The sequence below is a fragment of the Hydractinia symbiolongicarpus genome, chromosome 3 (genome assembly GCF_029227915.1).
Source record: "Hydractinia symbiolongicarpus strain clone_291-10 chromosome 3, HSymV2.1, whole genome shotgun sequence".
Taxonomy (NCBI): domain Eukaryota; kingdom Metazoa; phylum Cnidaria; class Hydrozoa; order Anthoathecata; family Hydractiniidae; genus Hydractinia; species Hydractinia symbiolongicarpus.
In genome coordinates, this window is record NC_079877.1 from 18,463,471 (window position 1) to 18,524,372 (window position 60,902).

The following is a 60,902-nucleotide window of genomic DNA, read 5'->3' on the forward strand; positions in this document are numbered from 1 at the left end:
CGATTTTCGAGTAAATATGTAAGTTGATGTAAGTCTTCCTTTCCGAAAATTCAAATACTGATACCGACGCCATCTTGATTTTGTGAAAACCCCGCGTGGTTTTCTCCATTTGCTTTCGACTTTCGTTAAAATAACAATCTTGGGAATACTCATAACTTTATACAGCTAAAACAAAGGTGATAGCAGTAATATAATATACAATCAAATCAAATAACCTCCATGATATCATAGGAAAAATTGTGATAGGATCGTTCCCAACGGAAAAATTCTAGGAATGTGATGATTAGGCGTTTAGAAATTTGTCCATTTTATATTTATTTTTAAATTAATGCAATATTTTGCAAAAAAAAAATTGGATTTTTTTATATTTCGCGAAAATTTATTTTCACCATGTCCGCTTTTCCAGTCCAGTTCAAACTTTTTAAGATCGGCAAAAAGTTGCCGTCGTGGATGTGCTATTTGATCGGAATTAAATGGAACGTAAATTACGCGAAAAACGCAGCACGCAATACCGTTTTCATGTCCTGTTTCATGCGGAAATGGCAAGACATTTAACTGCTTGATATCAACCAAAAGAAAGCAGGCCCTCGGAATATTCTGAGAAAAAGTTACTCCCAAAATATCCTGCTTCTCTAAGCATGTTTAGGTGGATATAAAGACTACAAAACATTTTTAAAACACAACCTGACGAAAGGAACAAATTCGTCCAATTTATTACAAGAAAAATCGTGATAAAATATATATAGTATGGAAGCCGAGAAGGGTCCAACCGAGAAATATTTTTTAGCTGCCAAAAAATCTTTTTTAGCTGCCGAGAAATCTTTTTATAGCTGCCGAAATATATTTTTATAGCTGCCGAGATATATTTTTAAGTTGATAGGTCGTCTGCCGTAAAGTGAGATTAAGTGGTTATGAAAAGTTATAAAGTTCCTGAAACCTTATAGGAAAATAGACTTTAATTTATGTCTTACTACAACAATGCTTCGGCATGACAGTATTCAGAATGATAAAACCTGAAATAGACGATGACTTAGATGATGAAATTAAAAAGGAAATTGATGAAAATTTGCCAATAAAAATCAGTAATTCCTCTTCACCTTCACCAATATTTCTAGAGTTGGCTTATAAAAAGGCAGATAGTATTGATATTGAACCTCCAAAAAAATATATCTCAGCAGCTAAAAAAAGATTTCTCGGCAGCTAAGAAATATTTCTCGGTACGTAAAAAAGATTTCTCGGCAGCTAAAAAATATATGTCGGCAGCTAAAATAAGATTTCTCGGCAGCTAAAAAAGATTTCTCGGTTGGCCCTTCTCGGCTTCCATACTATAGACAGTAAAATATTAGTTTATGTTTTACCCCAAAACAGACGAAAAAACAAAGAATTCTGTACAAAATTTTAGACATTTTTTACGGCCAGACAATTTTTCAGACACAATTCGCGGCAGACTTTCACCCTAATTGTTTCCTTTTCCGGGTTTTTTTGGCATAAATGAATTATGCGCACCGATAGCTTCCATTACCTCGATTATCATACATAATGAGCAATAATTTGGAATAAAAAGCTACAACTGGGAACATCGAGTGCAACTTTGTCCCCAGGGCTTTTTTACCTTTTTAATATTTGGCCCTCCCTCTTTAATATAGACAGGATACCTGTTTCTCTTTTCTGTCTTCGCGCTTCGACGTCTGTCCTGCTTTTGTAACCCTACTTTTTTAGCGCGCTATTGAGCGCTGCTATTTTTAGCGCGCTTCTCTCATCAAAACCGTCAAAAAGAGAAGAATGATGACTTTAGTTTACTAGACTACCTTTAATATGGTTCTAACTCTGAACCTAATGCAGTTTCTTTGGACGAAACCTGAAAAATGTTTCGTCTTATAAACCTAACAAGCTTTGGGACGAGTTTGCACCGAGTGTTACATTTGATATTCATGAATTGGAAAAAAAAACTTTAAAAAAAATCCGATATTGTTCAATTAAAGTGAATTTCACCACTCTTCGTTGCAATACTTCTTCCTGATTGCTGATGCGACTGCGATTCTTTTACCGTTCAAATAATGTGGTGTGCTTTTCAAAACGCTGTCTGTCACCTCAGGCGAACCAAAAGTTACAAAACCATATCTGAAAACAAACAAGAAGCCCAGGACTTTAACGATTTCCGCAAATAGTAGATGCAAGGAAAACTGTTGCAACAAACTCGGATTACAGGACATTTTACCCTAAATTTTCGTAAAAAAAGTAAAAATTATTCCTCCGCATAATCGTTATGACAGCCTAGCCCCAGAGCTTTTGACTTTTTTACCGGCACTGCGCCGACACTAGTAAGATATAAAAGGCCTTGGGAACTAGGTTTTCGATTTGCCTGCACGACCTACTATTTCTTTTGCGTATTTTCTGGTGATACATACAATACAAAGTCAAAAAGAAGAAACATTTTATGGACCAATAATCTACAGGACAGTACAAAAAACCATAGTAACAGTAAAGACTTCTCTTGTGACTATTAATAAACAAGACACGTGTTCGCAAACACCATGCAACATGCATGTCTACATGTCTACTTTATTGAAATTTGCTAAAAGTGGTTGATGATAGAAGACAAAATCAAACAATTTCCTTCGCAAAGATGATCCATACAACATAAATAAAAAAAACTAACTAAAGCTAAAAGGAAAGAAGTTTTACCCTTTTGAATTTCCAGCATGGTCTAGAATAACTTTTGCTTCGATGACTACTCCAAAGCTTCGAAAGAATGTGGCAAGTTCTGCTGGAGATGTCTAAAATGTATCAACGGTGTATATCAAAAGTTCAGAGAATATTTTTAAAGTTAGTACATGTACTCACCATTCTCGAGAGAGAACCGACGAATATTTTGTGAGGATAATAGGTCGCAACAGTATGCGTAGGAAACTGGTTTGAGATTGGTTGAAGTCGGGTTAACTGGATGTACCTGTTATTACTGAGGAGAAGAGGTTTAATTTTGTTGTTTTGCGTTCCTTTAGAATTCCAGGATTCAGGTGGCTGTAGTTTACATCGAAGTGCTGTGGTTGTTGTTTTGTTTTCTTGCGAAAACGTTGAGTTAGTAACAATCGAAGGAGTAGTCGTTGAAGAATAAAGCATGGCTGCAAAAAAAAAAAAAAAAAGCCAATAATGACAACTACGAATTTTTTTTGTTAAAATAAATCTACCTGTACGAGAGATGGGTGTATGTATCTTTCACTAAATTCGTTTAAAATATAGAACATGCTTTCCGTAGTTTATTTATAGACTTTATACGTCTAGACAATACCATCTCTTAAAATTTTCAAAAAGAAAATTCATTCATTTTTTGTATTTAAAGGCCCATTTTCACAAAGGAAATTTTTTTGAAAAAAGGCTATAATATTGTGATTGGCTGGCTTAAAGCTTACCTCCCACTTTAAAAAAAGTAATCGAAAACCAACTCAAAATATTGTACTAATTACGAAAAAAAATTTTCTTTTGTACTTATTTTGATTTGTACGCAAGATATTCGTTGTTGAAGTTGTGAAATATTAGCTGAAGAAGAAGCTTCATGCCAGTCGCCATCTTGTGTCCCGATTTTAAATAAATTCCTTCGCGGGAGGGCTTGTGACGTCAACTCCTGGATGATAATTTCGCTGACTCTGCCGTTGGCCCATGTTTTTATATACAAAGTGGTTTTAAATATGACAAAGCGGTTGTTATTTTTTCAACATTTGTAACGGGTACTGAGGATGAGTTTGTAACAGGTATATACTGAAGATAAGAAAACACTTGTTTTTTACTTTCCTTTTTAAAACTGAGTTCCCGTGAAAAAGTTGTGGGCTTTCTTAGTTTTGAAGTTTCGGCCAGTAAAAAGTCTACAAAACCTGACAGTGAATCAGACTCTAGCTGGGAAAGCTGTATGAGGATGAGAATGGAAGTTGAAGCAATAGCTTAGTAGTGAACCGTGGCCTTTTTAGCTATTCCGATGCTCTCAGAACGAGATTGGCTCTTTCTGACTTGTGTAGAGATTTCAATGCCCACAGGAGACGGGTCGCGGCGCCGGAATGTATATTTTGAAGTAAAAAAAGCTATTTAGGGCTATCAGAGCAAACCATGGCGGGCGACATTTTATTTTACTCTTTCGAAAAATGCCGCGCTGTGATCCCTAAGAGTTTGTGTTGGTTAGAAGAGTTATACTCTGAAAGCGTTTTTAATTTAGGAGATTTGCAGAAAACTTCATTTTATGACTAGACTATTGGCAGCGTTAATAATCACGACCATGCAGAAGTAAACATAGAAAGAACGGGTGCAAAACACAACCCTGGGCTTCATATAATAACAAATCAAGCAACCTCGATCCCAGGGCCTATAGCGTTCTTTGATATGAGAATGAAACGCGACACGAAAAATAAATTAAAATAGAAAGCAAAAAAGAAAAAAAAGAAAAAAGAATAAACAACGCGCGCAGAACAAAATAAAATCTCGTAAATCCCCTGCCTAGTGTACCACAATATAATAGAAAAGTCTTAGACGCAACGTAGAAGAAGAGCGAGCACCTATACCAGAATTTTCATATGGCCTAATGCAAAGAGAAGTAGACAGGGATCAAAACATTCTAGTGATTAAAACTCGACTGAAAGGTATCGACTCTGTTAATGAGTACACGTAGCTCGTTTTTTCTTGCTTGTTGGAAGACTGGCAAAGGAATGCTTTCCAGCGCTACTTCTATTATTCTTATTACAAAAAGCCATAGCACAAAAACACATTTTATAATTATTAACAAAATTAATCTTATTTGCAACAATTTACTCTTCTTCCTTTTCTCTGAGTTATTGTTTTGCGGCAACATGTTCAGGGGGCCTTTTTGCCATCCGGGAGATGACGTCAAACTGGGTTTAATCCGAAAAAAAAATTATCAAGAAATGGCGGCTTTCGAAAAGGAAGCATGCTGTAAACACAAGAAAATGTGGCTTTATATTAGCTTTATTATTTCAAATTTTACTTAATAAATGTTAAATTACAAATTCTTAACATAATATAAACAGATTAAGATGAACTTTTTTTGAAGTGGGAGGTAAGCTTTAATTTGTGTTGTGAGGGCAAAAATTCTGTGGATAATTGTATCCGAGATAGTTTCCACAAAGATAACTCCTCACTGGGGATCCTCCCTCTCCCAGTATTGCATTAGTTCTTTTAACAGCCTCTCTTTCGAGTGATCTCTCATCTCTGGACATTTTTATAGCTGATAGATCTACACGTTTTTTTTTTATAAGAACGCCTGAATTTTAGCTGAGGCTGAATTGTTTTCTGCTTCTTTAGCATCAAATGTTTTTATTTGTGTTCTTCCGAAAAAATTTAGAAACTGGTACTCATTGTTTGTATATTTCATAAATATAAATTGCAAAATGTATTTGCATGAAATAATATCATTATTTCAAAAATTACGTGTTATAAGATCGGTGCACATGCCTCACATGTTTTAAGTTGACTCGCATTATTTTGTTTTAATCTATATAAAGGTTGGAATTCAGGCTGAGTACGTTCGTAATTTGTTCTTAACTTTTTGCAAAATCTCAGCCAAACTTTCTTATAAACTAGGTTCTTATAAGAAAAATGTATTGGGATAAGGACTTCTTTTTTTGAGTTAAAGTGCTACTTCTCAAGGCTTTTTTTCATTTTTTAGTTCCATATAAGACGGATTTACACAAAGCGAAAAATTTTTTCGATTTCCACGAGTAAGAAAACGTTACGAAATACCCAATGTAAACACTCTTCGACAAAACAGCCTAGTTAACTAAGGCAGCGTTTACATGAAGCCCGTAGTGAGTTCAAACCGGTTTGACTTTCGCGCCGGTTTGAGATCGCACTCTTGTTTACATGGACCGTTTTCAATACGGCTTTGGCGAGTGAAAAAAAATCGTCCCACTTGTACTAGTTCCAGTTCTATTTTCACTAGTCCTAGTCCTATTTCGCTTTCTTCAAAGATATAAATACCAATGACCGCCGCTATATTTGTTCATGTGAGTGTAGCCATTCTCGCTTAAAACAAAAGATTTCCCGATATTGACCACGGGAGCAAAGAGCAATAGAATTAACGAATCAAAAAGCGCGGTCAGAATTCTGACCGCAGAAAAATCGTTTGAGAGCCAGCGTATTTTTTCAACCTTAACTATTCCGACTTCCTGGTGGTAAGAAAAACTGTGCTGGGTCTCCTGGCTAACGACACGTTGGTGAATGGATCACGTTGAATGTATAAAAAATCATTTTATTGTTGGATTAGTTCTGACACGTTCTTTTGCGTCATAATCTCCGATGAAAGCTATAAAAAGCAAAAGAAAATCATTTGTTTCAAGTTAAAAAATTTTGACAGACACCCGACATCTGGCCAAGTTATTAACTTAATTGAAGCATACATGAGACGTCAACCGCGATATCAACCTCGTCTTCAGAATTTTTTTTTTCCTTTTTGACGATATCTTTCGTTCCTTTTTAGTTTTTTTGGTTGGCTTAAATATTTAAGAATTCCGCAAATAAAATTTCTATGCTTCTTTGTCAGTAATCACTGGATGGCAATAGGAAATGGATCTAAAATGCCGGCCATCAATACATCTTTCTATTTACTTAGATAATAAATGACATGTACAATGGAATATTTTTTGGAAAAGAAATGAGCCAAAATAGAACAAAGTTTCTTCCATATATTATTTTGAAATAAATAATCACCATTTTTACAAAAATAAATATCTACTCACAGCCTTCGCAAAACATTATTTACCTCATGGAGGAAAGAACGCGTGGAAAAGTCAGTAAATTTGAGATTCAGTGACAAAAATTCCCCGACTAACTTTAACCTTTCTGAACACAGTACGTCACTTTTTATTGAGTTTTCTTGAAAGGAATTTCTACTTTCTCTGAGATAGATATTTTTTTCTTGTCTGAGACCCAACTTTAGGTTGGTGGAAAGTGATTAATTCTATGCATTAGTGACTTAAATTTTTCCCCACTATTAATTCTTTCCGCTGATAAGGTATTGGTTCAGGATCAAACATTTTCGCGCAGAGCAAAATTCCCAAAATTTTTTTGAAGACTACCACCACCAAAACCAGGTTATACTTTATTCCTTATCACAAATTTGATTGAATTTTCTTTCAATATCGGCTTTCTTGTTGGCGGAAATTATTCTGGATAAATTAATAGTCGTCCGAAAATAGCTCCGCCGAAGTTTTTCTGCCTAAACCTTTAGTCGCTGAAACGCATGGCACTCCCTTATTAATTGACTCCATAAAGTTTTAATACTAGAGTTTATAAACGTAAGCTAACTACAGAACTTTATATAATTTCCACAGAATAAGTTGAAACTCGCGAAATTCGCAACTGATGACTGCGAAAGCTTGTGATCCCGTATGCTTCATAAGCATTATCTACGTATCATGAAATTTTTCTAGAAATGATTGTGTAATTCTTCTGGAAATAAACACAATCATGAACAACTCTAAATAAACTGTATTTACAACCATGGAAAAGACGTCATCAACACGAGAGACGTGACGACATAACATGTTTTGTGTCGCCTCATTTTTCTACCTGAAATAGAAAGTAGAAAATTTTTTAGAAAGAAACACTTCACGAATATTTTAACGTACGCAGCTTTGCACTTCGTTGTAAGTTTATATATTTATTTGTGACAAATATATGTAAACGGATGTAATTTAAGCATATAAGAACACATATTAAAAAAATTAAAGGGGATAAAAGTTAAAAATAGACACTCACAACTTCAAACCTGCTCGCACCTATAAGAATATTTTAAAACCTTTTTTTTCAAAAATATTTCCATTCGCCTGTAACTTTTTATAGTTCAACGAGCCATTATAATAACAGATAAAAAACTCACCTTAAATCTTTTTCAACGGGTGAGGGCGTTGGCGGATTGTACATTGGATCACGTGTCGCCATTACCGCCATGAGATGTTGATATGTCGGATTGTCAGAACGAAATATGTTCTTCTAAATAATAGTTAAAAGATTAAGTGATAATCAAAAGATTAAGCATAATCCCAGCCTGAACTTTAGGAGTGCAAGCAGTTGAGTCTGAAGTCTGAAGAGAGTTCTTGAAATATAGAAAGTAATTAAAATTCTACAAACATATTTATATTCCATATACGTGTGCATATTCTAAATATTCTAAAATCAGTTTGAAAGAAAATTCAGATGTTGCCAAAACATATACCCATCCTATCAAAATGTTAAAAACGTAAACAATTTGGCGAGTCTGCTAACTTAAGTGCCAATATGCTTTTACGTGAATTGGTATTTCATAAAAACATATATAAATTTGGATAAATATAGCCAAAAGGCAAAAAAACAAACGCGTCGGTTCTGTGAAGCTTTACGCAAAGAATTTTGACATTCGCAGACAATTTTTCAATTCTTTTCGCCACAATTATAAATTGTATCGTGTTGGTTTGTTACAACATCAGGTGGAACGAATTTTGTTCGTACTTGCACTTCCAATACCTTCTTTGAAACGGTAGCTCATCAATAAAATTCAAAAAAGGATAATTCTCCAATTTAAAAAAAAAATAAAAATAAAAAACAAGTTTCTTTCGCTTTTCGCGGCATGTTTTCGTCTCAGAAAAGTCCTAAAGCTTACCTCCCACTTTAAAAAAAGTAATCGAAAACCAACTCAAAATATTGTACTAATTACGAAAAAAAATTTTCTTTTGTACTTATTTTGATTTGTTCGCAAGATATTCGTCGTTAAAGTTGTAAAATATTAGCTGGAGAAGAAGCTTCGCGCCAGTCGCCATCTTGTGTCCCGATTGTAAATAAATGCCTTCGCGCGAGGGCTGGTGACGTCAACTCCCGGATGATAATTTCGTTGACTCCGCCGTAGCCCAGGTTTTTATATATATACAAAGCGGTTTTATATATACAAAGCGGTTTTATATATACAAAGTGGTTGTTGCTTTGTTTTTCAAAATTTGTAACGGGTACTGAGGATGAGTTTGTAACAGGTATATACTGAAGATAAGTAAACACTTGTTTTTTGCTTCCTTTTTTAAAACTGAGTTCCAGTGAAAAAGTTGTGGGCTTTCTTAGTTTTGAAGTTTCGGCCAGTAAAAAGTCTACAACACCTGGCAGTAAATCAGATTCTAGCTGGGAAAGCTGTTATGAGGATGAGAATGGAAGTGGAAGCTATGGCCTAATGCAAAGACAAGTAGACAGAGATTTAGAATTGCCGAAGCCTAGTTTGCCAGCGGTGATCCAAACATTCTAGTGATTAAAACTCGACTTTGAAAGCGTATTGACTCTGTTAATGTGTACACGCAGCTCGTTGTTTCTTGCCTGTTAGCGCTACTTCTATTATTCTTATTGCAAAAAGGCATAGCACAAAAACACATTATATAATTATTAACAAAATTAATCTTAGTTGCAATAATTTACTCTTCTTCTTTTTCTCCGAGTTATCGTTTTTACAGCAACATGTTCAGGGGGCCTTTTTTGGCATCCGGGAGATGACGTTAAACTGGGTTTAATCCGAAAAAAAATTTATCACAAAATGGCGGCTTTCGAGAAGGAAGCATGCTGTAAGCACAAGAAAATGTGGCTTCATTATTAGCTTTATTATTTCGAATTTTACTTGATAAATGTTAAATTACAAATTCTCTACATAGTATAAACAGAATAACATGAACTTTTTTTGAAGTGGGAGGTATGCTTTAACAGTTATTCAAAAAACTTACCTGAAGAGACAACCTCATCAGCCCAACACCAACGACTCGATTTGCTTCACTTGCAAGATCTATTTGATACTTCACTGCTTTATATAGCATGTTTAAACCCACCTCGCCAATATGGTTACCTGCCAGTCACAGAAACATTATATTTGGAAAAGAATAACACAAAGAAATAAAAGAAATAAATAAAAATCAGCGTGTATCTTACGAGCTAGGTTCAGGTTGATCAGGGATCGGTTTCCAGGTATCCACAACTCTCCATTCTCTTCAATAACTTTCTCCAGTAAAGGATTTTTAAACTCGTACAAGCCCTGATAAAAAAAACATCGACTATAACTTTTACGCTATACGCAGGTAGCTGGAAAGAATTTTGCTTTCTGGAAAATAAATTATTTTAGAACAGTCACCTCTGCCTCAGGTTGAGGAGTTTTGTTGCGATCTTGTCTAGCCGATGCTTTATGTTTTTGTCCCTTTTGACCTTTGTTCGTGTCCATACTTGAAGGTCCTATAAAAAATAGCAGACAAAATAATTTAAACACAAGTTAAAAAAACGAAAGCCGCTGATCTTATTAGTATGCGCCATTCTCAATTCTGTCATAAAAAATAGCTTTGGAAGATTAATAATTTCTTCAAAATAAAGAAGCCTGCATGCAAAGCTTTCGTTTTTCTCGCACCACAATCTTAAAGTACAAAAAAACGTAATTCTTCTTGTCATTTATCTTTTGCGGTTAATTCGCAAACAATTTTATCAATCTTTAGCGTGTACTAATACTGTGAAGATTAAACAATCTTTAAAACAAGTAAATCAACACAGCACCTCGTTTGATGGTGTTAGGGTCTTTTAATTTATTATTAGAAGATTCTTTCTTTTTACTGTTCGGTTTATCTTTATGTTTTTTATCTTCTTTACTAAAACTCCTGCTTGCAGTAGCCGGCCGATCTTGCAGAAAAGGATTGGAGGGTGCACCCAGCAGTTCTTCATTGCTTCGCATTGATTTCAGCATTCTACGAGCCACTATTTGTTCGTGGTTCAACGTGAATGTCGAGAGAGCCTGTAAGGAAAACGTACACGAATAAGCATCTACATTAAAAGAATAAACTTTCGTGAATATGAAACGATTTGGTCGCGGAGTAAGTTGTAAAGGTCCATTGATAATGCTTGCTAATGTTCCGTTTGTTTGCAAAAAGTCTTATTTAAGACAACTGACATAAAATTACTTTACTTATTTTCGTCATTGCGGAAGTGTATGTTCCTAAAGTAATACAGAAAACAATTTGCCAAAAGATTAGAGTAAAACTTTAATTTAAAAAATACCGAGGCAAGCTTCTTGGCACCTTCGTCTCCAATTCCATTGCTTCCTAGGTTTAACGAAAGCAAACTTCTATTGATTTTCAATCCCTGTCGTAAAAAAAAAATACCATAGAAAGTAATAGATTAAAAAAATAAGCAAAAAAACTTTTACATCTTAACAAATTCTTTAAAGAAAATTGATGACAACACATGCGGGTACTACCTACTTCAGCTAAGTAACCTGCACCAACATCAGTGATCTTGTTGAAACACAGATTCAAAGTTAGCAAGTTTTTATTGTCTTGTAAGGATTGTCCCAATAACGACGCAGCTCGGTCGTCCAGATTACAGTTCTTTAATGAAATATTTTGAATGCTGAAAATAACATTACAAGGATCATCATATTTTTAATATAAACTACGTATTTCTTTTACTTGATACATGTTTGAACCTATTTCAGGGGCGGATACATGATTTTTTTCTCCTTAGGCGGATTTGCGAAGCGAAGTCCACGCGTAATTTTCGCGTAGCAAAAATTGCGCGTGTTAAATCAGCTGGGGTTCTAGAGGGGCGCTGTTAGCCCCCCAAGTCGGGTCTTTAGCTTATTTACCTATTTCAGCACTCCAAAATGCAGCAGGCAGGACTTTTACAGGTTCATCTCTCACATGTTATTTGAAAAAAAAAAAAATCACAAAATTCAAATGAAAGCAAAATAATGTTTTCAGAAAAATTAAGGCTAAAATTAGCCAGACAGCAAAATTTCTTCTTTCTTCCTCATCCACAAAAATATTTGCAAGCGCGTTTTTGCAAGTTATGGGTGAATATAATAGCTTTTGGCTAATATTGAGGCTATAAACACTCCGAAACTAATTAAGTACATAATTTTTTTAAGTCATTATTCAAAACGCTAAAAACTTTCAACATTTAATCTATTTAAAATATTTAATAAATGAAAAAGGAGGCCTATAAAAAAAATAAGCAAAAAACAACAGCACAAAAATGCATATGTAAATAAGCTTGATTTGTATTATTATATCATGGCAACAACAACATAAACAACAACAGATAAATACAATAAATTAAAAAAAAATGGCAAGATTATATCAAGATTTTATACAGTAAAGGCCAGCACAACTTAAAATTTGGATTTTCAAGCAGCAATAGCTAATTAAAAACAAACTTACAACACAACAACCTACGAAAACGAAAGAATGAACACAGATTTAGCAGAGCATTCAATCAAAAAATATTTAACCCTATTAGCTTAAAGGAAAAAAAACTGTTTTTATTTATCGGTAACCATTTCTGGCTCATATTTTTAAAATATTGAATCAAACTTGAAAATACCTTGTAGCTATTATGTGATAATTACTACAAATACTTAAAATTTTTAACAATACAAAATCATTCAAGAACAGTAATCGTTAACTACATTATTACACATTTTTGTGTCCATAGGGTTGTAATAAGTATATATGATAAGTCATTTTCGCCTTGTTAGTAAAATCACAAACATTTTCCATGTCTATCAGCATGACAACTTCTTTAGTGAAAATGTGAAAAACATTGCCATTTCACCCATTAAATAAAACATGCCTTTTTCTTATTCGAATTGTATATAATTAGTACCATCTCCAGGGATTATTTCGATATGACGCTAGAGATCTTAAACCAAAATATTATCAAGTCTTGTCAAAGTCTTTCTCTTAAAACTAGTGTTCTCTTTATTGGCCTTGTGACATGTTGAAAAATCGTTTGGAAAGTGTCTACTGCCAGAAGATATGGATCTACAAAAATTAACATACAAAGTTATTGTGAAGTCAACAAATTGTTATACCTTACACATTTACCAGCTGGCCAGCTAGTCAATTTATTGTGTTGTTATAAAATGTTTTGTTACTTAAATACAAAAGAAACCCAAGATAACACAAAGCTCTTTTGAATTTGACACAAAGCTTTTTCAAATTTGTTGAAAGTGAAACTATAAACAGTTTCATGTTCACACTTGCTAGCACAGCAATAAAAAGCAATTGTGTATCTTACTCTAAGATCAATGGAATTAAAAGTAAACATATGTACCTGAAAGCGTAGCTAGTAGTCATTAAATTGATACTATGATTTTTGTTACAGGCGACACAGAGAAAAAATGTTTTCAAGTAACGTTTCTTCTTAGCAGCATTGCTTAACTTCATTCCGCAATCATATATTCAAAACTTCCGTTTACTTGCTGCAAATACAAAACGATTCCTTACCCTTCTTTCAGTTCAGTGCGCGCCGAAGTTGACCGAACCCATTAAACAGACCGGCTACCGAGAGCCAATAACAACAAGAAGAGTAAATTATTGCTACGCACCCATCCCCTAATATCAATCTTTCTTTTACCGCAAATTTCGACGACTTCTTATTAAGGAGAGGCCAAAAGTCCACACCTCGGCGAGATTTTTCTCGACGTCATAATTCTTTTGTTTTTCTTTTGTTTAAGAGAGTCCAAAAGTCCACACTTCGGCGGCCGCCGAAGTCGACTGTTTTAACGGCAGAAAACAGAGGAATCGAGAGAAAAAAAATCCGCGAAATGCGACAAAATGTAGTTTGACTACCGTAAGAACCATAGTACTTCGGCAAAGCACATCGAAGGAGAGTCGAGCCTCGGCAAACACTCCTGAGTTGAGATAAAATATTACCTCGGATCCTGGGCGCAAAGGAATCTTATTAAACGCTTATAATAAAATTTATGCGTTGCTTTAAACAAATTACTAGTTTTAGATATTCTTTTCTCATTGGCAAAATTTCTCCTTAGGCGAGTGCCGAAGTGGCTGAAGTCTAAATCCGCCCCTGTATTTTAATTTCATATTCAGTGTGAATATTTCACATAAAGCTTGTAGTATATGTGTAGGTACAAGGAAAACAATGAACAACAAGAAGCCCTGCGGCTTAAAGATTTCCCCCATTAGCAATAATCTGAAAAAGTACTGAACTTTGAAGAGGACAGAGTAATATGGCGGAACAAAATCATTGAATATTCTAAAATTTTAGAAATAAATTTTTGATTATTATTGTAATCGTATATCATAGCTAACTTAACTTACATAAACTTCATTTCTCTTTAAGAACAATTTTAAAAGAAAAATAATAAACCTGAAAATTGATGAACAATAAAAACAAAATAATAAGAACGGCAAGGCTGAAAATTTATCTATTTTCTCTTTTTCTCTGAAAGGTGGCAGCAATATTTTTTTTTACATAATCAGTTACGAAAGGTTATTTTCAGACTACATATTCTTATTTTTCTTTTAAAACACACTTGTCACGATTTTATAGCTATAATACATCATCTTTCACCAAAAATAGTCAGCCTCAACAATAGACCTATTTCAATATCCATTTTCATTCTGTAAAATACACAGCCAGAATAGACATACTAACATGAAAACGAGGTTAGTTTAGAGACAATTTTAATTTTCGAGCGAAGTGATGTACATATAGTTTGTTTACCTTTATTATTTCTCAAATTAACTTGTCAAATGGGCAAATTATGAACTTTTGGTGAAAAAATAGAACATGGCACTTATTTTATACCCATTGGGCTTATTAAAATTACTGGTTTATATTTTTTTCTAGTGTTTAGCTAGCTAGCTATTGTTTTTCTTATGACTATGGTTTGGATTTTATATTTTTGGAAACATCTGTAAATAACATTATGACTTGGCTATCCCTTTCCTCCAAGGCTATCCTAAGCATGTTGGGTTGGTGGTATTAGACTGAATATTGGTCTTCATCATCTCTATAATAATAGCCGTATTCCCTGTCTGTATCTGCGCGGACCCCTTGCTGATTTAGAAAATGATGTTACGGAAACACGAATATCAAATGCGATATATTTTTATCCACTTTGTTGCGACGGGTAAATATAAAGCACGGGCGAACCCGTGGATTTTTCCACCGGCAACGACTAGTGTTATATACTCAACAAAATGTAATAAGAGCAATGCAATCACCCAAGATAGTACTCATAAGTATCCTTGAACCTTGATTATTTAAAAATATGGCCTGTGAGAATGTTACGGTTGCAGCTACAGATAATTGTTGTTGTTTTTTAAATTCACAAAAGGTTCTGTCAATAGGTAGTATTTCTATAAGTATTGGCAGTAATATTATATAAGGGGCCTCATCCATACTCACATTGCCACGAGAAACGTCCAACGTTCAAAGACACCCACCCACCCTGAGAAACGTCCACCCGTGGCAGTTATTTTTCCATAGAAAAAAAACCTATCCTACAAAGGTGAAAAGCCTTTTCCGCGGTTCTTTGGTGGTCCCGTCCCTTCACCTTGAATTGAATATACTAGTCTTTAGCCCGCGGGAAAAATTCACGGGTTCGCCCGTCCTATTTATACTGCACTGCGTGCATCTGGCTACTTGCGCAGCTAAGCTACTATTTTGCCGTGACAGACGGACAGACAGACGACGGCTATTATTAAAGAGACTAGTCTTTAACCCATGGACAAATCCACGAGGTTTCCTTTATATATAGGTTCACGTGAAGAACACACTTTATTCACGTGTCTTTAGAGTGAAGTCCAACTCTACATCGCTCGTTGATTGTAGTGGGCAAAAACGTAGTTAAAGAAACGTCCATTTGAGATGTACCCACAAACGTCCATTGGACATTTCTCGTGGCAATGTGAGTATGGATGTGGCCCGTAAGTTTTGCCAGATTGTTATTCCATGTCATGTATAACTATAGGTATGTATATAAAAATAATTTTCTTAAGGGGTGCTCTTCTTAGACAAATCTGATAGAATTAACATAAAAACTTTTCTGTATTATACTTGTTGAGTTTCTGAATTTAAGGTACTGTAAGGGGGCAATAAATATTTTTACAGAAAACTATGTATTTTAATGAAATGATAATCAATAGGCATTTTTTTTTGGGGGGGGAGGGGGGGGTGGTGATTCTTTCAAAAGCTAAGAAAATTGTAGATGAACAAACCCCTCACGATTTGTTTCAAGTCACATCTTGTGTCAATGAAATAATGTTTAGCCAGTTAAGCTGGGCAGCACTCCCTTAGATATGTTTAGTACTTCATCGATTTACCACAATAACCTATAACCTATAAGTTATATGGCCTAAGAAAGTTAAGAAATTTTTAAATAAAATAAACAGCCTTACATGTTCAAGAAATGATAAACCTACAATACTAATATGAGTCTGATTAGACAAACCAAAACAATAAACAATTTGTGATTACTGAGTACACTGGGTTGAGCCAAAATATGTTTATTATAAATGTATAATAAATGGAAAGGTTAAAGTATATTAGCAGGGGTGTGTGACAATAATAACGATACATAGCTGGGCAGCACATCATCCCTGAGTACATGCTAGCTATAACATATACACAACCTATAATATCTGGCTTTAAAAAGCTGGATAACTTTTTTAGGAAAATAATTATAACCTATATAATTATAATATATGTAAATTATAAATTATAATTATAAAAGTTATATGAAGTTCTAGTAAACTAGGTAAACATTTTATAACTTACAGTATAGAATATATAAACTTTTTGTAGGAGTAAGAAACAAAACGTTGGCTAGCTAGCTATAGCTAGCCAACATTAAATTTGCCATAAATACACACTTAATATCACTAAATATTCTTAATTTTTTTCACACTGCCACTACTAATAACCTCTATATACTTGTATCCACTACGATCCTTTCAATATGGCAGTTGAAAATTATAAAACCAACATTTGTTGATAACTAAGATCAGGACAGCTAGTAAACAACTTGGTGTCCTGAACTTTATCTAAACTAACCTCGTTTTCATGCAATGTTTTGATTTTCAGCCACTACGGCTAATCATGAAAAGGAGATAATGAAATAGGTCTATTCCTCTTTAAATTAAAATTCATGAATAATTAATTAGTTCTGCTGAATATAGCTTTAGTCTACGTACTTGCAAAATTGTACAGAAGGAAATGACGTATTTATTAAAGGGAAACGTTAATAACATCAAAGATTGCGCATTATAAGACGATCTTCATTATGCTACACTACACGAGCTTTAACTTTCGATAGCATATAAACTTAAAATAAAGTATTGTTCATTGGATAAAAAAAACAATTTGTTGCACTGTTGGGATTCTTATTGGCTTAAAACTCATTTTAGCCTCGTCCTCAGAAAAAATCTGTCAAAACGAGGATTTAGGCTTTAGCCTGGATAAGTTTCGGGCGTCCCGCCTAGCTACGCTGTCTCTATCTATCTTTCTATCTCTCTATCTCCTCCGTCAATTTTTAAGATTCCGCCTTCGCTGGCGGAAATTAAAAACTAAATTTACAAACAGTATTATTATCAAAAGACTAACTACAGGTAAAAATTAGTTTATCTAATATTATTTTGTCAATATGGATTAGCTTGTGTATAATTCATATAAAATTGTACTTTTGGGAAATATTTAAATAACTTTCGAAAAAATTTTTGTATAAAGAGTGTATGTATCAACTTTTGTATAATATTCTGAAGATGACTTTGGTAAAGTCGAAACATGTTAAAAATAAAACGTGTCGTAATTTTTATGAAAATACTTTGCAATCTTGTGTTGCTACGCAGTTTTGGAAAGGTAAAATTTAGAAATAAATGCTACATGTAATTAGTCATAATTAGTTAGCAGAAGAAAGAAAAAAAAAAGAAAAAAAATCCTACATGTTCACAGTTAAGATGTTCACAACTTGTTAGTTTAGAGAATGAAAGAGCATTAGAAGAGGACTAGATTATAAAATGGTGAATTGTTATAAACATAAGGAATTACATTTATAAAGAAGGGAGGGGGGATTACCTCAGATTTTTCTTCTAGCCTAAAACTGATATACAGGAAACTGCTCTAAAGCGCACTATTGTAGGCGAAGATTTTAATCTGCTTAAGATGAGTGCTTTTGAGGGGTTTAACCTCATTTACCAAATGTAATTTTTACTTAAAAGAAGAAAAAAATAGATACCCGTCTAACTAAATACGCAGAAGTGAATTAAAATGTCCGCTTTGTAGACTTGGGACGTTTGCGTTGCGTGAGATTTGTTAAAAATCTAATGTCCGTATTATGTATTTCAGATATTTGGGTGTCAACGTTTCTTGGTCATTTCTTATGGTTGCAAAACTAGGAGCTGAGGGCAGTCTTGTATAAAGTTTGTTGTAGAGGGGTTTTAAATTTGGATTTGACCAAATAATGGTCCAAGGGATTAAAAATTTTTTTAATCTGTCAAAAAATGTTTTTAAAAGTATCATGTGGCCCCTCATTTAGCAAATTTTATGATGAATCAGAAAAACCTATATGGACATGGGGTAAAAATTAAGTGCCAAAGAGTCGAGTACATTCACATGTCTCTGAAGTAGCTTTTTTACAAAACAATTTGATGAAATATTTCTGCTTCGAAAATCGGAACTGATATATTATTATATAGACTTGTCGATAAGGCCCGTGGAGAAATCCACTTAGGCAGAAGGACAATGGAAAAATAGGTTGTTTAAGATGTTTTGCTGACATCAGCAGTGCAATTATCAAAAATTTTGGCAAAATTTAGTTTATTCGTTGCCTGTACTGTGTAGAGTTTAAAACGCTGATGAAGAAAATGGATATGATCATGTGCTTTTGATGAGTGGTTAATGAGATATAAGGGTTTCAAAATTTTGCTGACATCAGCAATGGCCAGTCAAATCCCCCCAAATTTTTTTTTAAAAAAATTGGTAAACATGTTGCCTTCATTGTATAGATCTTGAAACGCTAATTAAGAAAATGTATAGGGTCGTGTACTTTTGACAAACGGTTACAGAGATATTAGGGTTTAAAGGTTTTTTGGTGACGTCATCAACCCGTCCATTCCGAAACAGATTCGGGGACCCAGGTTTAGGAAACTTACCCAAATTGGTCCCAGGTGGTCCCTAGTTACCTACGCGGTGAAAAATCATTCACGTCACCACCTCGTTTCCAAGTTATTCACCCTCAAAGTTTTAAGTGCACTGTAATGGCTTTATTAATTTAATATAGGATATTGACATGAAAGTAGTGTTATTGACTTCACGCCGTAACGTCAGAAAATTTAACATATTAGACATGCATTTTTCGGCGACATCAAAGAAAAATAAGCATATCAAGTTTTCCTGTCACAGACTAGTCGAAAAGGTCGGTGGAGAAATGCACTTATGCAGATGGGCAATGGAAAAATAGGTTGTTTTAGATGTTTTGCTTAAGTCAGCAGTTAAGATCCCAAAAAAATAGAGAGATTTACTTTATTCTTTTATTGTAATGTGTAGAGGTTGAAACGCTGATTAAAATAATGTATAGGATGATATGTTTTCGAGGAACGCAAAAGCAGATATAAGGGTTTAAAAATTGTGCTGACGTCAGCAAAGGCCTGTGAAAACACAAAACATTTTTTTTAGAAATTTATATACCTGTTGCATTCCTCGTATAGATCTTGAAACGCTGATCAAGAAAATGTATAGGATCATGTACTTTTGACAAACTGTTGCAGAGATATTAGAGTTTGAAGGTTTTTGGATGACGTCATCAACCCGTCCATTCCGAAACGGATTTGGGGATCTAGGTTTGGGAAACTTACCCAAATTGGTCCCAGTTGGTCCCTAGTTACCCACGCGGTGAAAAATCATTGACGTCACCACCTCGTTTCCAAGTTATTTGGGCTCAAAGTTTTAAGTGCACTTTAATGACTTTAATAATCTTAATTAACTTTCCTTTGACGTCAATACTATTTAAGCGTCAAAGTTTGGTAATTTACAGAACAAATTTATAGACGTTTTATAGACTTTATCAAAGAAATTTTATCCACTTTGCAAAAGTCACAGACACACAGACAGACAGACAGACAGACAGACAGACAGACAGACAGACAGACAGACAGACAGACAGACAGACAGACAGACAGACAGAACTGGCGTATTATTATAGAGACTAGTCGATAAAGACCCGTGGAGAAATCCACTTAGGCAATAGGACATTGAAAATGTTGGTTTGCTGTCGTCAGCATTGCAAATCCAAAAAAAAAATAAAAAATTGGCGAAATTTAGTTGATTCGTTGCCTGTAACGTGTAGAGGTTGAAACGCTGATCAAAATAATATAGGATCATAACTTTTCTACGAACAACAAAAGACATAAAAGGGTTTTAAAATTTTGCTGACGTCAGCAATTGCCCGTTAAAACGCAAAAAAAATTTTTAGAAATTTATATCCCTGTTACCTTCATCGTATAGACCTTGAAACGATGATCAAGAAAATGTATAGGATCATATATCTTTGACAAACGGTTGCAGAGATATTAGGGTTTAAAGATTTTTTGATGACGTCATCAACCCGTCCATTCCAAAACGGATTCGGGGACCCAGGTTTGGGAAACTTACCCAAATTGGTCCAAGGTGGGCCCTAGTTACCCACGCGGTGAAAAATCATTGACGTCACCAACTCGTTTCCAAGTTATTTAGCCTCAAAGTTTTAGGTGCACTGTAATGGCTTCATTAATTTAATATAGGATATTGACGTTAAAGTGGTGTTATTGACGTCGCGCCGTAATGTCTGAATATTTACCATATTAGACATGCATTTTTCGGCAATATCAAAGGAAAATGAAGACATCCACTTTGCCTGTCACAGAGACACGGAACTGGCGTATTATTATATAGACTAGTCGATTAGGCCCGTGGAAAAATCCACTTAGGCAGAAAAACAATTGAAAAGTTCTGTCATTTGAATTTTGATGACATCAGCAAATATTTCAGTATATTGAATATGCCTTTTACTAAAAAAAATAATCTGAAAATGCATAAAAAGAAAGTATATAAGTCATAATTTAACAAAAAAGTTCTTAAAATCTAACACAAAATATCAAATGTCAAATCGCATGAAATCCTCCCAACAAAACTTCAGACAAAATATGAAAAACAACGGCGTGCAAGGTGTAAAATCTAGTTAGTAGAAAGTTACAACATTGACAGTCACAACCCAGACAGTTACGACAACAATAATAATAATGTCAGAAATAACACATATCTCAAATATGTATACATCTTATTATGTGATTATGTTGAAAACCTTCAATATTTTAATCTAAAGTGTCGAAAAGAAAGGCTTGCAACAGTAAGCACAGATCTATGAAATAAGTTCTTTACGCATTTTAAACAATATCAAAAAGCCAAACTTAAACAAACACAAAACACCTAAAAACAAAAAGTTAAACTTTGAAAAATCATTTATTCGGTTGCATACCATCCTCTCCCGGAAAAATATGCACAAAATGTAAAAATTAACCGGTTAACAAAACAATTTTTTGTCTAATGATCCGTACTGACTTTACCAAACATTTTAACCTGAAATGTCGAAAAAGCAATATGCAAGTAGTAAATTTCAAATCAACAAAAATCATTATTTTGAAAACATTGTATATATATATGGTCCTTCCTCACAAAAGTTTACAATAAATGTAGAACACAAAGGTTTATGAGGAGCAAATCAAAATATGAACAAAAATCAGTTCAATTGGCATGTTCTATATTGTCTTCAGCCATAAAATCTTCCACAAAATTGATATGAAACCCATCAAATTCAACTCAGAAAAAGCAGTCATTTAAGTGCATACAAAAATACAACTTGTAGAATATCAAATTATTATTTTTAGTATATATAATTGCATATGGTCCTCCCTCACAACAGTTAAATTTTTGCACTAAATTTGCAACACAAAATACAAATTCTAAATAATTCCTATGGTTTTCCTCAAAAGTTTAATCAAAATATAAAAGATGAGAGGTGAACGACAAAATCAAAGTTTGCAGAATTTAATTATTTTGGTATATATATGTCTATTGATATATGCCCTTTATAACAATATTTCAATCCAAAATTTGAAAAAGAAAAACAGTTTGCAACAAAATCAGTTTTTCTGATGATATTGCATACACTTTTTCTCCACAAAAGTGTAAAAAAAGAATGGTTGTAGGAAATACTTCTGATTCAACAAAAATCAGTATTTGCATCTTGTACTCATTAAATATTACCCAAAATTTCAAAAAACTGTGAATTGGAACGCATCAAATTTATAAATAGAGAGGGATCAGTCATTTCGGTATGTTGTACAGAGTCCTGCCTGGTAAGAATTTAAACAAAATATAAAAAAACACAAGTTTTTTCAGTGTTGTACTCCCTCAAAAAAGTTGAAACTTTTCTTAATTGAGACAAAATGCCATAAACAAAAACATTTTAGTCAGAACATCTAGAACAACAAAAATCACTACACTTAAGGTACCAGAATTACTACACGTTAAATAAAAATCGTTTCGTCATATTGCATGTAACCGATGTATATAAGTTTAGTTACACAAAATGTGAAAAATACATTATTTGCATACACAAATTGTGAAAAATACATTATTTGCTTAAAAACAGTCCTTAAACTCTTCTTAAATATTATGTAATACTTTTTTAAAAGTTGTTGTGGCTTGTTAATTTAAGCTTAAAATGTCAATTAAAATAAGTTACAGTCACATTCTTAGCAAAGACCACTAAGATTAGCTTACATGTAAAAAGCAACATAAAACTGAAGCTAACATAAGGTAGCTACAGCAGCTAATAGCTGGTCACTTAAATATAAACTGGAGACTTAGCTAGGTATAAAGAACATGGCTACATATTTATAAATTTCTAGCTACCTAGCTAGTTGTTGTTGGTGTGGTTGATGCTAGCTAACAAACATGTCTCGCATCAATAATATCATCAAAACTTTAAAAAACATAAACAAACCTTACAGAAACCTTTCTATACTTCATTTATATACCATGCCCCTTTTTAAATGCTTTTGTAAAGATTTATTTTGAAGGCAAGAGAAGACAAATGGAAAAGAGACAGCCATCTTTTTTGCAAACACAATTTCCGTTACTTTGTGCTAGAACTTCATTTAACAAACCACACAAAACTCGCGGCTTTTCACGACAAAAAGACATATTTTTTTCGGCAACATCAAAGATTTTTTTCGGCGACATCAAAGGAAAATGACGATATCAACTTTGCCTGTTACAGACACACGGAACTGGCTTATTAATATATAGACTAGTCGATAAGGCCCGTGGAGAAATCCACTTAGTCAGAAGGACAATGGAAAATAGGTTGTTTTAGATGTTTTTTGATGACGTCAGCAGTGCAGATACAAAAAAAATTGGTGAAGTTTAGTTTATTCGTTGCCTGTAATGTTTAAAGGTTAAAACGCTGATCAAAATAATGTGTAGGATCATATGTTTTCGACAAACGCCTAAGGAGATATAACGTTTAAAAATTTCGCTGACGTCAGCAATGGCCCGTCAAAACCCAAAAATTTTTATTTAGAAATTTCTATACCTGTTGCCTTCATCGTATAGATCTTGAAACGCTGATCAAGAAAATGTATAGGATCATGTACTTTTGATAAACGGTTGCAGAGATATTGGGGTTTGAAGGTTTTTTGATGACGTCATCAACCCGTCCATTCCAAAACAAATTCGGGGACCCAGGTTTGGGAAAATATCCCAAATTGATCCTAGGTGGTCCCTAGTTACCCACGCGGTGAAAAATCATTGACGTCAGCACCTCGTTTCCAAGTTATTTGGCCTCAAAATTTTAAGTGCACTGTAACGGCTTCATTAATTTAATATAGGATATTGACGTTAAGTAGTGTTATTGACCTCGCGCCGTAACGTCAGAAATTTAACATATTAGACATGCATTTTTCGGTTACTTCAAAGAAAATTTCGGTAAGATCAAAGGAAAAGGAACATATCAACTTTGCCTGTTACAGACACACGGAACTGGCGTATTAATATATAGATACAAATATTGATTTAAAAAATGTATGTCAGAAACAGAAAGGGAGTAAAGGTCAAGAAAGCTAACCAGTATTGAAAATGGAAGAAAAAAAAATAATTGAAGCAAATAGAATAATGAATGATGATGTATCAAATGAAGTAATAGAACAGTCGTTATCAAGTGTAAAATACCACTTAAATACCTGCTACACGAACTATCTGAAAACAAAGAATCGTTTTTCAGACCGTAGCGAGACAGTAGAAGATGAGGAAAACCTTAAGGTATTAGATGAGAAAGTTATTGCAGAATCGAAATTAAAAAGAAGGAGGACTTTGAGTGACTTTACAAGCCAGTGATGCAATAAAAATTTGTGCTGAAAAAATAAATGATGAATGTAAAGAATTTGATTTTGACCTTCTTGGTAGCTATAAATCGGCATTAAAGAAAAGAACGAGAACGAGGAAAATCCAACTCTGCCGATGTATCAATATCAAACTGTAATCAGCATATGCCTATTGAGGCCGAAAGTTTCTGGTCATCATCATCCAATAAATCCCACTTTTGTTATCCATATTTTTTGACTATTAAAATTTTACATAAACCGACTGAAACCTAAATTTTAGCAGCAAGCTTCGTTTAAATGTAGTTTTTTTCACTATTGTTTAGAACCGTTCATAGTGTGGTTGTGTCGAAACGTGCTTGAGGAAACATTATTTCCCTTGGAGGTGGAGGCTGTGACAATATGACAAGCTGCGCGATGTTAACAAATGGCATTGTAGAAGATTGTTGACTTGAAAAAGTGATATTTCATCTAAATCATGGTCCAACGATCAATCACTACACCAAGGTATTAGTTGCCTCATACGACACAGATATGTTTACAAATTCGGATCATCACTTCAATCCCTGGAAATACCGAAATTGGCACGAATTATGGGCAATCATAGGGAAATCAGGAAGCAAAGAAGCAATTCCGATCCATAAAATCATCAAGCAAATGGATGATGTCATTGAAGTTCTAACATGTACATGCCTTGAGCGGTTAGTGCACGTTATCTTGTTTTAATCTTAAAGTATACACTTCATTCTAATGTATCTCGTCTTGCATACACACGTAACAATGTAAATTTTGTATAAGATTTTTATTTATAGGTTGTGATACGACAAGCGCAAATAGGAACAACATTCGCTACATTAAATACTGCACATAACTGTGGATTTCAACTGTTAAACTACTTTGGTAAACTTCCTATGAAGAAAATGATGATGGAAAAGGCAGAGAAGTTTCGACGAGCTACGCTTAGATATATTTTATAAGAAATCGTTTAAGATGGATCTTGAAACCTTTCCACCAACGAGCATTTTACTCCGATTTCACATATTGCAAATTAATTATCAATGTAATATCTGGTATAACGCACCATTTGAAAGTGATGAAGTAGATCTGGTTCCAACAGATAACGGATTTTAAAAAACAATGATTGGATAATTGTTAAAGTCTTCCTTCATGGATATTCAGTAATCTTGAAATTTGTGATGAGCTAACATTTTTAGAAACAAAAGTTTGCGAGCATTCCGTTACGTAAAAAAGCAAAACTATTAATACTTTAGGGGAATTAATTTTTGTGAGATCTAATTTTTGATACACCACGTTTAAAATACCTCCTTAATTTGGATACATTAACAAGTATGAGCCTGTGTACTAAAAGAGATAAAGCTAAAAGTGTCCAGCAAAGTGGGCTATAAAAAATACTTCTCTTTCGAAACCATACCTTATGGTAAAAGTAAAATTAAAATACAGACTTGAAACCTGGTATGACATGTTTTAGGCTGGTTTGAAAAAAAAATTGAGACACAAAATATTTTCACTATTATCATAGTTCCTGAGTTCCTAAGTGTCTAATATTTTAGCCATGTTTGATTGGTGCAACCTAGTTTCATATTCGTTAACTTTTTTAAAGGGAAACTAAGGTCAAAAAAAAATGTTGTTAAAAAAAAATTAAGAACGTTGTATAACATCTAAATAAACTATTGAAAAAAAATTAACTCTTAATTTTCATTATTTAGGCTGTTTTAGCCCATTAAAGTTCTAAGGTTTTCTGAAATTAACCGTGTACTCCATTCACGGTTCCTCGTGAACCATACAGAATTATGACGTATGAGCCGCGAGACTCAAAATCACTTAGTCATGGATAGCAGCGAAGAAAGTAGTTGTGCTAGTGAACATAGCGAAGTATATAGTTCTGAAACAGATGAAAGTATTTGCAAAGGGTGTTATGATAACGAACCTGAATATACTGAAAGTCAGTTGAAAAACATTTGTTCATCAAAAACTGCGAATGATATTTCAGACGACGACGAAGATGAGGATTTAGACTCAAGCAGGTTAGAAAACTTACATTGGTGTAAGTGTAAAAAATGTGATATACACGAGTTAATGACTGTTGAAGAATGCAATTTTTTTTTGGAGTTTACAACTTTACTGGGAGAAAAGCTGGAAGAGAATACATGTATTACCTTGCATAAAGATTTTAATATTCTTTGTTTAAATCGCACCGTATTAGAGACAGCAAGCATTAGACATCGCAGATATCAAAATAATTTCAAGGATATAAAATCTTTTCAAAACAAGTAAGCTTATTATTCTACCTTTTAAAACAAATATAAAATATATATTACTTCATATGCGAAAAAAAAATGCGTTCTTTATCTACATAAAAGTTCGTTTACTGAATGTGAGTCAAAGAATATTTAAAAATATATATATAACATTTTGTAAGGCCTAGGTTCCACAACAACAAAACATATTATATTCTTTTTAGACAACTACGCTTTTCAGCATACAGACAATATACGGCCTGGGTGCATTACTATGAAACACTGGGAAAAGGATGTAGAGTTGTTATACCGGCATGCGTTGTGAAAAAAATTCGTGAAAGTTTCCCAGAAAAAGATGGAAAATATACAGGATTTAAAGCTTTTGTAGATTTGTAAAATCTGTAATTTTAGTTTACGTATACACTTTTTATTATAAGAACAATGAGGTTGAACGAGTGAAAAAAATAGGAACACTTCAGGCTGAAGCCAAATTTCCTTGTTCTTATAAAAAAAAGTGTATAACAAACAAATCAAATCTACTTAGAAAATCGTTTTACTTTTTTATTTTTTTCAAGTATACTCAATTTTTCTGGATGATCTGTATACGCAATATTCCTTGGAGTGTCAAATCTGCCTTCCATATTTTCTACTTTCTTGTATAAGTTTTGGCCATCTAGTTTTCGTTGCACTACCTCAATAAGCAACTTTTCAATAAAATCATGAGATTTTGCATCCATGACTGGCTTCGCAATCCACTCCTTTGAAAGTTTACTTGATAAATATCGCCATCCATACATCAAATCAGGCGAACCTTATAGTATGGTTTCACTTACTCACTCGCGGATCATACGTCATTGCTCTCCATCGTAGAGTTTTTTTATGTACTCTAACGGAGATGTAAATATTAACCTTTTTACTCTAAAATCCTCATAAAAATACATTTTTTTTGAAAAAAAATTTAAGGTATCTTTTTTAAATAGTATAATAAACGTTTTTATGAAAAAAAAAATTTGACCTTAGTTTCCCTTTAACGCAATAAAAAAGTCGTCCATAATCGTGTTGTAAAATTCTATTACAGGATGCCCATAAAAGTAAAGTCACCAAGTGCCAGCTGCGGGTAGGTTGATTTTACCTGCCCCTGCATGAATACGGTTAACCTAGTTATGAAATTCAGGGACTTCTCAGAGACACTAGATGCATATCAGCTTTAAAAGAACAACTGTGGTATCAAGGTAAACAAGGGGTGGTGAGTAGTTGCAACTAGTAAATTTAACTAGCTTTATTACAAAATTTGTTGTTTACAAATAAAATCGACGTAATAATTATGCGAAAATGTAAAAGCCAATAATATTACAATATCCGGTCAACGATACCAGGGTATTTTTCGACGTCATCTCTCATATCAAGAAAGCAAAAAACCCTGGGGACGAGGGTGGTTGTAACTTCTTAGCACTTTATTTTTCAATATAAATTTTTCTGATTCAGCATAAAATTTGCTAAAAAATGAGGGGTCACAAGATACTTTTTTTTAAAAAAAAATTAACATCGACCTTTGACCCATAATGGCGGAAATTTGAACATGAAGTAAAAAAGAGCAGTAATTTTTTTGCCCCCTTGGATCATTATCTGGTTAAATTAAGATTCAAAACCTCTCTACAACGAAATTTATATGAGACTGCTCTGAGCTTCTGGAGCTGATATTCCGCTTTCTGGTTCATAGATTCGTTTCATCCCTTATAATGAGATGCGTTGATATTTAAACTCTTATTTCACCCTCTGTAATATTTCCTTTTTAAAATATACATTTTAATTAAAAATTAATTTTTAATTTATCCAACAATTCCTAGCTTACGTTTCTCTTGATATTCGCACATTATATAACAAGTTTAACATCCAAAGATTTAGTTTCTTAGTTTATTTTTTAATTGGTTTCTAAAATAGCGTGTACGTACATTATTTTTAATTCATTATTCGAGCCATTCAAAGTAGTGTGATCTTAAGGCTGAAATACACGGTCAGTTTAAAATGATCATTTTAAAATGATCATTTTAAAATGATCATTTTAAACTGACCGTGTATTTCACAAAAAATGATGAAAAACACCAGTAAATGATCATTTTAAAATGATCATTTAAACATGTTTGAAGTTTATCATTTTAAAATGATGAACTTCTGCATAGAAATTGCTAGACGGAATTGTTTTACTATGACGCCATTGAGTTTTTTGAGTATATTTCAGTTATTCTGTATAAACAGAAGGAGTATAGAAGATAGTAAACATTTTCAATTTTTTTCGAGTAAAAGAGTATTATATACCCCAAGTTCTGTTCTTCTACCGAGCCATGGCTTCACCCAAGTAGATCTATTTCTTCTGCGTTTTTTTCTTTTTGAAAGAATGGCAATTATAACAACTGCTGCAGCACATTCCTCTTCAGAGTCCATAGTGTAAAGAACTTTTATTTACAAATTCTATCATTTTAAAACTCGTGTATTCAGGTGTTCCATCATTTTAAAATGACGAAAAACACCAGTCATTTTAAAATGATCATTTTAAACTGACCGTGTATTTCAGCCTTTAATAACATAAGTACGGTTGGAAAACCTTTTTTACACCTACCAACTCTTCTCCGTCATAAAAACATCGAACTTCTTCTCGACCAAATTGTTATTACCGTCTAGCCTTATTGTTCTAGATAGATATAAAACAGAAGCAGTTGGACTTTAACTAACAACTATTGTTAGGTAGCAGAAACGATGATTATCACTACTAAACATTTACTGCTTGTAAAATACATCTGTGCAGGAGACACTAATAAACAAAAGTTACACCTACTTTAAGCTAGTTGAAAGTGCCAAGCAGTGAGAAAGGGCTAGTAGAGTTTCGTCATCCAATCCAGCATTCCACAGACTAAAAAAGGGTGTGTATATTATTTAATAAAATATACTAACAAAATTAAAATGACTTGCCGGCTAATTCAGTCCTTGGGTAACAGGTGGGAACTAACGAATTGTAATTACAAGTAACCTTAACCATCTACGACAGTGACTTACTTAATCACAGCAAGCCGATCCAGTTCAGGCATGGTGATCGAAAGAACTTCTATCACTCGTTTATCGATTCGCCAGCCTAAAACGGATTTAAGTTGCACATAAAAAATAAAAGCATGCTCAAAAATACAATTAAGCTAACTGTCACCACCTCGAACGTAGAGCTCTTTTACGTATGATTTATGTCCATCTTCTTCAGTCTCAACTTCAACACGAGGTTTCAAGTAATCGTAAAGGTTATCGCACACTGTGTACGTTGTGGGAAGTGCGTCTTCACTATCACTTGGTTTCGCTGCTTCTTGTGGTTGGGACGTTATGTTCCTCTTATCTAAAAAAGCACTGTCTACTAGTACAGGTTGTTTTTTTATTACACATTTACATAGTCTATATACGTTTAAAAACACGACATAGGATCACAAGGCTATAAATGGTCAAAAAGTGAGAACTAATAAAAATGGTCAAAAAGTGAGAACTAATAAAAATGGTCAAAAAGTGAGAACTAATAAAAATGGTCAAAAAGTGAGAACTAATAAAAGTTGTCAAAAACTCAGAAACTGTTCAGGCTTTGAAGTTCAATTTATTAAAAACGTAAGGCTTTTTCGAAGATCAGTTTTCTTTTAAAAAAATGTGTTCATAAAGTGACGACGAATTTTCCCTCTATACGTAACCCTCATACCTTCTTTTCCTTTACTCATGCATGTACTTGGGGGTGATAAAATGGGAGTGTCTGGTCTTTTAGGTCTAGCAGCAACATACAGAGATGGAATACCAATCAGAGCGCACAGATCACTAAAATCCTTCTCAAAATCACCACTCGGCTTGTAATTCTCTGAAAAAAACACAAAAGGGATCATTATATGAAATATAAAATAGCCAAGCGTCAATTTTAGCGAAAATTTGAGACAAAGTGAAGAACTAACTAAAGCTGAGCTAACATTAAGAACACCAAGTTCTTTTATTTGGGACAGAAACATCAGAATGCAGTTAATTAAACCGCTAAAAACATATCCAATTATATATAGTCTTCTATTAGGCATACTTGGCCACCCGTAGAAAAAAAAAACTTTAGAAGAGGGTTGCGCACTATGAATTCAAAACAAAGCACACTAAAAGGGGACTCAAATTTGGAATTTATTAAAAGTGATAAAATGAAAATATGTTTGCGGGTACATTGTACGTGTGATAAAGTATATAAAAAATATTATAGGTGCAGTTGGATTTTTTTTGAAAGAAACAAAAAAAACAAAAAAAAAACGGAGTAAAAGTGTTGTATGTTGTATTTTTCGAAAATTTTTCATCACCAGCTAGTATTTTCTCACGAGTTTTGCAACGACATGCGTCGCTATTATTCAAGGTGTTGAAATAACTTCTAAGGGCGAATCTGCACGGGACGATTTTTACGACGATTGTCATCAATACTCAAATTTGATTGGTCGCGATTTTCGTCATGACGAAAAGTTGAATTGGTTTCTACTTTTTGTCACAAAAATCGTCGCGAATATCGCCCAGTGGAGATTCGGCTTAAATGATAACCATCAAGCTGCTGTGAATTCTAGTTGGGTTGTAGCAGAATATAGAGAGATTTATAACATATTATCAGCATAGAGACAATTGTTTTTTTGGACTAGAGTATATAGGATAACCTTTTGGACATCGACATATACTTACTTTAAAAGGCATTTGATTTTGGGAAGAGTTTTTGGACAGGTCACGTTTATAATTACATTTTGTGAAACCGGAATTGACATAAAAAGAAAACATGTTTTGTAAATTTCTTATTCTGATATTTTTACTTGTTTACTTAAAAATGGCCGTCAAACGGCCGAAACGTCATTAAGTGTAGCGATTATTAATTTTTTATTTTTACACCACACACAATAATTTTTCAAAGTTATTCTGATATTGTTATGGAATTTAAGGCCCGTATTGTTGAGTTATATTCATCCCATCCGAGTAGATGAGTGTGACGTAATAGCGGAGTTGATAATGAAAGATGGACAATCCAAAATCATAGTGAAATACAGGACTAACACTCACAGAAGCGCGTACATCAAATACTGGAGATTAAAGAATGATTTCATCTTTGATTCAAATGGATTAATGTTTTTTCAAGGTAAGCGAGTTCTGAAAAAATAAAGTAATAATAACAGAGTAGTAATAACAAAGCAGTTTCTAAACCAGTCACTACAAATGAGGTAGGTTCTATTGATTATGATGACTTGATTGTGTAAAATAAATGCAAAGGCATTATCCAAACTTGAGAATGCTGTGATCAAGGTTGCTGAAGCATTGATTTACAATATCTGAGTTTGATTTGTAGATATATCCGAGGTGACTATATCACTAAGCCTTTTTGTCACGTTGCTTGCTGTAAAAGAGGTCACGTCGAAAGTGGAGCAGGTATTACAAAGTGGGGCAGAACACAAGTGTTGCAAAAGTTTAAGATTTTTACTAACTGAACGATTAAATTTTACTTGTCTTGAAAAAAAATCAAAGAAAACCGACGACTGGTTAAAATTCAAAGTCGTGCCAGTTCATTGTAAACAAAGATATTTGTGTATTTCCAGTTTTTGTGAGAAGGAAAGTGTGAGAACATAGAAAGTGAAACAAAAGTTATGTTTGATAACTTTTTTTAATTTTTTTAAATTTTTTTTAATTGACGACTTTTAGCGAAATCGTAAATGATGACAACATAACTATTGAAGGCGAAAGCTCATAAAAAAAGGAAACACCAAAAAGAAGAGAAAGTATACTTGTCATGATTCGATCATTAGATTGATCAAATTTTCGAGCTCGTCTTTTCCTTTTTTTCACAATGTGGGAAACGTTCGCTAGAAAATAAAAATAGCTAAAAAGGTACAAAACTTTAAAATAATAACCGAAAGTTTCTACGCCTATTTTAACTTTTTTGTTGTGACACAGATTATTTAGTTCAAGAGAATTATACTTAAAAACGGCCCAACCTATAATAAATGAGGTCCTAAACATAACATAAACCATTGAAGCAGAATTTTTTGTAGATTGCGAGAATGGGATGCCTCAATCCTAAAACTTTTGAGAAAATCATTTGAGTGTGAGTGGGAGGATAAGGTATTGAGAATCATGGTTATCTAAGCACACGTTATTATTCTTTGTCTTGCTGATTGAATTTCCAGGTAAATTCGGATACAAATAAAACTTTATTTTAAAACGTGACTATATTTTTAAAGAACGAAATCTAAACTAACATGTGCGAGAATATAAATACACTAGTCGTTAGCCCGTGGAAAATCCACGGGTTCGCCCGTCGCAGCTAGGCTACCATTTTGCGTGACAGACAGACAGACAGACAGACAGACAACAAATATGCTAACCACATCCTCCCCCCTAGCTGCCTATATATCCTAGAATTAACAAATACGTGATAAACTATAAAAGTGTCAACAAATGTATAACATAATGTCTTCAATGTTTCTTATTTACATGTCCGTTATGATATCATTTTCGTCAATGAATGTAATATTTACTTCTTCTTTCTTTTCAGCTTCGTTTTTCGCGAATTCAACAGGATAAAGTTTGTTTATCGGTCTTATTGTATGTGTGTTTCCATTGAGAACATATCTAACGACAGCTCCCCGTTTCTCACCGTCGCGTGATGGTACGAACTCTTTAACGACTCCCATTTTCCAATTTTGTCTCGGTTGCTTTGCTTCCTCAATTAAAACAACATCGTTGATTCGAATAGAAGTTTCACCACGTGATTTGCCAACTCTGTGATATTCGCGTAACTCTGTCAAATATTCGCATTTCCATCGATTCCAATAGTGGTTTATGATACGTTGCAAATGATCTTAACGTTGACATAAATCTTTTTCATTTTCATTGCTATCAATATGCGAGGTTTCCAAATTAATTTTTCTCCCAAATAGTAAATGGTTAGGTGTTAATGGTTGCTCACCTATGTTTTCACACAAAAACGTCAGCGGTCTGTTAATAATAACTGCTTGAATTTTAGCTAGAACAGTCAGTAGTTCTTCATACGATAATCTGGTATTGTGTAAAATCTTCTTTAAACAACGTTTAACGGATCTTACAAGTCTTTCGAACATCCCTCCCCACCAAGGAGCTTCTAAATTAAAATGCCATTTAATTCCTCGATTTGACGAAAATCGTTGCGTATCTTCGGCAATGAATTGACTACCATTATCAGAAATAATTTCAGAGGGAATACCTTGTTCAATGAAGAATCGGCGAAAACTACGAATACAACCCGAAGACGAAGCATCAAGAACTAAATCCAAATGTAAAGCTCTGGTACTGGTACAAGTAAATAAGAACACCCAAGCTTTATACATACTTCCACCATGATAAACATTTCGAACATATAAAGGCCCGGCATAGTCGAGACCAGTATGTTTAAACGGATGATGATTGGATAGTCGTGATTTCGGTAATGCTGGTGAAACAGGATACGAAACAGGATTTCCCTTCATAATAACGACATAAATAGCACTGTCGGATTAACTGCTTTATGTAATTTCGTGCTTTTGGAATCCAAATTTCGATCTGATGGCATTAAGTGTTTCTTTCAAACCATTATGCAAAACTTTAACATGATAATGCAAAATTACCAGCTTTGTTAAAGGATTGTAAAAATATCGGAAACTTAGTATCAAAGTCTAAAGGAGCGTTAGCGTCCCTTACAACGAATAATACCATCAATATTTTGAAATCGTAAATCTTTTTGTGACTGTTTGTAACTCGGAAGTTGAATTATATCTTTTTGCGCATATTTAATCCAGAGTTTTTCTGCATGCAATTGCTCGTCCTTTGTAACAAATATATGTAAAACCAATTCTTCCTTACGACGCTTTTTTCTGAGGTTTCCAACAAATCGTAAAACCAATGCGGTAATTCGCAATAAACGTGTGTAATTAGAATATCGTGCTATGTTCATAAAATTTAAATCAATTTCTTCTTTGGTGCTCTCCTCTGATTCGTCGTTACCAACAATTAAACAAGTCGCATCATCAACCTTGAAATTACTGAAATTAAAACTCGAAGCTGAGATGTTAATGTAGCGCAAGAAATCAGGTCCTGAAAACCATAAGTTATTGTTTACCAACTCAGATACCAAACAACCTGTCGACAAAATATCCGCAGGATTTGCCTTTGACTCCACATGAAACTAACTGTCCAGTGAAACTAAATCACGAATGATACCAACTCGCCGTTCGACAACCACCTCATACTTCTTATTAACATTTTTAATCGAATATAGAACAATAGACGAATCAATGCAACACCATGTCACAGAAATATCATAAACCAAACTCAACTCATCACGAACATACTTCATCAGCTTCGCTAACATCACTGCACCATACACCGCCAATCGAGGTATCGTGACCGGTTCGTAGAAAAACTACTATCAGCATGTTCGAACCTAAAATAAACACACGCACCGTAACCTTTCAAAGAAGCATCAGAAAACCATGCAATTGTACATCAACAATATTCCCGCCATCGTAACATCGTGGTACATTCAAATGTCAAACACTTTTAAAATCATTGTACGTAACTAGCCACTCGTCCAAAACCTGTCCAATCAACTCGATGTCCCAACCAATTTTACCTACACAGTTTTTTTGAAACAATGTTTTTAATCGCATAACAATAGGGTTAATAAGAACAAGAGGGTCATAAATGGAAGCGCTAAATTTAATCAATTGTCGTTTTGTCGGTATGTCCTTCGCTAACGATAAAATGTCGTCGAATGTGAATAAGAGCGAATCTTTCTTTCCGGACATGTTACCAAGAACTTTGGTAACATGTCCGGTATGAGCAGCATGGGGTTTGGTAACTAATTGTTCCAACTCTTCGGAATTCGAATAGAATTTATGCAGATTGAAATTTGCTTTAACGAGATGTTGTTTACATTTCTGGTAAAAATCATGTGCTGCATTAACAGTAGCGCCACCGGAAGTTAGATCATCAACGTGAAGTGAACTCAATAACTTCTGTACAAAAAAGGATCAACATGATTCAGCATGCTTAATAAGAGTGGCACTAAGGAGGAATGGCGACAGACTTACACCATACAATACTCTACTCAATCTATAAATAACAATTTCTGCAGTTTTAATGTTTTGTTCTGATAAATTATGTAAATCTTTAAACCAAATAAAATGAACAAAATCACGATCGGTTGAATGTAAACTAATTTGTAAAAATGCCTTCTCGATATCAGTAATGAAGGCTACTTTGTGAGATCGAAAGCGCAATAAAACGTTATATAAAGGCTCGGTTAAAGATGGTCCAGCATACAAACAATCATTAAATGAAGACAGTCCCACCGATTGTGAACTTGCATCGAATACCATGCGTACTTTGGTGCTTGGTTTATCATCACGAATGACTGGTCGGTGTGGTAAATAGTGAACTTGTCTTATGGCACAATCGTTGTTGGTAACTCTTTCAATGACACCTTGTTCAAGCTGTTCTTTGAGGATACTGTTATAATTTTGCAATAATTTGGGATTATTTTTCAATTTATGCCTCAATGATTCAAGTCTCTTTAAAGAAACACAATATTCATAAGGGAGCACATCGTGATCATCCTTAAAAGGCAGCCGCACCTCATAACGTTTAGTCTGCGCGCTGAATTTAACATTTTCACAAAAATTTTCAGCAGCTGGTTGATTCTCGATACCAGCGTTTCCGAAGGACCAAAACTTTTCCAACTAATTATCCAACTTATCTTGGACAAACTCAGGACCAATCTTCAATACATTTGCTACCAAGACGGCACTTCTACTACCTTCACCTGACCTTATTCGCCCACTTACAATATATCCAAACTTTGAATTTAAAGCAACTGGCCCATCCTCACCCCGAACTATACCACCATAAAAAATTTCCAATAATTATCAGCACCCAACAAGACATCCACCTTCAAATCTCTATTATTGCAGTTACTGTCAGCTAAACGTAAGTCTTTCAAGTGTTTATACTTCAAACAATCGTTAAAATTCTGTCCTGTTAAAGGATGACAATATTTTTCACATAACAATCAGCGTTGATTTTATCTCCATTTAAACCGATCACTGAAAACTGCACCCTATCTAAAGTTTCTTTGAACGAATGTTTACCAAAAATACGGATGCAAATCTCACGCTTACCAACAACCTTTAATTGCAATTTTTCACATAACTCTGGCGATATGTAACTTAATTGGGAACAGTTATCGAACAAAATTCTCGTGTTCTCAATTTTTGAAGGATCAGTACAACTTTAACTTTAGCGGTTTGCAAACAACTAATCTTAGAATAGCAAGACTTGGCTAAATGTCCACCTTTCAAACAAACAAAACATCTCTTCTTGTCACGTAACACGTTTTTCCTTGCGTCGAAATTAGTGATTATTCGGCATTGTTGTGAGTTATGCGATTTGTCACAAAATATGCATCTATAATTATTCTGATTATTCTGATGATTGCGATAATTATGCTGATTGTGCGGAAGATCACGGTTCGATTGATGTGAATAGTGAACTGGTAATGCCGATGATGAAAACGGGTTGTTATCATGTGGCTGTTGTAAAGAATATGCAGATTTCTCACGAACTTCGATCTCCGATTTTAACGCTCTTAAAACTAACTTTATATCCCAGCAATCTTTGTCGTTAAATTGACGACTAATAATTAAATTAAGCTCTTCTGGAAGTTTCGACATAAGTACTGGTATTAATAGCGGACCATAATTTTCAGACGTGACATCTAAATTTTCCAGACTTCTCACTTGTGTCTCAACGTTGTCAAATACATTACGCAATGTTTCTATGTTAGTTAAGTTATTCGCCTGTTCAAGTTTCAGTATTTTTCTCATATGTGCTGAAATAAGTAACTGTTTATTATACCTCTCTTTCAGTAAATCAACAACGGTTTTATAATTTTCATTGCTAAGTCTAAACCCAGCGATACAACTTGCAGCGGGACCTTCTACTAGATTTTTTAAATAGGTCATTTTTTGAACGTCGGAAATATCGTCATTAGTGTGTACGGCACATTCAAAGCTATGCCAGAAAGTTGACCAGTTTTCCGGATGCCCATCAAAGGGCTGTAAATGTAAGCGAGGCAATTTTATTAGTTTACTGTGGCTGAAAGTGCTTCCTGCTTCAGAAAAATCTTTTTTGGCTGATCGTTTTTCTAAAAATGATTCAAACAGACGAATTTTATTCTTTAACATCATCATTTCTTCCGTATCTTCTTCCTTGTCGATATCATCCTGCTCTGTCAAGCAATCCATAATCGATTCGTTTAGTTCTGCAACTTTCGCTATTTTTTCCATCAAAGTATCACGGATCGACTCAATTTGACGAACATCTGCAACATTATCGGTATATGACGATATAATTGTCTCTCCCTTTGTAATTAATTTGTTCGCAGTTCTAACAACAGACTTTCTAACTTCGTTGTACTTCGCGAAATCATTTTTAAAATCAAAACAACACCAAACTTTAAACCAAACCAATAAAAATCAGACAACTAAAAACCACTAAATAAAACCATAGATACATAAGCAAAGTATCTCTCCGAGGGCTCCAATGAATTTCCAGATAAATTCGGATACAAATAAAACTTTAATTTAAAACGTGACTATATTTTTAAAGAACGAAATCTAAACTAACATGTGCGAAAATATAAATAAATACATAATAAGAGCAGCTAGAGGACTGGGGAAGATATAAACAAATATGGTAACCCCACTGATTAAGTGTTTTAGTTTGTTGAGAAAATCAAATGATGTCTAAATATCTAAATTCCCCAAGTCACCTGTTTTTTTAAATCCTTCCCTTGCGTTAGATGTATTCTTGCTATGGGCGTCCAACAACGTCATTAAGACATTGTGACTGCGTACATACTGCCATAAATGTAAGTTGAGTTTATACAATGCTAAATTAACTCTAATGTTTAATGTTGCTTTTAAAGTGAAATTGTAAGCTGGGAGTTGCATTTTAAATTGTGGAAGTTGATATATGACAACTGATATTTATTAAATATTTTTGTGGGAAAAGAAATTAAAACATTCTTTGTTATCTCATCTTATCTGGTTGAAGGTAGTCTGCGTCTAATCAATGTTGGCACGGGGATGTAATTTGAAGACAAAGGTATGTATGAGGCAGAAGCGCGTCTTATTCCAACCTCGCAACAACGTTTTATTGGTCCTGGTAGGTTTTTTAAAACATTATTGAATTTTGTTCTCCTGGAAAATACTGGCAAGCTAGCTAATAAACTATTATACATATAGCCATGCTAAAACAAAATGTGACAATATGTAACTCAAAATATCACACACGTAAAACTTTCATTTATTTTTCCTTTTATTTCATAGAAGTTATGGTTAAGCTCAGTTATATTTTGTGAAAGATGGATTACAAAACTTATAAAGTATAGCAAGCAAATTGAAACAGTCACCTGATGTCATTCTTCGAGAATAACTGTAAAAAAGTGTTCTGGAAATCCATCGTCAATGTCAACGTGAAAAAGGTTGGCATTTTTACATCTAGTTTTTTAATTTTTTGAAAGGCGACTAGTCGTTTCTATTGAAAAAAGTGTGTAAATTGCACATGTTTATTTCATATTTAGAACAGTTTCATTACACAGGTATTCATAAAATGTTCCACATTGCAATAATCATGTAAACAATAAACTTTAACTTCAAATTTTCATAGTGTTTCATAAACTAAAAAGCAATCGCATCAAAATTTTATGTTACCGAATAAGCTGGCTGAAAAAGAACAATGAGTTCTTTTCTCCAGCTCCTTCTCCACTGTTAACTTATTAGCATTTAAATAAACTCGTGGTAATCGAGCCCGACTTTCAACTTTTCTAAGATCTTTTCCACCAGCTTTTATTTTTACAACTGACTGTATATGATAAGCAAGTCATAGTCTCCATAGAGTGATGTCAAGTTACAGCTTAATAAAGTCTGACAAATTTCTTCTTATTTAACTGTGCATTAAGCTCCTTGTAAATACTTTAAAAAAATATTTTTCACCAGTAATTTGACATGCATATTTAATAATTAAACAATAACAAGTGAACACTTGATAATTTCAATAAAAATTCCACTTGAACCTCCCATGACAATTAAAGCTGAAACACTATTATACTCTATAGTAAATGTGAAACAAAACGATTTAAAAGCTTTGGGAATTATTTTGCAATTTGACATTTTTAATACAAAATTAAGAAGTAAAGTTCTACAATATTTGTCATCACATGAAAGTTAAAGGCGGTATGCCAATCATAAAAGATTATAAAATTTACCTTTAAAATATATGAACCTTATCCTTGCGTGAGCACCTAATAATAGGAAGATTAAGCAACAAATGTATCAGCAACAAATGTATCAGCAACAACGAATATATTTGCAATCAACGCTTTTTTTAAAAAAAAAGGAAAATATAAATTTAACTAAAGTCACGTTTTTCAAATAGTGACAGCTAATATTTTAATGGTTCAGGTGTTCTTTTAGGTTTGTACTCCAATAACAATTTCTCTGATGTAGATACCCAAACCCTGACTCTAGTTTCAGAACACTTCCAAAAAAATTGTACATACAACCATAGTCCACGTTGAAGTTATAAACATTTTAACACATAACAATGGCACTGAGAAAAAAGTACTGAAAACAGGCTGAGACCAAGTATCCATATCTTAGACAAGGTAAAATAATTTGAGCTAACAGGTGGTACATTTTCTTTCCTGATGATTTGTAGCTTTTGTAGAAAAAAGGCCAGTTCTAAGATAGTTGGTGTTGTGCAGCATACGTTTAAATGAGCTATTTTTGCCTAGTTAGTGCTGTAAAAGACCCATAAAACCTCTTAAATCTCTAATGTACTTATATGATTTCTGCAGTGCATTTTGTCACATTTTCATGTGCACCATATTGTCTAGGTGAAGATTTTGGGCTTTCATAAGTGTGAAATATTTCTAAAAAAAACTTAAATCTATTTTATTTTAAACAAAACCTAACTTAATTCAACGTTTTTACAACACTTAAGAAGCTAGTATACTGATCTTTATAGTCACACATTGGACTCAGAGAGATATTTAACATGTTCAAAAAAGTGGAACATTTTATTTTTTGCTTTTTTTGAATTTTTAAAAAAGAAGTGTAAATATCTCAGGCTTATACTTTATAATTTTTGCCTCAAACTTTTAGTGTTAATTTTACAAGGTTAGACAATCTATTATAGTAACTTTTTATTGTTTTTTGAAGTGAGATTTCTAGGTTCACAAGCATTTGTATTCATCTTGCAATAAGGTAGTTTGTGTGCCACTTTTCGAAAAATATTATTGCCAAAAAATGTTCAGGGGCGGATTTAGACTTCTGTCACTTTGGCACTTGCCTAAGTAGAAATTGCCAATGAGAAAATCGTGTGTATCTAAAACTAGTAATTTGTTTAAAGCAACGCAAAATTTTATTATAAGCGTTTAATAAGATTCCTTTGCACCCAGGATCCGAGTTATTAATTTTGTGTCCACTCAGGAGTGTTCGCTCTATGGCACTCCAAAGTCACATTAATACAGTTACCTTAAAATAACAAGTGCTATCTTAAGATAACTCTAATAATGTGATTTTGGAATGCGTGAATATCAACATTAATGCCCTGACTGTAAGATAACTCAAGTTATCTTAAGATAACAACTTATCAGAGAAATATTGTAAAATTTCTTGATCAAGGTAACATTAACGATTTTTCTAACTTTGATATTAGCGCTATCTTAAGTTAACTAAAGTTATCTTAATGTGGCAGTAACCCTTTTTTAGCTGTCCAAATAACTGAAATATTTACTCAGTGTTTTATTTATACCATTTTTTTTACTATTTCCTGAAAATATAGGCCTTAATACATAATAAAATGATTTTAACTTAACACTAAAATTGCTGAGTCACCAGAAAAATCAGCTTCTACGAGCTCCAACTTTTTACAATCTCGTTATTTTTCATCAGCTTCTGTTTCTAAATGAACCTTGGGTTAACCCTGTTAGAACGGTGTGGGGTTTTTTTTTGTTCATTCTTATTTTTTTAACAATAGCCTTTTGTTTTTTTAAAAAGATTCTTTGTTAGCATCCCCTGCTGCATCGAACGCTGTTAAAAGAAAAATATTCCGAATAAAAAGATTTCCGCACACCGTCTCATGGCTGCATGACTCACCAAGCATATCTGAAAATTTTAAAGTAAAACGAAAATCCTATCGAAAGTTAAAGCTCGTGTAGTGTAGCAAAATGAAGATCGTCTTAAATTTCTACGTAATGCGCCATCTTTGTTGTTATTAACGTTTCTCTTTAATACCTACGTCATTTCTTACTGTACAACTTCGCAAGCGCTAGACTTAAACTATATTTGGCAAAACTAATTAATTATTCATGATTTTTTTTTAAAGAGGAATTCTTGAGGCTGAATAATTTTGGTGAAAGATAATAGTATTTTAGCCATGAAATCGTGACAAGTGTGCTATAACAGAAAAATATGGATATATAGTCTGAAAATAAAATTTCGTAATTAAGTACGTAAAAAAAAAAAATTCCGATTTTTAAAAAGGTTACTGCCACCTTAAGATTGCGAGAAAACTGGGGATTACTCAATCTCTGCAAAACTAAAACGTGTTTTAAGATTTAGCAGCAACTGGGAAAGTACGGAATATTGCCAAAATTAGTTAATTTTTTGGGGAATTACCTGATTACTTGGTGCATATGTCTAGGGGCTAACAACAAACCTCCTGGCTTAGTAGTAACCACGGGCAACACGACAAAAACAAGTAATGAAAGTACTGACTGCTTGTAATTGTTATTTATTGCGTAATTTAACGCGTTTGAAACGAAGATAACACAAGTTAGGAAAATATGGTTAAAATGTGTTAATAACACCTGTAATATTAACTTGAGTTATCTTACAATCAGGACATTATAGTGAATATTCATGCATTCCAAAATCACATTAATAGAGTTATCTTAAGATAGCACTCGTTATCTTAAGATAACTGTAATAATGTGACTTTGGAATGCCATACAACTCTCCTTCGATGTGCTTTAGTGAAGTACTATGGTTTTCAGGGTAGTCGAACTACATTTTGCCACATTTCGCAGATTTTGTTGCTCTTGATTCCTTTGTTTTCTGCCGTAAAAACATTCGTGTAGACTTTTGGACCCTCTTAAAACAAAAGAATTATGACGTTAAAAAGAATCTAGTTGAAGTGTGGACTTTTGGACTTCGTTAAAACAAAAGAATTTGTGACGTCAAGAAAAATCTCGCCGAAGTCGTTAAAATTTACTGTAAAAGAAAATTGATATTAGGGGATGGGTGCGTAGGAATAATTTGCCTTTCCTATTGTTATTGCCTCGCAGTAGCCGGTCTGCTTGATAAGTTCGGCTAAGTTCGGTGAGCTGCAATTTTTTGCTTCCAATTCAACATGTCTACTGAAAGAAGGCTAAGGAATCGTTTGTATTGACTTGGTGAAACATTACCGGAAAAATTTATTCTCTGTGTCGCCTGTGATTGCAGAAGAAAAGCAGTTTGGCAGAAAAACAGGCTTTGACTTAACAAAAATAATAGCATAAACTCAATGATTACGCTTTCAGGTACATCTGTTTACTTTTAATTCCATTGATTTTAGAGTAAGATACTGTGCTAGCAAGTGTGAACATAAAACTGTTTATAGTTTCACTTTTAACAAATTTGAAAAAGCTTTGTGTCAAATTCAAAAGAGCTTTATGTTGTCTTGGGTTTCTTATTAATTTAAGTCGAGACATTTTACAACAAGACAATAATCTAATAGCTAGCTAGCTGGTCACTTTTTGTAGCTGGTAAAGGTGTAATGTAAAACAATTTGTTGACTTCATAACAACTTTGTATGTTTACTTTTGTAGATTCAAAGCTTCTTGCAATAGACACCTTTTTCAAAATGCCAAAAGGCCAAGGAAGAGAACACTAGTTTTGGGAGAAAGACTTTGACAAGACTTATGTTTTGGTTTAAAATCTCGAGCCTGGTATCGAAATAATTCCTGAAAATGGTGCCAATTATATACAATTCGAATAAGAAAAAGGCATAGTTTAATTTAATGGGTGAAATGACAAATGTTTTTTTTCACATTTTCACTAAAGTTGTCATGCTGATAGACATGGAAAATGTATGTGGTTCTACCAATATGGCGAAAATGAGTTAGCATATATACTTATTACCACCCTATCCAGATGGACACAAAAATGTGTAATAATGTAGTTAACGATATGTTCTTAAATGATTTTGTTTTGTTAAAAATTTAAAGTATTTATAGTAATTATCGCATAACAGCTACAAGTTACTTCCAAGTTTGATTTAACATTTTAAAAGTCCGAGCCAGAAATGGTTACCGAAGAATAAGAATAGTGTTTTTCTTGCTGTTAGGCTAATAGGGCTAAATAATTAATAGGGCTAGATCAGTGTTCATTCTTTGGTTTTTGTGTTGTAAGTTTGTTTTTAATTAGCTATTGCTGCTTAAAAATCCGAATTTTAAGTAGCTACTTTTACCTGTACAAAATCTTGATATAATCTTTCCATTTTTTATTGTATTTATTTGTTGTAGTTTATGTTGTTGTTACTATGATCTAATAATACAAATAAAGCCTATTCTTGTGCTGCTTATTTTTCTTTCAGGCCTCCTTTTTCATGTTATTAAATGTTTTGAATAGACTAAATATGAAAAGTTTTTATTAGTAATATATACCGTTTTGCATTGCCGAATTATAAGAATTATGTATGTCTTTTTTACCGAATCTAGTTTCCGAAAATTTATAGCCCCAATATTAGTAAAGAGCTATTATATTCACCCATAACTTGCAAAAACGAGCCTGCAAATACTTTTCCGGATGTGGAAGAAAGAAGTTTTGCTGGGTAGCTAATTTTAGCCTTAATTCTTCTGGAAAAAAATTATTTGGCTTTCTTTTAAAAATTTTATGATTTTTTTCCAAATAACATGTAAGAATTAGACTTGTAAAGGTCCTGTCTGCTGCATTGTGGAGTGCTGCAATAGGTAAATAAGCTAAAGCTTCTGCCGCCCCCCAAGACCCCATCTTATTTGACACGCGCAATTTTCGCCACGCAAAAGTTGCGTGTTGACTTTGCTTCGCTTCGCAAATCCGCCCCTGTAAGTGAAAGAAAATCATGGTATGAATGTGAAAACAACAAGCTTACGTTTTGAAATAATTATTTGATTTCTTTTTAAGTGTAAGCAACTGAAGATAAATACAACAAAAAACAACAAAGATATATTAAGTATAACTTACTGCATAAAAAACCCATATTAGTGAAGAAGTTGGGCTTAAAATGCAAATGGAACTACTCTAGTGTACATCTCTATCTCTATAAAAATAAGAAGTGTGTCTGTCTGCCTGTAAAAGGCAAAGCGGATAACTTCATTTTCCTTTGATATAGCCGAAAAAGTGATGTCTCAAATGTTAATCGACAAATTTAACGTTGGGACGTCAATAACACTAACTTAAAGTCAATATCTTATATTAAATTAAAGAAGCCATTACATTGCACAAAACTTTGAGGCTAAATAATTTGGAAACAAGGTGGTGACGTCAGTGATTTTTCACCGCGTGGGTAACTAGGGACCACTTGGGACAAATTAGGGTGAGTTTCCCAGATATGGGTGCCCGAATCTGTTTCGGAATGGACAGGTTGATAACGTCATCACAAAATCTTTAAACCCCAAATCTCTGCAACCGTTTGTCAAAATATACATGATCCTGTACATTTCTTGATCAGCGTTTCAAGATCTATATGATGAAAGCAAGTATATAAATTTATAATAAAATATTTTTGTGCGTTTTGACAAATCTTTACTGACATCAGCAAAATTTTTAAACACTTATATCTCATTAACCGTTCATCAAAACCACATGATCATATACATTTTCTTGATCAGCGCTTTAAGCTGTACACAATAGAGGCAACGTGAAAACAAGCTTCTAAATTATCTTTTTTGTGGATGGTTTGCTGACGTCGTGAAAATTCAAATAACGGTACTTTTTCATTTTTATACTGCCTTAGTGGATAGTTCCACGGGCTTTATCGACTATTAATAATATAATACAGAGAGTGTTTCTGCGTGTTTGTAACAGGCAAATTGGATGTGCTCATTTTCCTATGATGTAGCCGAAAGTTTATGTCTGAGATGTTAAATTTTCTTACCTTACGGCGCGACGTCAACATCACAACTTTAACGTCATTATCTTACTTTAAATTAATGAAGCCATTACAGTGCACTTGAAACTTTTAGGCCAAATAACTTGGAAACGAGGTGGTGACTTCAGTCATTTTTTACTGCGAGGGTAACTAGGCATCACCTAAACCAATTTGGATAAGTGTCCCAAACCTGGGTGCCTGAATTCGTTTCGGAATAGACGGGTTGATGACGTCATCAAAATCCTTTGAACCACAATATTTTCGTAACCGTTTGTCAAGATCAGCATTTCAAGATCTATACGATGAAAAAACCTTTAAACCCCAATATCTCTGCAACCATTTGTCAAGGATACATGATCCTATACATTTTCTTGATAGCCATTTGAAGCTCTACGCAATAGAGGCAACGGCTAAACAAATGTCTAAAAAAATCTTTTTTTAACATTTGTTAGACTTTGCTGACGTCATCGAAATTCAATAAGTGGATTTTTCCAGGGCCTTATTGACTAGTATTTATATATTATAACTATGGAAAAAATATACTTTCAATTTTTTAGTATTTTAAAGGCCACTGTTAAGACTTGATCTTTCACATAAAAACAAGTAAAAGGCTAACTGAAAATCAGATCAGGATAAGAGTGCAATGTTTACTTAAATTTATCTATTTTCAATGTAATGACTCCCCTGGAAGCCTAACAAACTGACCTAATATCAAGACTGTTAGCTTAGAAAGTTAGAATATGAAATTAACACAGAATGACATGCAAGTTTTCAGTAGTTTAAAAAAGTATGTCTTTGTCTTTTGTAAACTAAAAAGTACGTGAGGTCTTTTGTAAACCTAATAAAAGTAATTGAGGTCTTTTGTAAACCTAATAAAAGTATTTGAGGTCTTTTGTAAACCTAATAAAAGTAGGTAAGGTCATTTGTAAACCTAAAAAGTATTTGAAGACTTTTGTAAACCTAATAAAAATACGTAAGTTCTTTTCTAAACCTAAAAAAGTAATTGAGGTATATACTAATTAATGCATATTAGTTGACACACATTTCTAAGATGTAAGTCATCATAATTCACCATCTGTTTAATGTAAACCCAAAACCTAATAAATTCAATTATATATAACTAATTGAAGCTAAAGCCTGTGAAGAAACATCGTATTTGACCCCACAGTTACAAAGCTCTGACTTTTTTGACTATGGAAGCCTAGACAAATGTAAGCCTGAAATATTTTAAATTATTTAAGTGAATAAGTTCCAGTTATATAAAGCAAAAGACGGTTCCAGTGGTATTTCAACAAATATTTTTTTTGGATGAACTACGAAAAGCAAGATTTGTCTGTGCTCTACCAAAATTTTTTAGTTTTTGATATATTGCATGTTTTAAGACTAAATCTTGTAGAGAATTTAAAGAAATGCGACATTTTTTTATTAATATTGGGTAAACTCTATATCTTTCATGTTAAAGACAAAGAACTTTATACTTTACAATTCTATAGTTCAAGCAACAGTAAAATCTGAAGAAAAAAAAATAATGGTGCCGTTTATTTTATGATAAAATCAACATTTTTCAAAATTGTTGATTTTTTATCCAATATTTTCCCCATCTCTTAGAAAGTCGTTTGTAGACAAAATGAGTAAAACAACAAAATTAAAATTCTAAATGCTTTCATCCAAGCCCTTAAAATTTTCCAATTCATTGCGTTTAGGGAAAATAAGGAAATACTAAAAAATTATTAAAAAACCATTCCATATTTAAGGAGATTTAAAAAAAATTTTTTTTTTGATTTTTAGGAGGAAATGAAGTTTCTAATAATCAAGTCGTTAATATTTTTATGTCAGAGGATCTGTTTAATTTAAGTAACATGATGCAGAAGTTGCATAAACTATCTTCCGCCGTTTACTTGCTTATTAAAATGTCTCCTTTGAAGACCCATCTTCCCACGAGTTCCTTTGTTCCTGGAACACAGGTATTTTAGAAAATTTTAGGCGTGGCCATCCTAATATAGAATATAATAGTGTAAAAATAACATGCAAAAATAAACATTAAATAAAAACCTTTTGGTTTGCACTCGCAATTACTACAGTGGAAGCAAACAAGGCTGTATAATATTGTTGAGAAGATATCTAATCAGAAGTTTATCCCTCAAAAACAGATGTTTACAATTTTGAAGAGTTAATTTCTGGACACACTACATTTTTACTGTTTGAAGAGCATGCAAAATCATGTTTGGGTTCAGCACTGCTTAATAAGAGATAAGGTATTGTTAAATTTACCTATTTCATTTAAACAACAGTTTATTTAAGAGTTTGGTAAATGTTCTAGTCGTAAGTTGATGAGTTGGTGAGGCGTGAGTCAGTGAGTTGGTGAGTTGCAAAATTTTCCAAATGCCGACATCTGGAAAAATATGCATATGCTGTCCTTGTCGCTCTCCAACGTAGAGTTTAAATTTTAAGAAGTAATAATATCATCATCACATTATATTTTCAGACGTGATCAACGAAAGGTGTTTAGTGACAATTATGTCAAACCGACGAGTTCGAAAAAGTCGTGAAGAGTTGTAAAAAAATATAAAGAAGAATATAAAAAAAAAATTTTTTCTGTTTTTCTTCTCATTAAAAATAAGTACTGTGTTGTTGCTATTAGTTTAGAAAAAAAATCCGCCTCTCCCGAGAAAAAAAAGATCAAGCTAGCTATGAAGAAGAGTGAGTTTATTTTTTTCTTTAATTTTTTTTTCTTTTACACTCTGCAGAACATATTTGAGTATATATAAAAATCTTCGCAGCTAATAAATACTAATTTTAGCGATTCCAAGATTTTTGATGGTTTTCTCTCTCTCAATATCTCTCTCAACGCTCCAACGTCTCACCTTTTTTCAAATAAAAAACATCTTGTAGGTGCATCGAATCCGTTCAACTCCAAAGTTGCTTTCAGTTTGTCTTTCAGTGGAGGGTGATACCACCGCAGATAAAAATAACGTTAGCCTTAAGCGCGAAAAGCTTTATGAGCTAATATCCCATCCGGCATCAGTCCAGGTCTATTTCGGATTATTTCGAACTATTCCAGTGAAAAAACGGGTTAACATGCTAACAATAAAAAAAAATTCCAGAAAATTAACCACATGAAAAACGGCAGCCTTATATTTTTTGAACTAACCAACTCACCTTAACTTTTGAACTTACCAACTCGCGACTCGCGAACTCACTGACTCGAAGATTACCTAACTCTTTATTTAAGGTGGCAGTAACCCATCCCAAGCTTCTCTCAAAAAGTTGAACTCATTCAACTTTTTCAGCGCGTATTTTTCTCTCCAGCTTTTTAACCAATGAAATTCAGGAAAATGTAAACAATTGCGCAATCCATTTTATTCAAGAAAAATATTAAAAAAAACAACAGTTTCTTCTGCACTTCTTTAATTCACAAAATAAAAACAGCTTTCAGAAAAGTGTTTGGTGTTAAGAACTGCAGAGAGACCTGTTAGCATTGAATTTGTGAACAAACGTTATGGATTCATAAATTCTTTTTAAATCTTTATAACAGCTAACCATTAATTGAATTTTTTTGTTACCTAACTGTTCCTTTCTTTCCTGTTCTGTAAAATCTTTTCCAGGAGAACAGCAAAGATGTTTATCATTGCTTGACCCAAGTATTGATGTGGATGTAGATGATGTTGTCTTGGCACTTCTTTCTGTAGTTAAGTTTTTTTTAACCATCTTCATACATTTAAAATTAATTCATTCTTTCCTACAATATTAAATTTAAAACAACGGAAATTTAAGTTACATACAATTTGTCATCTTACCCATGTGAGGCAGAGTATCCGTGAGTTTTAAATGTGAGATTACAGACATATTTCTGCTTTCATGATGTACATCAGTAAATCATTCAACTTTTGTTACTTTGTTGATATGTTTGGTAGTAAAAGGGGTTTAGAAGGACTGTTTCAGAGTAGGTTCTCCTTGGAAAAAGTTTAGAGAGTTACTTTGTTTGCTGACTAGCAGAAGCCTGTGTAAGAAGTATTATGGTGCAGGTAATTGAGCCAATGGAGTGGATAGTGCCATACCACAGGCCCAGCAGATTAATTTGGAAAGTGGAGGGGCTAAGAAGTTTAAGGAGATCCCACCTGTGGATTAACTGAAGACTCACACCAAATTCTTTAATGTCACTTCCAGGTTACTAAAATGTGTAGTAATATCAAAAAAGAATAATGACCTATTATAAAACAAACAAAAACTATACTTTATACATATATATAAATCAGTAGTAATTACAGATCGTTGTTTGTGAATTTACTGAATATGCGCATTTTGTTGCCATTTAACTGTACAAATAAAATGATAATTTTGATAAGGTTTGTAAATCGTTTTGTGTTTACTTTCTACATTCTTACTTTTCTGCTAAAGTTTCTTTGTGTGAATGTAAAAGAAATTGTGTTAATTATTCCATATTAGGTTCTTTTATCCTCCAAAATAGCAAGCCACATAGGATGTGCTCAACTTTATTATACTTTTTCTCTTAAGTAGTCCTCTTTAAGGATGAAATACACTATATATCTATATCTATATATCTATATATCTAGTTTGTTTGTTACCACAGGGAATAGAAATATGTTAGTTATTTAATGTTTCCTATTATAAACTTATTTCTATGTCGGCATTTCGATAAGAGCTCAGTTCGTTTATTCATGCTTGAAATTTCCTGATCATTTTCAACAAAAATGACCAACATATTGAATTCCGCAACAAAATTTATGAAAGTGTATATGCACACTTTAAAGTTTATACGCTGCCTCTATTAATAGCCAAACTTTTGATATGTTATAAAGAAATGACCACACAAATCAACTGCAGTTAAAATGTCACTGCAGTTAAATATAACAGCAAAAATCTTATAAATTTTAAAAACTTTAATTAAAAAAACTTTAAATAACATAAATACTGTTTTAATAACCATTTAGTATTCCAAATTACCTATTTCATATAATTTTTGTCGAAGTTCTACATTCTTCTGTTGGCTTTACCAAAGTGCACACCACACGAAAGAAGACCATGGAAAATAGTCGTGATTACTAAATACGGAACTAGACCTGTTAAATTGATTGTTTTTGGTGACAACAGTTATCACCGAAACCGAAATAATATCTTCAATAACAGTTATCAAACTTGGTAGAAATATATATGAAGATTATTGGATAGGTGGAATTACTTTTTCAACATGTACCAAGAAGGAGAAATCACTGGGCATATTTGCTGCCATATTTGTTTATACTTTTCTTGCTGACACAGCTAGCACGCTTTACTTGCATGCCTTTTCTCAGAGATGTTACGTACTACAGTAAAATACCGTAGCAGATTAGGACAACTATATCTATTAGTATATAGTTGCAACTACTTGCCGTCCTTGTTTACCCTGATACAAAAGTTGTTCTTTCAAAGATGATACATATGCACCCCTTATTTTTCAAAGCGATGATTAGCCCCAACACCAACCTTGACCCCAGGGCTGTTTCTCTATTTATAAACCCTGGCGTCGAGGTTGCACCAACACTCGAAGTGCACAATGAAAGGATACACAGTGCGTTTTATCTGACCACGTGTGCACATCCCACCTCAACAAGCTTCCATGTTAGGTTTAAATCTGCAAGTTACATGCACATTCAATTTTGTTTCTAGTGGATTTTTTTCAAGAGCAGCAAACAGTCTATAACTATTAGGATCTGGAAAGAATAAAACAAATTATTTCCAGTTAAGTTTTTTAAAGAATTATTTTGCACAGTATTATTATATATTATATTACAGTGAAATACGGCTGAATTTCTTGCTACATTCCACCTCACCATAAATTAGATTATATTTATACTGTTTTGCATGCACAATTGATACTTTCAAAACGTTTAAAATGCAATCTGTGAAGCATTTAAAATAAAATTTTATAAATATTAAAAAGAAATTGAAAAATCCCAATCAAAAAATAAGATTTTAGGACAAAATAACACTTTGTTCAGGCACACGCATAAAAAATGTAAAAGTATATATCATATAACATAAAAACATAAAAAAAATCAGGCCAACGGTTACCATAATAGACAATAATGAACAAGTACGTCCTTTATTTGACCCCAAAAATATATATAATTGATCAAATAAGCAATCTAAAAATGAAGTTATAGTTTAAGGATTAATCAGTCACATCAGGCGCGGATTTAGACTAGGTCAACGCTGTCATGCGACCTAGTAAAAAAAATGCAGAGGATCAAATTCTGTCGAATTTACCCGGAATGTGAAGATTGAAATATTCTGCCTTGTTTTCTCATAACGCAAATTGGATCAACCTATGTTGACCTGACCTGTGTTAGCCAGTCCTTGGTTCTAGGTTATCCCGTGAGGCTTTTACCGTGGACTAGAATTAACCTATGTGGGCCTGACCTATTTTTAGTCAGAAATTTCGAAGTCTGCCAGTCTTGGCTCTAGGTTATCCTGCGAGGCTTTTACCGTGGACTAGAGTCAACCTATGTGGGCCTGACCTATTTTTAGTCAGAAATTTTGAAGCCAGCCAATCTTGGCTCTAGGTCATCCTGTGAGGCTTTCACCGTGAGTTAGAATCAACCTATGTGGGCCTGACCTATTTTTAGTCAGAAAGTTTTGAACAAACCTGTCAAAATAGTTTCGTTTTGGTATAAATATCAGTAGGGCATGCGGAAGATTTTTTCTGTTCTCAACATGGCTTTCGAGAGCTTGAGAGAGTGTGTGAAGTTAGTAAAACGAGGATTTTGATAAGCTACCTCAAATTTAAGCTGAATTAATTAAAAAGGTTAAATGTAATTCTGTTTTGCCATCTACTGACGTGTTGCAAAAACAACTTACTTTTGGTTTTATCCGAAGAAATTGCCATGCAGAATACTACCTGAAATCAAAGAAGGATAGTTGTGCAATTACGTTGAAGTGAGTTGTTTATGTTTATCTTTTGTTGTTTCTATAATAGCTATGCGTTTTTGTTACTCTGACCACTAACTATGTCGTAGTAGCTTTATTGATGTAGCTAGCTAGGGAGCTAAATACTATGTTTTTAAATTCATGTATTTAATCAGGTAAGAATTATTTTATATATAAGTGGAAAAAAGTGTGCTGGCTAGCTAGCTAGCTATCCCAATTTTTTAGTGCCGATTTGGATCTCTTTTTGATTGGTGCTGACTTTCACTAGCTATTAAGCTACCTAGCTACACAAAATAGTGCTCTGATTATTAGAGTGCCTTTTTTCGCCAGCAACAAAAAACCGTTGTCCTGCTTTGCGAAATTTTTCCACGAGGGGCTGAACACTCAACTCCTGTTCTTTTGGGGAAAGGGGGACTAAAATAACTTATATCTGATAAAAAGATATTCCTCATATTATTTTTTTTTATATCTTCTGCAGAAAAGTTGTCAAAAGTTTATTGTTGCTTGCACCGAACAGTCAGGGGTGAACTGATGTTCAACTTTTTGGATTTGTCACACAAAACAATGACCAATTATTTTCTTCAAAATAAAAAACTGCAACTAATCAGACTCTCCAAAAAGAAATTCAAATTCGAGAATTTGGATAATAAATGATAAAATTTGTAGCCTAGTTAACTAAGCTTTCTTCTTCGAGTTGATATAATGAGTTTCTCTCAAACCAAAGCTTAGACGCGAACGAATTACTCAGCGGAAACACCGAGTTTAAATCGAACAATGTGACTAATCGCTTCAGAAAACATTTTAATTTATCTGTAAGTTGTTTACCAAGCTTAGTTAAATCTTACTTTGGTAAAAACTTTGTATAACACTAATGTTTATTAGGGTGAGTGAAACCACTCGCTGGAATATTCGGGATGCAAAGGGCTTTCCCTGATATTAATCATGTGAGAAGAGAACAATAGAATTAGCCAATCAAAAAGCGCAGAAAAATCGTTTGAGACCCAGCATAATTTTTCCCACCTTAACTACTCCGATTTCCCCTGTCTCCTGGCTATAAAACTTGTTGAATTCAATATTAATCATTTTCGACAAAATGCATCCTGTATATATCGTCCACAGGTTTTAAAGTCATGTATCGCCTGCTTAATATATTACTTGTTTAACAAAGATATTAAAAGCCAGCTTGATTAAATTTATGCTCATATATTTATATATATACATATATATAATATACCTTGTGCACCACATGGCATTCATTTGTATCTTTTTAATAAATTCCCTCTTTAAATCAAAGAGGCAAAGGAGACAATAATAAAACAACCTGGGTGTTAATTATGGTAAAATTGTATTCATGTTTCTCATTTTGTACTTTCTTTCTTAGATCAGCTGTTATCAAACCATGCACCATCAGCATTTTCAAAAAATCTTCAATGAGAGTGAATTTTAAAGGCCTAAAAACTGAAATATTCAAATGCTAATACGTATTTATTGCTGAATTAATTGAATAATAATTCATTGAAATTGAACTTGTTCAGAAGTTATATTCAAATCTTCATGTTCATACATAACAAGATTTGTATCCTGGTATTTCCAGAATTTTCCAGATCAGTTTCAAAAATTTCCAGTTAAAGTTTTACTATTATTTTAGAGTACTATATATATAATGTGTAAAAAAAATTATTTTATTTTTTATTTATTAAGTTGTATTTTAACATTGCAGGTTAGTTACAATAATAATTGAGAATTAGTATACTCAATGATTTGTTTACCCCATTCTCCGTTTTCAAGGTCTACTTCAAATTTTACAATTTTCCAGACTACAACGGAAATCTTCGAGCCGCAGGGCTTCCTGTTTTCTATTTGAAGTGTTTGTGTGGTGCTGGGGCGTTTATGAGAGTGTTTTGTTTCTGTTATCAAGGCCTAAAACGTCTGCTTACGAGGTTGTTTTTTGTCCCCGTTTAAGCCTATTTCAGGGTTCGCAAAGCCCGTTATAGCGAAAGCCCCAAGACCCCCAGCTGTAATTCAAATTTTTTTTAATGCGCAGCATCATGACCTACTAAGAAAATTTCGTAGATCCGCCCCTGCACATGCAGGTAAAACAGACAAAAATCATTTGTCAACAACTACTATAATGGGTCTATTCAAAAACACATACGTACTATAAGTCGTCAATCTTATACTTCATTGTATGCTTTGCTTTTGACTTACCCCTTTCCTGAATGTACAGATCACCCCTCCCAGAAAAATTAACTTAATGATTATTAATTATAACACGTTACTTGAAAAAAAGGACAATATGGGTAACGGCAGGTCTAAGGTGTTAAAGTTGAAATAACCACGCATTTTTAGTAGAAAATATACATAAAAAAGCTGCAATAATATTTTAAAGCGTAGATATGTAAGCCCTTGAAGACCCCTTTCCCCTTGTACACTTTGATACGCTTTGAGACTACCTTTCTGCCTCCTTTTTCTTTAAGCATGCTAGCTACATTACTTTTTGTAAACAACCCCATAAACCTTTTGCTGCAACCTGCAAACACAGATAGTCACTTTTAAAAAAACAAAAATCTCCAAACATCATATAAAAGCTGCAAACGCAAATACGCACTTCTACACACAAAGAATGAGAATGTCCAAGTGGACTCGCGTAACGGTGTTTCAGGTTATATTTTATTAAATTTTTTTGTGTACATTTTCTGAAGTTTAGCCGAACGTTAACTGGACGTTTGGAAAAACGCGAGTGCTCCCTCTTTCCCAAATCCAAACTTACACATTCTTTTTGCACAGAGCTGAAATTCAGGTGACTACTTTACAGGACTTTACAGAACTTCACTTAAAGAAAAACAATTAAAATACTGCAGCTACTTACATTACATAGACATATAGCTAGCTACCTCCAGGGTGTAGGCTTTTTTAGCAGTCAGTTAGGGACAACTGCAAATTAGACTATTTCTCCCATTTCTCGCTGCGACCACGAACCAGAAGACTGTAATAAGCAAATTTAGTGTCGATAGCCTAGTTAGGAGATAAATTTCGCCTATCAATTGTCTATCATGGCCTATTTAGGCAGAATAGTCTAATTTGCAGTTGTCCCTCTAACTGGCAGTGTTCAAAATGATGAGCCAAGCATGGAAATTGATCTATAGCTAGCTATCAACATTATGAACAAAGTGTTTTTCACAGCTATGTAATGCAAGAATGTATGAATTTGTCATCATTAAAAGATTCTTCCATATCACTGTCATCATCGCATCAGTGTCAGTTACACAGCGATACTCACCAAACCTTTCTATGGTCGCCGCCATGACAGTTTGATGTCCAAACCTGGCTTTTAAGTACAGCTTCACAATTAATTTTTCTTAGGTTCTATTCGTTTATTTTAAAGTTTGTGCTACTTCGAACCTGTACTACTTAAGTAGTTTGTTTACACGAAATCAAGTAGCACAACACGAAACGCAAGATTTCTCTCAGCAAAAAAATCTTTTTTATTCACGCCTGGCGGACTAAGATGAAGCGGGAGGCGGGTCATAATGCGTAGTCCAATTACCTTTCAATTTATTGTGCGAAACCATTTCTGGAAATCGGGATCCAAGACTTTTACGACGGCGCTTTCTAGAAATATTGGTCGAAAATTGCGCCCCCTCTTTTTAAAAAGCGGCATCCAGAAACGGCGGTGCTTCTTAGAATTAGGCGTCAGATTATTTTTTTCGGCCAGGCATTCCAGAAAGCAGCGCCCAGAGTTCTTTAGGACGACGCATTCTACAAAGCATCGGTGTAAATATTTCTCGCCGACGCGTTCTAGAATGCGTCGGCGCTCAGAAATAATGTCTGTATCTTAAATTAGAAATCTCAATGTTGATTTTAAATAGAAATTATGAAAATGTTTTATAGTAGCTAAACAACACACCAGGAGCTTGTCTAGAAATAAGCTTTCAATTCAACACAAAATGAGCAAAGTTGCGCCGACTCTTTCTAGGAAGAGGCGTCGATCCTGCATAATTGCTCTGTAAATTTGCGCGCATGCTTTCTAGAATTTATTTCTAGAATGTTATAAGACTGTTACGTAAAGCAACAGAATAGATAAAGAAAAATAAAATTTCCTTAAATTCGCAATATCATGTACTTACGCACGCTACTTTAAACCAAGGACGGCCCAAACTTATTTCCCTAACTAATTAAACACAATCCTTTAGATTCTGAGGCTATAAAAATAATATAGATAAAATATTATTCTGTTTGAAGAGTCCAAAAGGTTTTTCAGGTCAAATATGTGACATCTATTAAATAAAACGTCATTCAGAGTCAACTGTTTCAACATTCTAGTTTATCATGCCAGTAGAAAATATCTCAAGTTGTGCTTAAATATGTTATTTTTATAAACATTAAATATATACAAGGCAATAATTTGTGTTTCTTTATAAATTGTATATTAGCACCCAATCGTGCGATAAAGCGAAAATTAGCTAGGTAGCTAGCTCTAGCTAGGTATAATCATCTTTGATTTTAACAATTTAATCTTCAGAAAGCCCACCAAGTTCTTAACTAAATATAAAAAATAATTATTAAGCTACAGAACACAATGCAAAATGCAAAACTGTGGGATAAAAAATGGCTACTCTTTACGGAAAAATACAAAATAGAAGAAACAAGAATAAAAAAGATAAATATTAGCCATTGTTAAAGTTTTACAACGTAGAAAACAATTTTTTAAAATCAAAGGTACTCTAATAGCAAAAAATAATATCAAAATCCCTGCAATATAAAGTAATTTAGTGTTTTGTCCCTTACCTCATGCACTGCCAAACTCTAGCTAGCTTCAAAATCGATTTTCTAGAAAAGAAAGAGAACTATAGCTAGCTACAGTTGATTTTATATATATAGAACACAGACAGACTAACAGAATACAGAATAGTTTGCTGCCAAAGAGGGGGGAAAATTAGGTAACTAGCTACAATCGTGGTCACAATATGTTGGGACAAGACAACGAATTTCGAAGTTCGCCATCACAAGTAATTGCGTAGGCTCATTCTATATTAGATTCACACATCTTGAACTTGTCAAAGTTCACTTGTCAATGTTCAGAGTGGACTTAGGATCTTAGGTTATTTGGTAAATACAAAATTCTTAAAATGTGCTAATTGTTGCTGACGTCAGCAAGGCTATTAATCACGAATTTCGGGGCCTTCGTGGTCTCCGACGTGAATTATTTCGGTGTGCGGGCGTGCTAAAGAATGTGACTAGCAACTTTTCAACCCTCTCTGCCTGGCCTACTTGTGTGCAAAAGTGGCGACTTTGCAGCCTGCCGGCTGCAGAGTAATGACTATTTGACTGTTTTGCCCATATTTGGATAACGAGTAAAAAACTGCCTTAGTCTCAGTATTTTTGTCCACGATTGTAGCTAGCTATGTACGTACACATAATCTTCACACGCGAGGTCATTGAAAGATTCTTTTTCATTTGCATTACCGTTAGTGGCGTCAGTGAGAATCCTTGGAACTTCCTGCACTGCTGAAGGTCTTTCTTTTCATCTGTTCCACCCTAAGTAGGGCGGCTGCCCAAAGTCGGGCATTTTTTAATCATAACCCAAGGGGGCAAAACTATGCAAAGTAAAACAGATTCTTTTATCAGTTGGAACTGCATTCTTGTGTCTTAAAATAACCTTATTAAACTGCTTTAAGCTTTACTATTTTTATGCATGAACTTAATTTAACGAAAATTCGCCCTTATGAACACATATTTAACCAAAATTTAAACAATTAATCTACAACTATTTCAGAAAAAGCATGCCCAAAATAGAGCATACATGATATCCAAAGCATACATGAATACCCAAAGTACCCGACTTTGGTCAAGAAAAAAAAAAAACCTAAAGTAGGGCATTTTAAATATTGACGATTTTTGACTATCTTTGGGCAGAAATAGCAACTACCCAAAGTAGGGTACTTTAATATTGACGATTTTTGACTGATTTTGGGCAGAAAAAAAACCCACCCAAAGCAGGGCATTTTAATATTGACGATTTTTGACCAACTTTGGGCAGGAATGAAAACCACCCAAAGTAGGGCATTTAATATTGACGATTTTTAACTGAGTTTGGGCGGGAATAAAAACCATTTAAAGTCTAGCAGCTTTCCGACCAAATACTACCTCGTAGGGTGTCATTTTTATGCTTCGCACAAATGAATTGTTCATAGCATCTAAAACATGTAAAAATATTAAGATTAGTTACCATACCGTAGCCTTTAAAAAAAAAGATCGTTGCCAGCTTGGTTCAAAATTTAAGAAATATAAACAAAAATCAGAAAAACTTCGCTGACAGCAAAAAACTTTTATTAGATTTTGAATATATTCAACAGAATACACTAAATTAACTTTCAAAATACTAATACTGGATTTTTGGCAGCTAATCAGACCAGTTGCATGTTCCCGTGTCATTTTCTCGGGCGCTGATCATTGTCTAAATTGTGTTACTTTAAGGGCAGAAATTTTCAAAATCTTTATTTTTGGGAACAAAAACTTTCGCGAATGACAATGAATTCAGGAGAATGAACAACTTAAAATACGAGCCAGATAATGTTTTTGACAGGTTTGCTATAAAAACTGTTGATAAAAATGAAGACACAGTTGGACACTTGCCAAAAGAAATATCAAGAGTGACAAAGTACTTTTTGGATCGATGTTTCACAATGCCATGCAAGCTGACTTCAAATCATTACCGCCGCTCATCTTTATTTCAAGGTGGACTTGAAATCAAGTGTGAAGTCATGATAAATGCACGGTTAACAATGCTTCAAACAAGACTGATAACACGCTTAGAATTGGTTCACTATATAAACACTGAACCTGTGAAAGAAAAACTGATCAATGTTGTGATGACACTTCCTCCGTTAATAGACGATATTGCGATTAAAAATAAGTTTCCCGCGCACAATGCATTCTGGGATTGATTTGGTGATATGAAATCAAAACAAACGCTCTAGTTGATGAAAATGGCTGGTAGCTGGAGCTTTTCAAACTTTACATCATCAAAAAAAATAATGTTATGTTTGTGAAATGGGTGGAAATGATTTTTGTGCAGTATATGGTTGAGTAAAATTGTGGTAGCAGGCTTAGACCTTGTGCTGTGAAATCGGTGTCTACTATTTTATGTGTCTAAAAACAATAGACACGGGAATGTGTCTTATATGCATCCGTTGAGATGATATCTAGCATGCTTGAGTATGGTGTTTACAAGTATAAACTTTAAAGCCGTTAAGGTAAACAGTGGCAAATTCTCGAAGAAATCACAGCAGCGTTTATATCATTCAGTCATTTGTAAGGGTAAAGCCTAATTCTCATTCATATTCAAAATTGTTAGCTATATATTATATAGCTACCTCCTCTTCAAGAAGAATGTTTTATAGTAACTACATAACAATGGTTGAGTCTGTTATTAGCTTGTTGATTGATTATTCGATGTTGTTGACTGTGTTGAAAATCACTATCTCTCCATCATCACTTGTTCTGTTTTCTGTTTGCGTTGACAGATTTCTTTGTTTAAAGTTTTGGTAGTAATTTCTTTCGGTTACTGGTATGCTGGCCAAAATCAGATATTATGTGACCTATCCTACATTGTGCTCCATTTACCATGCCATCTTTCACAGTCATCTCACATACGTATGTATATACAGCTGTCACATTTGGGGTTTTATCATCCTTGAAATAAAAAACAGAATTCAATCTCTTTAAAACAAGGCATTAAGGATTATTAACTTCAAAAAATGTTGAGAATCTACTGGTCCATTTTACCTTGAATCTAATATTCTTCCACTGAGCTGAAGTATGAAACTGAAAAATTGTTTTTTTAGCTTTTGACCATTATAAAAACAATATTCCATCTGTGTTTCAAAGTTTATGCTCTCCTGTTAGATATAGACATGAACACTGTACAAAATCATCGCATTTTAAGTTGTGTATTCATTCCTCGTGTCAACACCATAACTTTAGGATCATACAGTGCTAAAACTAGGATTGCAAAATTATTACCAGGGTTACATTACCTATTGAAAATTGTTTGAGAAAACACTAACAAAGCATGTTTCAAATTTACGTCTAGGATTAACGCTGCATCTGAAGAATCCATAAATTATATATATATTAATTTTTGAATTCTTAGTGTCAAAAATTTGGAAAATGTTTATTATATAATACAGTGGTAGTTCTATTTCTTTTAATGAAATTGAGATAAATCCCCTGTTTTTTTTAAAAA

The 60,902-nt window shown here is 33.5% G+C and overlaps 2 protein-coding genes across 5 annotated transcripts; one reads left to right on the plus strand and one right to left on the minus strand.

Moving 5' to 3' along the window:
- Positions 1–6,663: 6,663 nt before the first annotated feature.
- LOC130636084 (leucine-rich repeat-containing protein 71-like) lies at positions 6,664–55,395 on the minus strand. Of its 4 annotated transcripts, XM_057445686.1 has the most exons (18): positions 50,693–51,546; positions 49,846–49,898; positions 49,291–49,466; positions 32,263–32,340; positions 31,547–31,633; positions 30,186–30,338; positions 29,661–29,837; positions 29,513–29,588; positions 29,295–29,369; positions 29,079–29,150; positions 11,244–11,391; positions 11,041–11,124; positions 10,543–10,777; positions 10,133–10,230; positions 9,934–10,036; positions 9,732–9,850; positions 7,880–7,992; positions 6,664–7,569 (listed from the first exon to the last, which is right to left on the minus strand). In XM_057445686.1, exons 6-18 carry the CDS (start codon positions 30,202–30,204, stop codon positions 7,566–7,568), a joined length of 1,323 nt encoding a protein of 440 aa, XP_057301669.1. In that variant the 5' UTR covers positions 30,205–30,338; positions 31,547–31,633; positions 32,263–32,340; positions 49,291–49,466; positions 49,846–49,898; positions 50,693–51,546; the 3' UTR covers positions 6,664–7,565. The 4 variants fall into 4 exon arrangements, with proteins under 4 accessions (XP_057301669.1, XP_057301666.1, XP_057301668.1 ...); XM_057445683.1 differs by lacking the exons at positions 31,547–31,633; positions 32,263–32,340 and adding an exon at positions 39,819–39,854 and having other exon boundaries at positions 50,693–55,395; XM_057445685.1 differs by lacking the exons at positions 31,547–31,633; positions 32,263–32,340 and having other exon boundaries at positions 50,693–51,567.
- Positions 25,815–26,934, plus strand: LOC130636087 (P2X purinoceptor 7-like). The gene is made up of 2 exons (XM_057445689.1): positions 25,815–26,494; positions 26,686–26,934. Exons 1-2 carry the CDS (start codon positions 26,022–26,024, stop codon positions 26,855–26,857), a joined length of 645 nt encoding a protein of 214 aa, XP_057301672.1. The 5' UTR covers positions 25,815–26,021; the 3' UTR covers positions 26,858–26,934.
- Positions 55,396–60,902: the final 5,507 nt, after the last annotated feature.

What these genes read in the sequence shown, in the direction of transcription:
- LOC130636087 (XM_057445689.1), top strand. Translation starts at nt 26,022, where the DNA reads ATGAGCCGCGAGACTCAAAATCACTTAGTCATGGATAGCAGCGAAGAA. An exon ending in ATAAAATCTTTTCAAAACAA is followed by an intron (nt 26,495 to 26,685) that starts GTAAGCTTATTA and finishes TATTCTTTTTAG; the next exon opens with ACAACTACGCTTTTCAGCAT.
- LOC130636084 (XM_057445683.1), bottom strand. Translation starts at nt 49,441, where the DNA reads ATGAAGATGGTTAAAAAAAACTTAACTACAGAAAGAAGTGCCAAGACA. An exon ending in TTTATGACGGAGAAGAGTTG is followed by an intron (nt 11,392 to 29,078) that starts GTAGGTGTAAAA and finishes TGTTATTTTCAG; the next exon opens with CATTCAAAATATTTCATTAA. An exon ending in GTGCCAAGAAGCTTGCCTCG is followed by an intron (nt 10,778 to 11,040) that starts GTATTTTTTAAA and finishes TTTTCCTTACAG; the next exon opens with GCTCTCTCGACATTCACGTT.